At 37.7% G+C, this 72,089-nt stretch overlaps 2 protein-coding genes and 1 long non-coding RNA gene across 3 annotated transcripts in view; 1 reads left to right on the top strand and 2 right to left on the bottom strand.

Annotated features, from left to right (window-relative positions):
• Positions 1–17,034: 17,034 nt before the first annotated feature.
• Positions 17,035–19,860, bottom strand: LOC105093712 (uncharacterized). Its single transcript, XR_837583.3, has 3 exons — positions 19,517–19,860; positions 17,186–17,266; positions 17,035–17,087 (listed from the first exon to the last, which is right to left on the bottom strand). It is a non-coding gene; the product is annotated as an uncharacterized LOC105093712 (long non-coding RNA).
• A 7,120-nt stretch (positions 19,861–26,980) lies between these two features.
• Positions 26,981–60,651, top strand: GALNT5 (polypeptide N-acetylgalactosaminyltransferase 5). Its single transcript, XM_010985613.3, has 10 exons — positions 26,981–28,437; positions 42,383–42,549; positions 44,165–44,284; positions 45,691–45,826; positions 46,390–46,509; positions 48,563–48,680; positions 49,665–49,988; positions 54,271–54,351; positions 57,039–57,200; positions 60,447–60,651. Exons 1-10 carry the CDS (start codon positions 26,981–26,983, stop codon positions 60,585–60,587), a joined length of 2,826 nt encoding a protein of 941 aa, XP_010983915.1. The 3' UTR covers positions 60,588–60,651.
• An 8,112-nt stretch (positions 60,652–68,763) lies between these two features.
• ERMN (ermin) overlaps positions 68,764–72,089 on the bottom strand; it is a 5,039-nt gene continuing 1,713 nt past the window's right edge. Inside the window, exon 3 of the mRNA XM_010985612.3 lies at positions 68,764–69,750. Coding sequence (XP_010983914.1) covers positions 69,236–69,750 — 515 coding nt within the window. The 3' untranslated portion in view covers positions 68,764–69,235. The remainder of the gene's footprint in view (positions 69,751–72,089) is intronic.

Consider the following 72,089-nt stretch of genomic DNA (forward strand, 5'->3'; position numbering starts at 1 on the left):
CATTCAAATGTTAACCTCATCCAGAAACATCCTCACCAACACATCCAATAACGTTAATATAATTCGATAATAATAAACAATGTTTAATTGAATACCTGAGCATCCCATGGTTCAATCAAGTTGAAACATAAAATCAACTATCACACACTTGTTTTCTTTTTATCCGATTTTATAGCTGCCTCCTCTTTTTATTGTGCTCTATCAAAGGCAAATTTTGTGTGGCTCGGATCTCCTTAGAGATTCTTGTCCCTCCTTGGCGGGAATTCAGTGACACTAGTTGTCTTAACTCTCTGATGAGTACAAATAAGTTATGATTTTGTAGATTATCCCATATTTTTGCTGTCAGAGTAGGAACAATCTATATACAAAGTAGAAGCAGCTTTCCCAAGTACTCATAACACTCAAAGTAAAAAGCTTTTGAATCAAGACATGTTCAATGAACACCTGTCAGTTTTGTTTTTTACAGTGACTGGAAAGATAGGTAATAATGTAAGTTTCTACTCTTAAGGCATTACAAATATAGTGCATGGGAATGATGAGTGTGTAACTAATAATACTAATAGTTCAGTGAAAATAATTTAATAAAATATTCTTTAAGCTAAGAACCTAGGTCACTAAGGTACTTCATAATGTTCAAAAATAGTTATGCTGACTCAAATTTTGCTTAGAGCCAGGCCTATGTTGTAAAAATTAAAAATAATGGCACCATTGGCCTGATTACTCAGTTTATGACACACTCTTATCTAGATTTTTCACATCGAGTATTTGTAACAGCATATCATTTATGAGAATAAAATTAAGCTACTTTGTATTTTAAATGATCATTCTAGGCTCCCTAAATTTTATTCCTAAATTCTAACAAGCTAGCATCATGCTTAACATCTTGTCTTTTATGAACCATATTAGACTTGAGATCTGAATTATGACGACCTTAAACAGGTAGTAAAGATATACCTTATTTTCTTCGCTGAGTAAAAGCATGGAAGTAGGATGGTAATTTGACAGAGACTGACTACATTTTATATTAAAGTTTTCCCACAGAAAACACATAAAAATGGACCCACATCTCATAATAAATATCATTTCTATATTACTAAGAAGTTATCTTTTAATTACATGGTTTATATATCCAAAAACATAGTAACCTCCACTTTTCACTTTTTTGGTTTCAAATTATAAAAATAAGCTTTTAAAAATTCAGATGCATTCTCTAGGACCTTGAAAAGTTCAAAAGTTCTTGGCACAGTGCCGATAAATATACTAGGAATAAATGATATTACGCTTACCTTCTTTCCCGAGTCCAAGACCGATGGTGAAGTCAAGAAAGGTTACAAAGTTCAAACCACCAGCAGCAGCAGCTTTACTGTTCCTAAAGCAAACAATTTATAAACTAACATTATCAGAAAGAAGCCCACTATAGAGTCTAATACGGGAAAGGATAGCTGCGTTGTTAATGGATCACACGTGTTCATAATTGTCACTCAGATTCACATGGGTTAATACAACCATCCAAAATTCACTTACAATATGCTTGAACGACGAAGACTGCATTACTGGAACCTTCTGTACGCTGATAGCCTGGTTCTCCACTTCGAATGCAAAGCAATATGTGTCTTAAAGAGGAAAATGTAGCTTAAAAAGAAAATTCAGGCCAGCGTCAGTCAGTCGGCCGGACGCCGACGCGGCGCGGAGCTGCTGGGCGCGGCGCGAGCTGCTGGGCACAGCACTCCTGCTCTTCCACGCCCGAGACTCCAGCTCTCGCCCGCCTCTGGGTGCCTGCAGACGCCGACTGCCGTTCACCTACTCTCGGCCTGAACCTCGACGCCGACCTCGACGCCAACGTGCCCACGCTGACGCCGACGCTGACGTGGGCTCTCCGGGCTCCGCCCTCGGCCCCGCCTTGTCCCGTAGCGAGACGCCCCTTTCCCCCACCCCGGGCTGCTGGAGGAGAGTTTGCACCATCAAATCTCCACTGCCTTTAATCCTTTTGGTTTAGGGGAGGTAATTTGATTGATTGACTGATTTTTTTAAATGCAGGGACTGGGGATTGAACCCAGGATCCTGTGCGTGCTAAGCACTCACTCTGCCACTGAGCTATCCCCTCCCCTCCGTACCATCTTTGACTTTGTTGTTTACTGTGGGTGCTGGTGCCGAATTCACAACTATCAGAGTTAACCAAAAATTAGTACCTGAAAAATTAATTCCTTCCCTTTCATCACCGGTAATACAGCCAAGAATGACTTGAGCATGAAAATTATAATGTGGTGCCTTAGAATTTTCTGGAATCTCACTGAAGGTGGAACTTTGTCATGAAATTTTTATTTCAAAAATCTGTTCTAGAATTATTTACTAAGAAGTAACAGCATCAAGAAAATGTGGGTGGTGGCAGACTCCCACTTGCTCTTCTCCCTGATTTCGCTACAGGCAGTGGAGCGGCGTCAGTGCAGTTAGTATTCCTTAAGAGAAAAACTTCCCACTTACTCTAACAGTTCACCCACTTAGTACAAAACAAACTATGGGCTAGGGGTCAGTGCCAACAGTTCTTTGCTGTTTGTCTTGTTACTTTTTAAATATGATATAATACAATTATCTCCTGAATTTAAGTTTCCTGAAGCCAGTATGACAAATTTATTTCAACTATTCTTCTGTAGATAGCTAATTAAGTAAACTAGTTCAGCAACTGATCACCTTTCACTAATTTCAACCATCTGCCTTAACATTTGTTCCTATGTGTACCAGCTTTCGTAGCATCTTTCCTCTAATAGCAATTAATGAAACTGTTAATAAGCTACATACATCATATAGTGCTGCAACAATTTACCAAAGGATAACATTATGAGACAAATTATGTTTAACAATTGTAGAAAAATGACTTTGATTATCAAACGTTGTACCACATTGACTAGTTTTCTTCTTAACTCATGCTTCTTAATTAACCCTCTAATTAATTTAACAGACATTTTATGTATAATTTGTAATTTTAAATTCTTGGTCTTATTTGCTGTCTATTTTTACATGCTGACTGCTTATATGAGACACATATTAATGAAATACAACCTCTGTGCAGATTACTGAGCCTTGATTTTATTTTTATTCACATTCTGAAGTTCACTGTGCTTTTTCATAAGAACTATTTTCAATTAGTGGGATGCATAGAGGCAAACTATATTATTACCTAGTTTTTGTGCTATATTCAAAGAATGGCACATGCACAAACACACATTTAAATCATGATTTTAATTTTTTAATGAGATTTCTTTATAAATACCTTGAATAAAACAGTCTACCAAAAAACAAAACATAAGCGGCCTTGGAAAATAAGTCCTATTGAACTAATTAGTCTTCTACAATAGCTTGATGGATTTGTTAGCACTCACACAAATGACAAATATAAAATATCATTTGACTTTGCCTAGGATTTGGTGTTTATTTTCATGGCAATTAAAAAAGACTAAATATATTAACACCTCTTTAATATGTTTTTATAAAATACACAGTAAATGCTAAAAGTTCATGTCACCAATATTAAGTAGCCCTCTGTTTAGCCATTGCTCTCGTTCAAATATACACCCATATGTAGTTGACCTTTGAACAACACAAGTTTGAACAACTTGGGTTCACTTATACCTGGATTTTTTTCAATAATAAATACTACTGTACTACAAGATCCTTGTTGGTTGAATTTGCAGATGCAGAGGAACAATGGATATGGAGGAACCACCAATACAAAAGACCAACCATAAGTTAAATGTGGATCCAACTGCAGCAGGCTGTGCCCTTAACCTCCTGGGTTGTTCAAGGATCAACTGTACATGCACTCACCCATACTCAAAACTTCACTCTTCTCTATGACAACCACCTCTGTTTCCATATCTGCAGTCAAAATACTGTTATAGAGGAAAAAATCCTGGATACTCTGAAATAGCCAGGACATCTTTACAAAGCTGCAAACTTTGTACATATATGTATATAGACGATCCTACACATTCCTCCTCCAATAAGTTGTTTGGGTAACATAGACCTAATTCAAGAATTTTTAAAAGAATTTTACCAATTTATAGTTCAGGCAATGTAACCATAGACAAGCCATGATTGAAGTTATGATTCAGAGCAATTAGTGTTAAATGGACACAGCTTGAGTGCCTTTTGATATTTATTAAACACATACGAAAACTTTTAAGTTTCATTTGCCATTTTCTAACATTGTTGTTAACAATCACAATTCTTGCATTGTCTGAAATATTCTACCCTTTTCCTTTCTTTTTTATTTTGGAATTTTCTTAGCTTTTTCCTTTCTTTCTGTTCCAAGAAGCCTATGGAGTGCTTCAAGTTAATTTCTTATCGAATTTTACTACAAAAGACATATATTAGAAGATAAAGAACTAACTCATTAAGATCACAATAAAGAAAAAATCGTAAGTAATTTGGCAAAACACGGAATAGTTATAATTTTTTAAATGTGGCGAAAGTTAGCTGTAATATCTAAGCACCAAATTTAAGCTGTGAACTCTCTTGCAGCCAAAGAAAAAAGAAGATAAAAATGTTGGTGTCTACTGCCCTATTCAGAGTCCTCCTGTGGTGAGAAGCAGAATACAAGCAGCACCTGCAATCCTAGCAGAGGCCCCAAATTAGCTAGTCTCTTAGGCAGAACCAGCTTGTGAGGTAGTCTCATTCTGGCTCCATTCCCCTTTCCTAAAATAGCCACTTAATCTTGACTTCCATAACCTGTGCAGCAGATAAAGGTGAAAACACGCACCATAAAATTTAAGTACCACTTACTGGCTGGCAATGGGATATCTGGTCCTAGAGGTTTCAGACATCAGGGATCTAATTCTGCAGGTCTCTAGTGAATATCCACCCCAGACCCTACTCCTTCCCTTGATCACCACTCCAAACACAGCAACTCAGCAGCCATATTCTGTTGGGAGGGTGAGGCACAGGAGTTCCAAATTAATAGCTTTGCTTGTTAGCAATATACCAGTCATTTTCCAACCAAGATGCATTCATCTGGAATACAACTAGCAAAATCTAGCATGTCTAGCATTATCAGGAAAATCAAATATTTAGCATGAACTTTTACCATGTAACTGAAGCAAACTCTTTTAACAATGGATGAAAACTGTCTTTTGAAGAAAATTATTAAACCATCTGTAATGATGACTTCAGGTTTGTCATTTTGATTATTAATTGTTGAACTGGGTATAATGAAATAATGTCCTAGGAACTCAAGAGGGATGTGGGGCTGCACAGATGGTCCCTAGTCACTTCTTTTTTGCATGAAGAGGCCACTGTCCTTCTACAGAAATCAGCTGTTATTTCTCATGACTGTCAATGTTACCAGTTTTCATCTGCTCCCTGACTGTCTATACAATTGTCTGGGTAAGGTTTTGAAAGTGTGCCAACCTCTCCTCTGGAGTAAGCTCTGGACTGTCATTTATCATTTAGAGGGCTTTTTCACTTACTCCCTGGTTCACAATTTGGTTTCAGATCATAGACTGAAATCTGCCTTCTGGACCCATTGAGGTTCACTATATTGTGTATGTTATTGTTGTTTTCCCAGAGAGCCTCATACATTTAAAATACATTGGCTTGTGTAACCATAAATAAATAAGAACTTGCCAGGAGTTTAATATACAGACTGATAGCTTTAGAGGAATGCAAGTTTGAAGTTTCATTTTCATAGGCACCTTAGGTTTCCACCAAAAAATGACACATAAATAGGAAAAATGTATCTATTTCCTTCAGTTACCTCTGGCTATTTAAACCAGGCCAATTCAAATATATACATGTAATACAAACCCTTAAAGCAAAACTTAAATATGCACCAACGTTTGTGGATTTTCTCATGAGCCTCCTCTTACTTATTCCTTATTGATTCCTTCATTTCATCTTTACTGAACCCCATCTTCCAGAACTGTTATTCTTAACTTTATTTCTGCTTCTGGTGTTTGAGCATCAGCTTTTTCCAGTGAACCTGGCTTAGATGTATTTCTGGCTTTTGACTCCATGAATTATCTCTGGTAGAAATCCCTTGCTACAGCTCCAATAAAAAGAAAGAGGGAAAGAAAGAAAGAAAAGAAGCAACAAATGCATTCCTAGTTATAAGAACTCAGACATTCATGTTTTATAATTTATACAGAGTGAGTATTTAGATTTCCAATTTCAAGGTCATAGTGCATTAGAGCAAGTTCAATTCCTGATGATGTTTAGCATCAATAGGAGGCAGGTTATATCTCCTGGCAAAGTGAAAGTCACATGGAATGGGGAAATGGGAAAACTATTTCATGATTTTTTTTTTCCACATGCATTTAACCACTTCAGAGAATTAAGTATGCAGAAATTTAATCAGAAGTATGTGAACAGAAAGCTAGTGATGGCTTAGTAAGAATGTTTAACTCTTTTGAACACTGTGAAAATTGCCAGCCAGTTTTCAATAACCTGCTGACTACTCTATAAAGTAGTGCAATGCGATTTTGAGGGAACTTTTCCTATTGTCTTGGAAATTCTACTGAAGCTCCAATAATGAAAATAGTAGGCAATTAGTACATTTACTTCCTGGAAAAAAAAATGCTAAATACATCTATGCCAGACCTAACTAAAAGAGGACAGAAACAATCTAATGATTTTATTAAATCACAATGACCCACTTCCTGCCTCTATAGAGCAGAAAATAAATTGGAAAGGGGAGTTTAAATGGATCGTCAAATAGAGAGTGCTGTGCCATTCATTTCCTTTTCCCGCCTGTAAAGAAAAGAAACTGCTCCCCACCCGCAAGTGAAGAAAAATTGAAGTGCCTGCAATTCAGACAGGCATTTAACTTCCCAGCTAAATATTTGCTAAGGTAAGGAAGTCTTGAGGAACCAGAAGTGAAAGAGGTGATAATGTATTGGAGAGTTTGTAAAGCGTCCCTTGGAGACCAGGAATAAAGATGAACAAGAAGACTGACGTCTGCTCCCTGCGTGGAAAATTTTAAAGGCAAGGACCTGGCTTGTCAAAGGAGATAGTTCAGCTGAGATCAATTTGTCCTTTCAGGAGTTGGTGTGCTTAGAAAGCCTAAGCCTCCTTAGGCCAAATGGTCAACCTGTAAAGTAGCTAGTCTCAAAGCAAGTCAGTGGAATTCTGTCGGAGGTGGCTGCCTTTTGGATTGAGGAGCTCCAATAGAAGTGGCTCAGTGGGGTGTTCCCCTGGGGTCAGGAAGTAAAGCAGGTCAGGCAGAACTCATTGCTGTGTCAGGGGATGGTGGCAGGCTCTGTTATACAATGACCCTAATCGGGCAAAATCATCAGGTGTTCTGGACAAGGGGCTGATGGCCATTTGCCAAAGGAGTTTTATTTAAAATTCCAAGCATTAGTATGAATTTCAGATGGTGGATCATGACCAGTTTTAAAATATAAGTCTTAAAAAAATCCATGATGGACTGTGCTGCACAAACAGACTTATGCTTTAAAAGGCACCAAAAATCATGTGTTAGAGCATGCTGGCACAATACTATCAATATTCTACACCTGATATGCCTCTGAAGGCTATGCAGTGAAAAGAAAGAGAAAATGTGTGAATAAAGCCCTACGTCATTTTTAACTTAACAAAATAGGATGTTGATTTAATGTTAGCAAGTAGAAATATTTCAGGTAATAATTTGGCCTTTGAAAACAAATATTGAGGAGGGCTCCTAGAAAAATAGTATGGTAAGACTCCCAAATTGGTAGACCATCACATCTAAAACAAGGACCCAGCAGAAGTGGCTATCCTCACTCATCCCACTGACAGTGAAAAGCTGGGGATGTATGTCAGGGTCAAGAAAAATACTAAATATGAATCTTTCTCTCCTTCCTAAAATTAGCCCTCCTGATATAATATAGTGAACCCACTAAATGAATGAAAGGACAATCCAAATCTGATACTTTTAAACAAACATTAAAGGCAATACTTCTGAAGCTAAAGTGGTACTCAGTTCCAAATCTGAAAACAAGAAGATAGGGATCAAAATGTGCATTGTTTAAGAAAGGGGGAAAGATTTTGAATTTAATCATGTGGTGAAATCTTTCATTATGAACTTTTGCCTCCCAATACTTTCAAAATCTGCTGTTCCTCTTCTAGACACAATTCTGCCAAGTTTAGGTCCTCCTCAAATGTCACAATTTTTATTTCTAAACTGATCTTGCTTTGATATGGCAAGTCACATCTTTCTGTTTTCTAAGTCTTTCAACTACTGGAAATGACCTTTTGAAAACAATACCTGGAAAATTCAATAGAAAAAGTCTCTAATCTTGTAATTCACCTTAGATTCAACAATTTGGAAAAATTAAGAGGGAATAACATAGGTTACATACTTGAAGTTTCTGCTTTTGTTTAGCTCAGGATTTAACTGAAACCAGGATCTTTCCAAACCCCAAAGGTAGGGACTTTCCTGCTCTTCTCCCTGGTAACAAAAGAGAGTTTTTAAAAAGAAATCTTTTTTTATAATCATATTCTCATTTTCTTTTCTCACATTTCTCACATGTGTACTAAACCTATAGAGGATTGCTAGGCAATTAAAACGTGCTGATATTTGAGTCCTACAAGTCAGTTTAAAAATATTTCGGCATTAGAGGCAAATAATGTGCCAAACACATTTTAAATCAATATGGATTTCGTTTGTTGGTTTGAGTTTATTTCTTTATTTTTTAAATTCAGGATTTGACATCTTTAATAGTTAAATTATTGTTCATGTTTTGGGATCAGTTTTAGTCAGTTTTCTATTGGGGGAATTTATCAATATTTAAATTTATTACTATATAGTTCACAATATCCTCTTTTAATATTTTTAATTCCTGAAAGATCTATTATAATGTCAGGCTTACATTCTGAAGCTCATTTTAGTCCACACACACCTAGTTGCGTTTCTACAGCTGGGCCACACTTAGTACCACACACACTAACTAGCAAAAAGGCTAGGAAGGTGAAAGATATCTGAATGAAATCTGGACTTATTAACACAGCATTTGCTTCCCCTCTTACACTGATTTAATATAAGGCTTATGTGGTTTCTTTCCCCTCCTAAGACCTTGCAGGACACACTGGGCAGGACAGGGTTTGGGGATAGCCCCAACAGCAAACTCTCTCTAAATCCTTCGTAACTAAGGAATGATTGCTTTTCTACCATCATGTCCAAATGACAAAGGAGAAACTCAAAAAGAAAAAGTTTGCATCTGTTAGGTACCACCTACATCTGCCTACAGATCTTCATGACGCAGATTGAGAACAACGTGCGTATGTCACTAGGCAGAGGGGGTTGAAGTTCATAGCATGAATCCCACTGGCAAGGATGTATTTTAGTGGGTTGAATCACACCCATCTGATAAACAACATTTGGGTTCACCACAGGGAGGGCTTGGAAAGAGAGAGGCTGCTCACGAGGAGACGCTGACTCTCAGGAAGAAAGCAGCGAGGAAATGTAGCAAAACAAAATCCCATTTAACTCTTGATGATGACTTCTCCAGCGTCAGAGCTTGCTGGTCATTACTGTCTTGGAGGAAGTTACACAGATACTGATATGCCCAAATCAAAAAAAAAAAAAAAGTTTCATTCTTCAAATAACTTCTTTTATATGAAGTTATTTTTCAAATAACCATACCTGTGAGAGTCTGCAAAAAAAAAAAAAAAAAAAAAGGGCTATAAAAAACAAGAGAATTCTAAAGACATCTGGGTTAAAATCATCCCCCAGATTCAGTAGGACTAAAACTAATTCTACTTCTGAGTCTGTCTAAAATTTTGCGTTTGGCTAGGTGAGTTAGCCAACACTGACTTTTGAAGTTTATTTTAACTCCCACAGTATACATAGTGTGTACACAATATATAAGCAATCAACATTTTTTTCAATTGACCTCTTACACGGCAATCTTGCTAAATTAACTTAGAAATTCTAATGATTTAGTCATAGATGCCTCAGAATTTTTTTTTAAGTATGCAATCATATCACCTGAAATACAATTACAATTGTATTTCTTTCTTCCCAATTCTCATAACTCCGTTTTCTTGATTTACTGCATTGGCTAGATCCTGCAAGAAAACATTGAAAAAAAGAATATTTAGCCACATTTTTCCATTCCTCAAATCAAAAAGAAATCTTTCAGTATTCCCCACTCAGGATTATATTTCTGAATTTTTTTCTATATATCCTTTACCAAATCAAGAATTCCCTTCTATTCATTATTTGTTAAGACTTTTGATCATGAATGAGAATTGAGTTCTATCATAAGCTTTATCCCCATCTATTGAGATAGCCACATGATTGCCCTCCTTTGTTAATAGTGAAATGCACCGATTTATTTTTTTTTAATGCAAAACCAATTTTACATTCCTAGAATAGGCTTATCTTAATCATGATGTATCCTTTTTGGATATTGCTATATTGGGTTAACTAATACTTTGTTTAGGGTTTTTATATGTATGTTCATGAGTGAGATTGACCTTTATATTTTCTTGCTCATAATGTCCTTACAAGGTTTTAGTGTCAAGGTTATACTTGCCACATAAAACAAGCTGAAGAGTGTTCCTTCTTTATTCTCTGGCAGAAATGATCTAAACTGATGTATTTCTTTTTTAAATGTTTAATAAATTTCATCAAAGATGACAAGTGGCTTGGGTGTAATTTTTGTGGCATATTGGATTTTGTTTGTTGGTTTATTTTTTATCCTTTAAATTCAGGATTTAGCATGTTTAATAGTCAAATTATTGTTCATATTTTGGCATCAGTTTTGGTCAGCTTTGTATTTTGGGGAATCTATCAATATTTAAATTTACTACTATATAGTTCATAATATCCTCTTTTAATATTTATAATTCCTGAAAAATCTATTATAATGTAATTTTTTCCATTTTTTATATTGCCTTCTTACTTTTTTCTTCATCATTCTTGCCAAATATTTATCTATCTTACTCTTTTTAAAAAACAAACTTTTGGCTTTGTCGATCCCTATATTAGAATTGCTTTTTATTACATTATTTTATGCTTTTATTTTATTTATTGCCTTCTACTTTCATTGGATTTAGCTTGCTCCATTTAACTAAGTTTCTGAGATTGACGCTTGCTTTGTTGATTTTCAGCCATTCTTTTCTGAAATATATACATATATGTATATGTACATAAATATCTCTCACAAGTTTTGATGTGTAGTACTTTGCCATCATTTATTTATACATTTCTATTTTTCATTGTGATTTTTTTCTTTGACCCATGGGTTACTTGGAAGTATGCTCCTTAAATTCCAAACATGTGAGGATCATGGTTATCATTCTGACTGATTTCTAGCTCAACTGCATTTCTAGTCTGATAACAAAGTCTGTTTTCATTCCCTTGAGATATTGAGACTTGATTTGTGGTCTAAAATAATGTGCCTCTTGTCGAAGGGTAGGATCAAGATGGCAGAGTAGGAAGATCATGAGCTCACCCCCTCCCGTGGACACACCAAAACTACACCCAGAACAGCTCTCTGAGAACGACCTGGAGACTAGCAGAACAGGTCTTCTACAATTAAGGATATTAAGGAAAAAACACTGAGATGGGTAGAAGGGTCAGAGATGCAATCCAGTTAGTACTCACACTCCTAGATGTGACCCACAAGTGGAAGGGGATATCACAAACTCGGAGTATTCCCTAAGGAGTGAGGGGTTCAAGCCCCATCCTGGGCACCCTGGCCCTTGGGTCTGGCATCAGGAAGACAAGACCCCATAACTGGCTTTGAAAACCAGCAGAACTTACAACGGGGAGAGACAGAGGGTTGTAGGAAACCAAGACCCCACTCTTAAAGGGCTCATGTAAAAACTCACTTATTCTGAGTATCAGCATAGAGGTAGCAAATTGAAAAAGCATCTGACACTCTAGCTGACCTAGCAAGACCATCCTGGCACACCCACCAGCCTTTACCCAGCTCCAGCCTCAGCCCTGCCAGCAAGACTGCAGACCTCAGCACACTTCAAAAAAAGCCCCAGCCCACACTGGGCTTCAGCTCCAGTCCTCCCACTTCCCAAGGCAGTGGCCCCTGGAACACCCCAGGAAAAGCTTTGGCCTGCACCCACTCCAGTTCCAGCCCTGCTACCAAAACCACCTGGGCACATGCTGTCTGTACGGAGACGCTCTTGCACATGCCTTAAGGACTGGCAGAGGTAACTGTTTGGCCTAATTCATAGAAACTAACAAACAAAATGAGAAGAAAGTCAAACAAAATGAGAAGACAAAGGAGTTTGTTTCAAATGAAAGAACAAGATAAAACCCCAGAGAAAAACCCCAATAAAATGGAGATAAATAATTTACCTAATAAGGAGTTTAAAGCATTAGTCATAAAGATACTCACCAAACTCAGCAGAAGAACAGAGAAACACGGTGAGAACTTCAACAGTTAGAAAATACAAAAAAGAATGAATCAGAGCTGAAGAATACAAGAACTGAAATGCAAAATATACTAGAGGGAATCAACAGCAAATCAGATGACTCAGAACACTTAAGCAACCTGGAAGACAGAATAGTGGAAATCACCTCTCTACTAGAGAACTTCTGGATAGTTGGGACAAAAGCTTATTTCATTTTGATATCCCAAGCATTTAGCACCAGGCAGATGAATGCTGTGAGTGAATAAATGGAAAAAGAGAAAAAGGAAGGGTCTCCAGATACTTGAGGATCATAAAATGTTCTCCTGCTGTAAAATTCTTCTCTTTTTAGTGGTGCAATACACAAGGACTAGAGGCTTTAACCTGTATTCAGTACAACATCTGGAATATCCTGAGAGGAAATAAGGTAGCTATTTCTATATGAAAAAAAATAAGAAGCTCTTTTTAAAAAGAAAGGAAGGAAAATGCATATTTTTATCTCTAAATTAAATTTCCAATGGCAATCAGTTATTACATCACTATCTTTTTACTTAAAAAATCATCACTTTTGAAAGAGGTGGAGCAAGGTAGAAGCAGTTTTTTGAAAAAATAAAGTCGATTATTTGACACAGCTCAGTTGGATAACTGGTCATTCATAGTTTCTCACAAGGAGTCCCCAAGATAACCTCTGTACTTTTAAACTTTGTGTTCTTGGCCTGAACTCTGAAAATTATTTCTGTTATCCTGACCAAACATTCCCACAGCAAGCACAATAGAATGACTTTCTCTACAAATACACGCATATTCCTGGCTATTTGAACAGCATGTCCTCCCTTGAGAAAATAGTCATCTCTATATGAATAAATTGATTAGTTAAGTCCATACTACTCCAACTTTAAAGTAGCATCAAAGGCTATATTTTCAACACTCAAAGATAAGGAGTTTTTGATTTAAGTGTTGAGAGGCCCTTCAAAGTGTTTGCAATAGCAGAATAAGTCAAATTATTTTGTATGACGAAGAGCTCCTTTGGCTAATGATTGAGAAAAAGTCAAAATAGTTACCCACTAGTTTAGGTAATCCAAGGGGAACAAAAAAGAGACCAAGTCTCTCAGTTTGGTGCTTGGTGGTTATGCTGATAAGTTGTCTGTATAAATGTCTGTGTATAACTTGTCTGACTACAAGGAGGGTCACTGTCTTCAAAAGTTTTAAAAGTAATATAGTTAACTTCTAATCAACATGTAAAATTTACTTTGGCTATAAGGAAAAGCATGTAATGGGAACAAAATTATCAAAGTACAAATAGTCACAGTTCTCTCCAACCACCCAACTCAACCCCTTAGAACTCAGTGCTGAGTCTGGCCTTAAGTCAAGAACAAGAAGATCTCCCTTTATTCTAGTTAATATAGAGAAGGTTATTGTGGTTTGTCAGAGAGAATATTGAGTTGAACAGTATTCAAAAGGAGATACTGAAAAGCACAAGGTAAGGAAGATGGAATAACAGTTAAGCCAAAGGCAGACAAATAATTTCCATACACACTGCAAAGCTGCAGTACTGCCCAACTCCAAGGGCAACGTTCTCAAAGAATAAATTACTGGTGCCTGCCAGAATCATACACTATGTTTCCCCTAAGAACTTTGCCTGGTGAGGACATATGTAATCATGGTCAAGACAGTAAATGCTACATCTGACAGGAAAAAGTTTGAATGGTGACAAAGTCAAGAGTTTAGTGGTTTTAGTTGCTGCTGTAGACATAGTAGAACATTGGCAGACTGCAGTAGAAATTTCTGATTTGTCTGGTGAAAATGTGGTTCTTATAATTCTTTTTTAGGTAGAACACTAAAATTTATTTTAAAAGCTCTGAAACTGGAGAGTAAGAACCATTGAATTTTAGCAAGAAAATTCTTTGATGTAGCAAATTCAGTGACCACCTTGGGCTGAGTAATTTAAGAAAAGTGACACTGCTTAAAGTGTCACCCAGGCCAGCCTACTATAGGCCATTCCACCCACTGGAGTCTAATGTTTGGTTTTAAAATTAAAGGATCTTTTGATAGTAAAGGTATTGTTTTCCCCCCATTCTTTGTTTATTTCAATGGTCTTGTTTCAAAAAATAAGGGAAAAAGTTGAAAATGTTTTACATCCACAGGAAAACCTGCACATAGATGACTATAGCAGATTTAATTATAATTGCCAAAACTTGGAAGAAATCAAGATGAACTTCAGTAGGTGAATAGAAAAATAAACTGTTGTACATCCAGACAATGGAATATTATTCAGTACTAAAAAAAGTGAGCTATTAAGCCATGTAAAGAGGTGGAGGAAATTTAAAATTTTTTTAAAATTTTTTTATTGACATATAGTTGATTTACAGTGTTGTGTTTGTTAATTTCTGGTGCATAGCAAAATGATTCAGTTGTACACATATATATTCTTTTCCATATTCTTTTCCATTATGGCTTATTATAAGGTATTGAATATAGTTCCCTGTGCTATAGAGTAGGACCTTGCTGTTTATCTATTTTATATATAGTAGTTTGTATCTGCTAATCCCAAACCCCTAATTTATCCCTCCCCCTCCACCTTTTCCCTTTGGTAACTGTAAGTTTGTATCCTATGTCTGTGAGGCTGTTTTTGTTTTGTAAATAAGTTCATTTGCATCATATTTTAGATTCCATATGTAAGTGATATTATATGGTATTTGTCTTTCTCTGACTTACTTCAGTTAGTATGATAATCTCTAGGTCCATCCACTTTGTTGCAAATGGCATTATTTCATTCCTTTTTATGGCTGACTAGTATTCCATTTTATATATATAATATATATTATACTATATATATATACCCACATCCCACACTTTCTTTATCCAGTCATCTGTTGATGGACTTTTAGGTTGCTTCCATGTCTTGGCTATTGTAAGTAGTGCTGCTATGAACATTGGAGTGCATGTATCTTTTTGAATTAGCGTTTTCTCTGAATATATGCCCAAGAGTGGGATTGCTGGATTATATGGTAACTCTATTTTTAGTTTTTTAAGGAACCTCTGTACCATTCTCCATAGTGGTTGCACCAATTTTCCCACCAACAGTGTAGGAGGGTTCTGTTTTCTCCACACCCTCTCCAGCATTTATTATTTATAGACTATTTACTGATGACCATCTGACTGATGTGAGATGATACTTCATTGCCATTTTGATTTGCATTAAGTGATAGCGGAACTTTAAATGCATATTACTAAGTGAAATAAGCCAACCTGAAAGGCTACAAAATGTATTATTCCAGCTATATGGACATTCTGGAAAAGGCAAAACTTTGGAGACAGTAAAAAGATAAGTAGTTGTCAGGGGTTGAATGAGGAAAAGGATGAACAGACAGCACAGAGGATTTTTATGGCAATGAAAGTACTCTGTATAATACCACAATGGTGGATGCATGTCATTATACATCTGTCCAAACTCATGGAATACACAACATCAAGAGTGAACTGTAATGGAAACTATGGACTGTAAGTGGTTATGTGCGTCAATGTAGGCTCATCATTGGAACAAATGTACCACTCTGGTGGAGGATGTTGATAATGGGGAGGCTATGCATGGATGGGGGAAGAGACTACACAGGAATTCTTCATAGCTTCCTCTCAATTTTGCTGTGAACCTAAAACTACTAAAAATAAATTTTATTAAAAATGATTTACAAATGTACATGAAATATTTTCCAAAGTACATATATTGGATGCAGAAAAGAAAGGTGAGGCAATAAGAATACAACAGTGAAGACATTAAGCATGATAATACTGCTATTGGGGAAGGCCAAGCTATTGAGGCATGATAGTGTGTAGGCAGAAGCCTACTTACCATATAGCAAATCATTGGGCCTAGTGGCCAATCCTTTTGGTTGTTCTTGTTACTGCTGCAGGCACTACTTTATAGTGTTGCATTTGAAACAACTACTTTGACAAAACTCATTTATGAAAAATGTCAACATAAAGAAAAATAGCAACTGCCATTAATTGCTACCTTAGCATTTAATAAGCATCTACTAGGTGCCAGACACAGAACTAGCATTTTTATCATCCTCATATCCAATTCTCATAACAACTCTAACAACTAGGCATTAAAATCCACAGCTTGCACATGAGGAAACAGAAGTTCACTGAGGATACCGGAGTGCCTAAGTTACATCCCAAGAAATGGTAGGGCTGAAACTCTGCCCTTTATTATGTCAGGCTGTTCTCCTGTAAAGAATTTCTTTTTGTACACGTGGTTCTCTATTCAATGACTTTGTTTCTTTACTAAAAAAAATGAATAATGGGTGAGTACTCACATTTTAATGTAATTAAATTTTTAATACCAAAAACACAAACAGAGCAGTAAAGGCCAAAGAAAATAGTGCAAATGATGCCCAGATTATAGCCATATAAACCAGCAAACCAGGAGCGCATCAAACAAGCCTAGAGGATCCCAATAATTTAAGATTTTGGTTTTATGGCCTTGAATTACTGAAACTATTATTATTATTATTTTAAATTCCAATTTTAATCCCAATTGTGTTTTTTGAGCACTTAAATAGACTTTAACTCTAAGAGCAGTTTCATTTCCACAAAAAAGCTGAGTGGAAGGTAAAAACAGTTCCCACAGCCCACAGTTGCACCAGAGTGGTACACGGTGTACTATTTTAATAAATTATAAGATACCTTCTTCCTCTCCATGGAATTTGTTGAGTATGGGTTCATCATGTTCTTATTCCCTAAAAAGTAGTTAAAACATAAAGAGTCTCATATATTCAACATGTAAGATGAATCCAAATAGCCCATTCCCAGCCATTTCAAAAAATAAAAATCGTACCTGACACTTGCTGAGTGTGTTTTATTGTCTGTGCTCCTCTGTGCACTTGACTTGTTAATTCATTTAATCTTCACAACAACACTGTGAGAGAGGTACTCTTATTACCCTCCATACAACAGATAAGGAAACAAAAATCCAGAGCGGTTAAAATACTCGTCCAAGATCACAGAGCTAAAAAGGGAATAACCAGGATTCAAACTCAGACAGTCTGACTCCAAAGCCTTCACCCCGTATACCTCAGTGGGGATCTATTGTCATTTGGGGTGGCATAATCCTTGATTGGATGGGAGTGTCCCACCCAGTGCAGGACACTGAGCCCTCCTTCCCTTCTCCCATTACATGCCAGTAGCAGCTCCCAAGCACTCTGACGATCAAAAGTGTCCCCCAACCCCCAGCTCCTCCAAGCATCCACTTGGGAGAGGAATCGTCTAGGTTAAAAATACTATAATCCTTATTCTGCAGGCAATACTACAGCTCACTGAGGGTCTGTGCACACATACACACACACACTCACACTCTCCAGTATACATATACATGTTCACATACATATACACAACTAAGATTTTCCCTCTAGGGAAAAAAATGTTAACTGAGTTAAACACTTTCTTACTCATTTTACTGTCTCAACAAACACTACCTGCCCTCCATCCCTTACATCTAGCGCAGGATGAAGAAAAGACAAGGAAAAGAGACTGAAAACACAAAAATTAAAGTTGAGGAACAGAAGTGGAGAAAATCAGAAATCAAATAGAAGACAGAAGAAAAATCGTTCTCTCTAGTACCTACTGAGATAGGAGTTAGCTGCTCCTAAGTCATTGACTAAAATAAAAGCAGTCAGAAAACCAAACCCATTATCTGACTTGACTTCCCTCAAAATGTATTTCTGTATTTAGAGAACCACTGAATTTCAGAATGGAGATGGCCCAGCAGATAACTACAGTGCACACCCCCACCAAATGGAAGAATGCCCCCTACCACTCCTGTGACAGATGGCCACGCAGCCTCTGCCACATGTCATCTCCAAGAGTAGGCAGATCATTATCTACTTTTAGAAGGAATACATGTCTCTTTTGTGTAGTACTAATTGTTAGAAAGTTGTTCTCATTTAGAACAGAAATCTGCTACGCCTCGGCCTCATTTCTACCCTCTGGAACCATATGGAATGAGTTAAATCCTTCTTCCACAAGATCTCTCTCCAAAATTTTGAAGCAGTTATGTTGCCCCAAGTCTCCTCTTACCCAAAATAAACATATGCAAGACATATGATACGCCCCCCTCTAATCAGTATACCTGGTAGCATGACCAGTGTCCTCAGAAGCCCTGTTTCACTTCCTTCTCAATAGTAATCCTTTTCTTGGAGAGCTCAAAATCGGCACATCTGGTGTGTATTTGTTTGGGTGTGCTCTGTGAACTCTGTACATACATATGTGTATAAATATGAATATGTACACACAAGCATCAACCACACATGGAGTCTGTGTGTTTGCATATAAATATATAGACACATATGTATGCACACGTGTAAAACATAACATTGCTCATCTTTTCTCTCAAGTGTTTCTTCTTTGCAGGGTTCCAGTCCAGTCCCAATTCGTGGGGAGAGTTCATTTATTTCCAGGCTTATTTTATCCCTCTGGAAATAAAGTGGGGGACTTTAGGGGTATATTTACGTTCCTTAGTTCAACCACAAGTGGAGGCTTGCAAACTCCTGTCTCCTATGTGCCCAGCCTTGAGTAGTTAGTTAATCCTCAGCTTCCAAAGGTCAGGAAAACACTTAGAATTCCACATCAGAGAAGCTGAGAAACTCTGAAAATATGTGATCATGTAAACAAAAGATCCTGTGATAATTGCGGGCCTGACATTCATCTAAACCTATTTGTCTTTTCCTCTTTTAGTTTCATTTCCAGTTAAGTATTTCTTCCACTGTTTCTTGGTTAGTTTATCACTTATCCATTTCCTATCCTATTTTCAGAGAGTAGAAAAAAATTCTTCTTTGATATGGAGGAAAATGTCCAAAGGGCCCTGAGTTCAAATCTCTTTCATTTCTCACATTGTGATTTGAGCTTCACAGTTCAGTACTTTAGCAAACCTCAAATGCAAGGGTTGTTTCCAGGTTATAACGTAATTGGATCCAAAGTCATTGTCATCCTTTCATCCCACAGAAAGTTATTTTGATCGTGCTTGCTCCTGGGGGCAGGAACCAAGTTGGAGGTGGTGGGAGGGAGATATGAAGCAATTTCTAGCTCTTTTTGAAAGGATTTCATTTCATCCCACTTCTTCACAGCACATGAAAAGTGCCCTCAAGTGCCTTTCATAGTGCCTACTGCTTACCCTTCAACGCTTCTTTTTCTACTCCTTCTCGCCTCTTCCTTCTCTTCTCTTTGTTAAAATGGAGGTCGTGGGGAGAACAGAAGAGTTCCAGTGTGGGACAGATAAGAAGAGGACGAAGAGTCAGGACACGTTCCAAGGGCATCATTGGTGTAGCACCTGGAATTGGCAGAGATAGTCCCAGCTAAGCATGTAGGGTTCCTGGAGGGGCAGGGCAGGGGGATGGACACAAAATTCTTGTTTCACTTCACCTGAAAAATTTGCTGTGACCACCCACCTAAAGAGACTCACCCAGGTCTTTATTCTCTTAATTCAAGACTTGCATATGAGTCACTGAAACATTTAAGTGGGTGATAGAGTGCAGGTAAAGATGAATCCAGTTTCTACCAAAAGAGATGGAGGAGGGATTTTTATATCATTAGTAATAGATTTTCAAAGGATAAAGCCCCTAACTTGCCTGTGGTCATTAAAGAATCTCTCCTTCCAATAAACGAGCAAACAAACAACAAAACCCTAGTACCTACTCTAGTGCTTCCTACTCTAACCTATAGAAACTCTGTTAATGCCTTGAGATCCAACCATTTCACTTCCTATAGGAAGTATCCCATGATGTCCTCCTCCCCACCAAGCTGGTCAGAAATCATCATGCCATTTCTGCTTCCTGTCACCCTTTGTCACTCTGCCTCCTGGATGCTTTGGGACTGTCCACATGCCCATTCTGTCCTACTGTCACTCAGTGTGTTTCCCCCCACATTAGAGGCAGTGCTTTAAATGCCAGCAGGACTCTCAAAGCTCTCTGACAGTCCTTGCTCCCGTTCTGAGTTAGCATCCCTTCTTTCTCTTCATAACAACTGATTTTAACCTTGACTGAGTGCCTTGACGCCCTACCCACCACTCTCAACTCTTTACTGTCTGCCTTGTACTTATGTAAAATAATCCGAAACCATTGGGCACAAACTCCCTGAACCTTCCTTCCTTCCCCCTCCACTCATCCTTATCTGCCCTGGAACAGGGATAATTTCACAATGAAACGTGCCCCTAGTTGTTTCTAAAATGAATTAAATAATCCACCTGTGTTCTTAAACCTATTTCCTGTCTCCTCTGGAATCTGAAAAGGCTTTATCCCCTCTTTATCTTTAATCTTACCACCTCTATGCCTTAGTCTTCAAAAACATTCAGGTCTATTCCATCCGCAAATACAAGGCAGTCTCATCAAGCTACTGATTTAGCACTTTTATCTCCCTGTTTGTAAGAAAATCATACAATAAAAGCATTTATTTATAAGAGAGATATAATTTATAAAAACTATTCACCTATTTACAAGAAAATTTTATTACAAAAGTATGTGTTTATGAGAGACATTATAGTGTAGTGTTTGCATTTTTCTCAATGAGGTGATGTCACTCTCAAGGGGACAAGAATTGGTTCTTGAGGGGCAAAAAATTCTAAACCATCACAATGGTTTCTGGCCTTCCAAATCTCAACTCTACTTGACAAAGTAGTATTCCTTAGCATTTAAATTCTCTCTCTTTAGGGAGAGTTGTGATTTAATGTTTCTCTCAGGGAGTGGGATGTGATAATGAGAAAGAGATTGGGAAATACTGGTGTAGAGGATCCAGAACTCCTGTGTTCACATCCTGAACCCACCACTCCTTGACTGGTTGTGTGACCCTCAGCAGGTTACTTAACCTCATTGCACCTCAGTTTTCTTACCTATAAATTGGATTTGATTTTAAGAAAAGTCGATTTTAAGAAAAGACTACCTGAGGTAATACAAGTAATGCCATGACTGTTAGCCCACTCTTTCAGCCCACTGAATCACACATATACAGTACATTAGCTAAGAAATCTGACCCCTGCCTACCCCTTCAAATTCGTCTCTTCCCACTCTCCTGCTCACTCATTCTACTCCAGCTACACTCACATTCTTACCAATTCCCCAAATGTCAGGCTTGCTTCCAATTTCAGTCTTGACTTTTTCTGCTTTTTCCATCTGGAATCTCTTCCCCCAGATCTTCTCCTGGCTTACTCACTTACTTTATTCAGGTTTCTGCTCAGATGTTCCCTGATTTATATTCCCATTTTTCTCTCCCCATTTCCCTTAATTCTCTCACTAACATTCATCACTACCTGAAATTATATGTTTTTGTCTGTTTATTTCGTTATGTGTGAACTACAAAATGATGGAAGCTTTTTCTGGTTTAGTCACTCTTGTATTCTTGGTGCCATTGAACACTGTGAAAAGTAATACTGACCGAGGACTAGGCTCTAAGGATACAGTGGTGAATAAAATAAACACAGTCTTTGTCTTCATGGAACGTAAAATCTAGTGAGGGTCAGACATTAAGTAAGAAAACATACAAATTAATGTATGAGATAACCAAAATTGTTAAAAGGAAAGCTATATTCTTTCTATTCAGTTTCTTACTCTTTTTACCCTCACAACTCTTTAAATGATTTACTTAATGTCATATACAAAAATTAACACAAAATCAATCAGTTATCTAAATAAAAGAGCTAAAATCATAAAAGTCTTAGAAAACATAGGAATAAATCTTAGCGACCCAGGTTTTACCAAAGAGTGCTTAAATATGACACTGAAAGCATAGGCAACAAAAGAAAAGAATAGACAAATTGTACTTTTTCAAATTTAAAAACTTATGCATCAAAGAACATTATCAAAAAGTAAAAAGAAAAGACAATCTGCAAGATGGAAGAAAATATGTACAAAATCATATATCTAATAAAAGTCTAATGTCCAGAAAAGTCTAATGTTGCAGAAAAGTGTGTTACAGTTCAGTATAGCTCAGTGTTACAACTCGGTGTTACAGCTCAGTTGTGACAGCAACCTGGATCCGGGCAAGAGACCAAGCAGCGCTCGGAGAGTTGGGAGAACTCAGGTTGATTATGCCAGTGGGCCCAAAGTAGTTAACATTCCAAGCTCTGGACCCTGTCTGTAGGTTTACACAAGCTTTTATAGGCTGCCAGTTTACACTTTGCAACATCATATGCAAATAAGGTATAACAAAAGTTGACTAATCAGGAACAAGCTTTGTAGAAATGGACCAATCAGGAGAGATAGGAATAACCAATCAGGAGTGATAGAAATGGACCAATCAGGAGTGATATAAATAACCAATCAGGCGGGAGCTCCATGCAAATGAAGCACCACAAATGGACCAATCAGGAGTTAGCTCAGGGAACCAATAGAATTTTTAGGGATAAGTTCCACTTTCCTAGAAGTAAGCCGTTTCAGAGGCAAAAAGTGAGATAAAGCCACTGGGCCAGGGAACCGGATGGTGCTGGCAGGAGAGTAGTGGCCCTGCCTGGGGGTCCTGCAGGTCTTTTTCATGGGGCTTCCCACCTCATTACAACTCAACAACAGAAAGACAACCTAATTTTTTAAATGGGCAAAGGACTTGATAGACATTTCTTCAAAGAAGATATACAAATGGCTAACAAACATGGGGAAAGATGCTCAACATTATTAATCATTACAGAAATACAAGTCAAAACCACAATGAGACACCACTTCACACCCACAAGAATGGTTAAAATAATAATTTTTAAATGTAAGGTAAGAAGTATTGGCAAATATGTAGAGAAATTGACACCCTCATACATTGGCAGTAGGAACATTAAACTATGTGAAAGAAGCCAGACCCAAAAGGTCACATTTGATATGAAATATCCAGAATAGGTAATTTTGTTCACAGGATAGTGTTTTCTTCTTGAATAATTTGTCTTTTTCTAAAATCAACCCAAAGTAGCATCATTTATCTATACAAAAGGTCATCTGTTGGATAATGTATATGTTGACTGCTATTAAGGTAAAATTTCTTAATTTATTTGTTTTCTACCCATACTTTGTCATTGCTCTGAACATCTTCGGAGCCAAACTAAGAGAGAGAAAAAAGAGGATAAATGTATAGCTGTTGGAGACCACCAGTAGAAATCATTACTGAGTTTCTGAAGACCCATAGTATTGAGTCTGTAGAGTTGCTTATAATCAGGTTCTATCATCCTTACAGATTCTCAGACTAACCAGGGAAAAGACATGGAAGAGGCTGGGAAGAGACCTTTAACAGGAGCTGTTTCATGTGTGACATACCTATGGTCATGTCTATTAGTGGCCAAATCAATACTTGAGACCAGATCTGGCAATCACTCTATTTTTTCCAGAGACTTAGTCAACGTTTCTTTCCTCCCTTGTATACTCTTCATGTCTCATTCTGAATTCTATATGAGGAAGAACTAAAGACTAAACTGGAGTGAATAAGTAGGTTTACTTAGAGTACATAAGCCAAGACTCTCCTTTAATTTTTTAAAACTTTTTTCTCTCCTTTTACAAGTAACTTCTGTTTTGATTAGTGTGGGGAGACAAGAGAGAGAGAGAGGAAAATCATTGTTCTTAGATCAAATATAGAAGACTCAGGATGTTTTTCAAGCAATGTTTTAAAGCTGTCAAACATAGTAAAGATGTAACAAGTGTTGACTTTTCAAACAGGAGTTTGAGTAAATGCAGCTGCCATTTGGGGTGGGAATGTGGTTGGATAAGACTCAAATCTTGTATAAAAAATCGTAGTAAAGTATTTTCAAAGCATTCTAAATTCACACTTAAAACAATATAGAACAATATTATAATACAAACCACTTATCCATGACACTGAAAAAAAAAATCTTACTTTATTTTGGAAGGTGGGTCCTAAATAGCTGTGATATGTTGAAAGTGTTCTACCCATTGTAGTTTTAATCTCACTGTGGGCAGAAACAATGTAACCTACCTCATACTTTGGGCATGTAGGGAGTTCTTACTGAACAATTGTTTATTGATTGAATCCATAATAAAAGGAAATAAGAGCAGCAAGGAAAAAATAAAGTGCTCAGATGTACTTCTTGTCCTATTGCCAAAACCATGCTAGTCATCAGTCTTCTCTTCAATTGTTGGGAAGAACGGGTATGTTGTCTCCTACATGCACCCCACGCTCCAATCACAACAAAGTATCAGCAACAGTACTAACGGCAGTGACTATCATTTACAGAGTGCATTCAAAATGACAAGAACTTTAAATAATTTTCTCTAATCTTCACATTAGTCTGCAAAACAGAAATTATTTCCCTTTTTATTGTTGAGTAAACACATAAAATGAACTGACTTACAAGGTCCTACAGCTAGAGAAGTGGTCCTGTGTGGTATTTAAGCACATAGACTGTAGCATCAAACACTCATTTATTTAAGATCCAGCTTCTTCCATCCCCTCTTCACCTCTCTTTTTGGTTTCAATTACAAAGTAATAGTTATCATTATCATATCTTCTCCACTGAATTGTTGTGAAGATTGAGTGAGATTCAATGGAGCGAGCTTAGCAAAGAGTTTGGGGAATATCGGGTATACACACACACACACACGCAAGCCTGTGTTTCCATAAGGTACTATACTCTTAGAGACTTGTGCTTCTCATAAGGTACTATACTCTCTCTTCACTTCAGTGTTTTCACTAATTTATCTGCCTTTCACCGCCCAACTATTTCTTTTCTCAGACCACAGTATGAACAGAGATAATTATGTTCTTATTCATCCCTCAAATCTAGGGATAGCTTCTCTGAAAATCGTCCATGCATCCCAAAACTCTGCTACTTCCCCCATAGAATTCCACGGTGATTCTCTTGTATTACTTATTGTGCGTGTGAATATGCCTAACTGTGTCAACTGATAGGCTGTGAAATCTCAAAGACAAGAACCATGTCCTTTTATTCAATATGCCTCGACACCTAACACGGCTTGACCGATTGGACATCTTCAACAAATATTGGAAGGATGGATAAATCAAGGCAGGGATGTGTTGGGAAAATGGCCAACCGTTACCAGTGCTGCCATCCATGTGGATATTACAAATCAGAGTGAGCAGACACTGAATGAAAGGAGGAATTAGATTCAAGAAACATGTTACCATAGCTGCATTTATCTGGGTTCCCTCCCTTGGGCAAAGTACAAACTTAAAGGCCAAATTCAGAAGGCAATGCATATGTATAGAGGATTCTTTCCTTCTTACCTTCCTAAGACTTTGGGAGCCTAAGTTTATCTCAAATCAGGGATGCTACACCCCTCTGAACACTAGACTAATAAGTGGCGTCACTGTCTGCAGACCACTCAGGTTCCTCAGAGAATAGTGCTTCTCAAATTGTATGACTGATGTTTATAGTAGATGAGGTTAAAATGCAGATTCTGATTCAGTTGTTATAAGAATGTCTAGTTTTTACTAGGTTTTAATTTCACAAAATTTCTGGGCAGTATTCAAAACCCCCAAAAATAACGCTGAGGCATTTTATTCTAGACCAGGGTATCTCAACTTTGGCTGTACATTAGAAAGACCTGGGGAGCTTCTTAAACACAGTACAGACCAACTGTCATCTTCACCCCCTCCTCCCATCAATTAATCAAATTATGGGAATTTCTTCGGAATGATTCTACCATAAAACCTGTGGGGGAATCAAGGTTCTACCAGTCCACCAGTGCCACTCAGAGTCTGGTTCCCACCCTGGTACAGCCTGCAAACTGTTGTTATGTCTGTGAGGAGATAAGTACCAAAACTTAGAGTGTTTAGAAATATTTACAGCAATATAACAACATAATTAAGTTTATGTCCACTGAATCAAATAATACGAATAGATGCACTCATTTAAAACAAAAAGTTGTAAGACAAAGAAACATTTTGATATCTGCTTCAAAGAAGACTTCTGAATCCATCTCTGGTACTGAGGTTATACTTGGCCCCTTCTTTAAGCTGTAACCTCTCAAAGCAGAAACATTAAGGTCAGTGATTAATTGCTGGGACAAATCACCCTGGGTACAACAGGGTTAATAAGCAGGAATGGGATAGGTGGGGTTACAAACCAGGAACACATGCCCTCCGAGTTAGATAGCTTTCTTTCCTTTTAATTGCCCTGAAAACATACACTCTCACATAACACGGAAGGTGAGAGCTGAACGAAGTTTTCTGGGTAATGGCTTGAAATGTTTTCCTTATGAGAAGTGGTGTTGAGTTACAGCGTGCAGACTGAGAACTGGGAGGAGAGAGAGCAGCAGCCCTAGCCCGGCCTCCACCTTTTCTTGGGCTTGTAGGAAGGTGGACATGGGCTCAAGGAGATAGGACGAGTGATATGTTGAACTGTCCGGTGGCTGGAATCCGCTGCTCCTAGAGTGACCTAAGAGCAATGTTGAGCAGGGCTTAGCCAGGGGCAGCAGGAGCAGGCACGGATGCTCTGCTGTGAAATGCCACGCAGGCAGACTGACAAGCGGTAGGAGCTGAGCTTTCCCCCTGGACTGCTGTTTCCTGCTGTGTTCAGGGGAGGGGGGCGCTTTCTGGCAACTCTGCTGCTGCTGCTGCTGCTGCTACCTCAGCTCCCTCTCCACTCAAGGTAAGCAGGCTCAGAGGGAGGGCAGGCTGCAAAGGAAGCCTTTGTACCATGAACAAGATCCGAAAGTTTTTCCGAGGAAGTGGGCGAGTCCTAGCATTTATATTTGTAGCTTCTGTCATCTGGCTGCTGTTTGACATGGCAGCTCTCCGTCTCTCATTCAGTGAGATCAACACTCGGGTCCTGAAGGAAGACATCGTCCGGAGGGAGAGGACAGGGTTCAGGGTTCAGCCAGACCAAGTGAAGATCCTTTACAGCAGCATAAAAGAGATGAAGCCCCCACTGAAGGGACATGGGAAGGGCGTGTGGGGAAAAGAGAACTTTTTTAGAAAGACTGAGGAGAGTAAGCTCAAGGTTGAGGATGATTTGGACCAAACCCAGAAGGAAAGAAAAATGCAGAATGCCCATGGAAGGGGCAAGATTGCGCCTTTGTGGCGTCCTGCGTATCTGCAGACCCCCTCAGTGACTTCTACTAAGTGGAAGACAGAGGGGCGAGACATCAGACCTCAGAATTCCTCTCGCCATGTGACACCAAAGCAAACGACAGCTCAGGGGGCTCAGAAAACCCCATTCATAGCAGCAAGGGGAACTGTATTGCCCAAAATACCTACATACACAGGACCTGTTGGTATAAACCAGGAGGCCCTGAAGAGTCATCGTCTCAGCAGTGGCCCATTGAAACAAGCACCTGAGAGGAGCCCGAATGTGACCATCAGTCTTAAAATAGACAGATCAAAGCAGCAATCCCAGGCAGTAGCACATGAAAGGACATCCCCTGCCAGCCCACCAGTGCCAAAACCCAGGGAAGCCATAGCCTTAAATAAAACTGAGACTCAGAGCAAAGAACTAAATGCAAATAAACACAAAGGCAGTAAGAACCTTCCCTTTTCCAAGTTCACTGCCAATTCAAGTCGCTTAAAGAAGCAATCTATTAATGAGACACAGTTCGGAGGCTTGCCAAAGCGTGACGGAGCCAAAGTGGCTGATGGGAAGAAACTCAATTTGTCTGAAAGCCATGTTGTGATTATAACCAAGGAGGAGGAGCTAAAGACAGACACCAAAGAGGTCCCCAATTCTAAAACCAAAACTGTATTTCCTGTCGAATTGGGTGAAAGCCAAGGGAATCACATTACCAGGAATAGAAGTGAGGCATTTTTCTCTTCAGTTGCTCTACAGAGAGCAGTAGTGTCTCAAACCAACCAAGGCTTAGCTGGGGGGCTGAAGCCAACAAGAATTAACTTAACTGCCAAGGCCCAGCCTGCACAACTCAACAAAAGTCATATAAAAGCCCTTTCACCGGAAGACCATGGAATGCACCGTGTGTTAAGAATTGATGTGACACTTTCTCCAAGGGACCCCAAAGCTCCAGGTCAGTTTGGACGTCCGGTAGTTGTTCCCCATGGAAAGGAGAAGGAGGTAGAAAGAAGATGGAAAGAAGGAAATTTCAACGTCTATCTCAGCGATTTGATCCCAGTGGACAGAGCCATTGAAGACACAAGACCTGCTGGGTAAGAGCCATTTCTCTTCTCTTTCCTCAGCCCCGAGTATTTGGGGTCTTATATAGACAAGGTTTATTTCTAGATAATTTTGTGTAATTTTTGGTCACCTAGAGAATTAAAGCAACAATAATCGTTAGACACAGTCCAAACAGTCTACCATCTACAGAGAGAGATATTTCAGTAGCAGCTCACCAACTGCACTCTCTTTCTACACTTATTTCTCTGAGATGTTGGCCCTCACCTCTATTAGCTCATGTTCCATTTCCTTTCCTGTATTGAAAACCTATTAAAATGATTAGATGAACTCAATTTCTAATAAGGTATACATGAATGGTACAGCTTAAAATGTAATTCCATTAAAACAGTGACAATGAAGTGAATTCCCAGTTTCAGAACTTATTATTAGCAAGTTTTTCAGGAACATATTTAAGAAAAGAACACAGAGAAGGAGGCTTCTTGGCCTCTCTGGAATCATATCTTAAACAGCAGAATTCTGCCTAGTCATCAGTAATGATCACCATAATGGCAAATGATGTGACTCTACTCCCTAGAATTTAATATCCTTTATAGGTAAGGATGGTAGATATTTCAGGAGTTCAGTGATACAGGAATAATAATGTTGGAAAAAAGTCAATCAACCAATAAGAAGCAAACACCTGTAGGACATACAAGCATATAATAGTAACTATTTATATTTCTAGAGTTTCATCATTTATGAAGCACCCGCAGACAAGTCACATGAACTTCACAGGAACCCTACAAAGGAAGCAGCTGATATTATGGGTTCAAATTAACAAATAAGGACACTCAGAAAGTATGTCACTTTCCCAAGGCAGCATGGCTCTAAAGCTGCCCAATGAGCCTTTATGGACCAGTTTTTAAAGAGTTAAATTCTGTAACTACATCACAAGAAGGTAGATCAAGTCACAGACATTTGATCTGATTCAAGTACAGTTGATTCCTGGCTCTGGCCCACACATAAGTGAGGGTATCTTGCAGCCATACATTCACTAGCAATTCACTGCTAATACAACTCCATGTACACCTTGGTATTCAATCCATGAGCCAGACAATGTGTGCCAGGAAGTTGGAATTAGGGAATGTCAAGATTCAGACTTAGCACACGTGGTATGTACACAATGACCTTGTTTGGTTTCTGTAAAAAAAAAAAACCTTCTTTGTGATCTGGGTGGTCAGTGTTACTAGGAGGAAGTAGATACAGATGTGCCTGTATTCATATTGGTAAGAGGAGCCCCTTGTGATGTTGGCCACTTTCAGCTCTTAGCCACTGGCAAGTGGTTTTCAGCCACGCACTAACTACCTGTGTAGACCAAGCTCTGTGCCATTCACGTTTCTCAACCTGGTGAAACTCACGGCCTTGAGGAGAACAAAAATATACCTACCTAAAATAAAGATGAAGAGACTGACACCCTGGGAAGTTATACTGTCTGTGATCATAAAGCTAGTAATTGTAGAGAAATTATTAAAATCCATGCTCAAAATTATGTCGTGGTGTTTATTTCCCCTCTCTTCCTAATTACCACCAAAAAGGATCCACAAAATTATGTTGGACCAACTCCAGTATGAAATCCTGTATATCACATATCATGCATATGATGTATATTTATGATATCCTATATCACTATATATATACTCACTACACATGGCATATCCAAAAATCCAGTATATGGCAAATACCATACATGCCACACTGTGTATGGCATATTACTATACATACCCTGTATAGCATATACCATACAGCCATATACTATATATGCCAACTTTGAACACAAAATGCCAGAGAATGAAGTAGTAAAGTAGCTTTATTTTAACATCCCTTCCATGGCCTGGCAGACTGCTACAGGGCTTGGGGGAAGAATCAGATGCTGCACAGAAGCACAGGCTGCAGTTCCAAACCAGAGAAAGAGCAATTGTGTGAGAGTCAAAAGCAAGTAATAATGATGTTATCGTCCACGTGATTTATTGAAGGCTCAATGGCTCTTAGTGTTTGTTACTTTCTGAAATTTGGTCTGCGAAAAGTAAGAGCTCCTGCCCAGGAGCATTACAGTCAGGCTCTGTCTTCTGAAGGAGGCTGTCCAACGGTAGGAGAAAGTGACACGTGTGCTTGAGAGGATGAGTCAGACAGCATGTGGCCAGGTCCCCTCCCTCTTATCACACAACCCACCTTGGCTAAATATAGGTGCTCCTGGCAAGCTGCCTACCTGATACTCTACTCTACCGAAGGAGGGGACAGTTTAGCCACCAGGGAGCCTATGTACAGAACCCCTTTGTGCCACTCTTACTGGAGAGAGAATAAATTATTTTTTTTCTTTTACCTAAACACTCTGACTACAAATATGTGCAAATTATGTGTTTATATGGATAAAGGTTGGGAGAAAATACAAATGAAAAATATTTGACTCACCAGGTTGGCATGATTTAAAGTTTTCTTACTTTGATTTTTTTTTTAAGCCTTGCTAAAAAAAAAAGTACATGAGATGCTTGTAAGAACATACACAATGAATTTTTTAAGATAACAAATTTAAAAAGTCAGCATAGAGAGGAATTGTTATAGAATATAATAAGAATACATGTATGAGAGAGACATGTAAGAAAGAAAGAACTCTAAGAACACAGGAGGACTGGCTTTAAGATAAACTACAGTAGCAACCCACTGAAAACTTTACATTTTAAGAGTTCTAGGGAGTATCTCCCTTACTGCTTTTTTCATTTCCCCCAAATCCATCTTAATGGACTGATTAACACAGTAACTGGCATATCACAACTGGCTGCTGAATAATACATTGAACCAAAGCAAGGTAAAAACCATAGATTCGCTAGTTATGCTTGTTTAAATTCAGTTCCCCTCAGTAAAGATCCTTAGTAGTTACTAGTTTATATCTTCTTAAGGATGATTTAACTGACATGCTAGGATGAAGCTGACATAAAGAAAGAGGGGAGAGAAGCAGGATTCCCAGGACAACTTCACTTGTACTTGTTCTAAAATCACTCTCTTTTCCAAACCTGCTCTTCTCTCCTTTTCTTTTGAGTTCCAAAGAATCATTTCTAAGATGGTGACATGCAATCATGGCCTTTTCCAAAAGCACAGAAACTCCTTTCTGTCATCAGCATTGTTCTCACTGTCTTTTTCAGTGCCACCCAGATTTCTGCCCCTTGCTGTGTGGCTGTAACTTGCTGCACATGACATGCTCTCCAATGTGGGCCCTCAGAAGAAGGAAAGTTAGCCTCACTATCTTTCTCTACACATCATGTTCATTACCGTCCACTGATGTTTTTCTTAACGGGTCCCTTCCCACAGCCTACTACCATCTTCACCTTGCATAGTCCTCACCACTCCCCCTGAACATTTTAACCTGACATTGCTCAAAATCTAACTGTAATTTACCTCCCCCTGCACCATGACTTGACTGTAACCTCTAAATTCCAATGACCCTTAATGCACTCATGGTTACTGAGATGTTCCTTGCTGTGTGCTCTTGACTAACTAGAGCCTTGAGAGTCTGGTTTGCCTTCCCAGTGACATTCTAAGCTTCAGAAGGAAACTCTGTCTTTTACTTTATTTTGTAACCCCTTATCTCTGAGCACAGTGCTGTGCACTCAAAAGATACAAGTTTACATAATATGGTTTTAAAGATAAGTTTCTCAGAAATGATTTTTGAAAATTGATACTATTAAAAAAAATAAATGGTATGTAACTATTCAAATTAGGCTGGCAAGGAGTCTTTTTACGAATTAATAATGACTCCCTAATTTTTCGTTTTGAATGAATGGAATATGCTACTGTCTGGTTTAAGGTAAATACCTCCTATTCTAATACTACAATCTAGTCACTAATTCATGTTTATTTGTTAATTCATATTTTTGTTGCTGCTTGGTTTGTAATTTTAATGTTTGGCTTTCAGTGGATGAAAATTTCCTTATTTTATTTATAAGAATGTTTTATGTCAGTAAGTAAAACACAATTTCATTTTTGCCTAGAATATTTGCTTATAAAGTATGCTTCAATTAAAACACTTTTTGACGGTCATTTTAAATGTCCATATTTAATCCTTTCTTTATAAAAAGCAAATCCTCACAGTTCTTACTCTTAATTATTGTAGTTTGTTTCAACCAGCAATAATCAATACACACAAACAGATTTTGGTAAAACATGGTCCACTCTACTGGAAATGTGGGGCAATTCTACTTAGAGAAATCTGTCCTGTGGCCTGCAGCTAGAGTGAAGATGAAACTCCAAAAATGAGCTTATTTTTAGAGTGTACTTCCTGAATCTGGATTTAGAGAAAAATGAGTCAAGAAGTGTTTGCTGCCAGCAGTTAGTGTTTTGGAGGACAGGAAGAGTTACAGCACACTCCTCTAGTACTGCTGTGTCCGTCATGAGGTCACACGATTGTTTAATTTAATGCTCTGTGTTTCCTACAGTACTCTGGCAAGCCCCTCAATAAAGCAATTAAAATTGGACTGCTTTCTTAGCCCAGAGCTAGGACTGTCAACCAATAATTTGATTCCTTCTTACACAGCTAAAGAGAGTTTTCTTTCCGTACATGTGGAAAGCAAAAGATAGCACGTTGTATTTGCCACAAACCAGACCAAATTACCAGGGGGTGGGGGGGAGCAAAACCTTTCTAGAACCTTAATTTCCACCTCTCTCCTACCCTCACAATCCTAGTGAGGTCAAAAACCACAACTAATGAATTACTGGAGAAAGAGGGGGAGAGGAAAGGAGGAGGAGAAGAAGGAGGAGATAGAAGAGAGAAAATAAACTGACCACATAGCCTTCCAAACTTCAGGCTTCTAAATGTGTATCAGGCTGGCAGAAAAGAGAAACTTTACAGTTAAATGTAGTTCAATCCTTAGTTTAATAGGATTAAAATTTAATTGGTGACAGGAGACTGCTTTTGTGACTAACAGTGATAAGAGAACATTATCTAAAATTGGCTAGAGAAGCTATGAGACTTCCCTGAGAAACCAAACAATGGCAGGGGAAAAAACCCCACAGGGTGGATTTAAATGGGTTATTTCCTGCTTTCGCCCCTGTGAGTGTTACACAATGCCATGTTGCTTTTGAATTGTGTGTGTATGTGTGTACACATTCATGCACATTTGTGTGTTCGTGTGTGTTAGAGCACAGTGTGCTATTTCATGAAAAAAGTTAATATCTGAGAGCCGGAAATATGAAGCAAAATTTGTTTAAAAGGTGCAGGCTAGACCATAACAAAACAAAGGTTAAATGTAGCCAGAAGTTGATTACAGAGTTTTTGATACTTTTACTTATCAAACTCTCCCCATAACTAGGGGAATGATAAGGAGAAAGAGAATCCCAGGACATAAAACACACTTCTGACACTGAACAGTTAAGCAGTGCCTAATTAATGTAAAACTGAGACCTGTTAAGCAAATTAGTGACTTTGTCTCCTAAATACTGCCAAAGACCTACATTTACGTGGTCTAAGTATTTATGGGAAAGAGGAATTGGTAAGTGTAGAAATTTCAAACTGTGTATACTTCATTTTTACACATCTAATTCAGGGCCCAGTTTAACCATCATAAAATTCTTTATTAAATTCTTGCAGTGATATTGCCCTGGGTACTCCTGTCCCAGAAAATAACTTCCTGTTGGAATGTTCTGGGTGAGCCATTCAGAGCACAGCCTCTCAGGAAGGGAACAGTTTTTGCTCAAGGGTCAGAAAATTTGGGAAAAATAGCAATATTTAAAAGCTCTGTTTTGTTGTTTGCTTTCAGAATGAAAGGAGCTTTTTAGAGTCCCCCCCATGTTTAAAAAAAACTATATTATTCTAAACTAAAATATCTTCTAAATTGACTCCACTTCTAAAATGTTGTTACATGGATATGTGTGAGAAGGAGCAATACAGAGACATTCAGTATTTAGAAGCCTTTAAGACTTGCCTTCTCATTTGTTCCTTAAAACCATTCCTCAAGGCAGATACTGTCACCGTCCCAGCATTACCTAGAGAGAAACTGAGACTTACAGAGGAAGCCGAAGTTTCAGATGGTGGCAGGTAATTCAGATGGCGGCAGTTCAGTCCAAGCCACGTCTGTTTGCTCAATGCCTCTCACAAGCTGGGCAGCTGGGGCCTTTCATCCTTCACGTACATCATCGCCTTTGATCCTTACAATAGCTGTGCTGGATTGATAAAGTGCTACAGATGAGGGGAAAAAAGCACAGCCAAAGGCAACTTGCCCAAGGACTTACAGCTCATGAATGGCAGGGTTGGGCTCCAACCCTTAGCCTTCTGATTTGTCCTCATGTGGCAATTAATTCTGGCTCTCTCCAGGACCCCGCCAGCTCTGCCCGCATAGCGACCACCGTCACCTCCACCTCTCTTGGGCTTGCCAAGGTTCTCTGAATAAGGGCACTCTCTCCCTTGCTGAGCCTCACTAAAAAGGTGCTTAGTTATGTTTCAGGCAGTGGGATGTGTGTGTGTATAGATTTTATATGTGTGTGTGTGTGTTTATTCTAACCAGTCCTTACAGCAACACTATGAAAGACATACTATCTCTCATAATGATTTACAGAGGAGAAAAGTGAGGCTCTAAAAAAAAACAAATGATAGATCTGCTGTCCCAGCAAGCCAGTAGCAGATCTCGGATTCAAAAGAAAATCTTCTGACTTCTAATTCTAGTGCTTTTTCCAGTGGCTACAGCTCCTCCTTATAATCCTTATAATCATATGCCTTTAGCAGAGATTCAAACATCTCTCTTCTGTATACACAGAAGGTCAGAAGTATGGGAGAGGAATGAGTTTTGCATGTCAGGTCCCTTGTCAGGGAGAAAATTTCTAGGAAATCATTTTCTATCTAGCACTAAGCAAAAGTGATTCTTTAAAACTGCCCAACAACCACAGCTCAGCAGTGGACAAATATCTCCAGGCTCCTACCGATTCTGCAGACTAGCATCTGAGCATGAGTTCCTGCCTTCAAGGCACGTAGAGCAAACTATTCTTCGGAAGCACAGGGAACTACTTGGGCAAGGGAGAGAAAGGCTGAACCTGAAAGAGGGCAGGAGGGTTTGAGCTGTGACCTGAAAGTGTAGGAAATTCAAAACGTAGGAACAGGGGATAAAAAGAGTAATCCATTGAGAAACTGAGAGAACTCAGACATGGGTTAGGGGAGAGCAGTGAGAGTGAAAATGAGACCATGGCATTAAGCAGAATCCAGATCACTTGCTAAGGTTCTTCTAAGAACCAGTGGGAAAACGTCAAAAGATTTAAAGCCAAAAACAACTTAACTTGTCTTTTCTCAGGGGTCTCATGACCCAGAGGAAGCACCTATGGGTAAATGAAGCTAAAATTGCATAGAGAATCACAGAATACTAGATGCAAAAGATCTCTAATCCCATCCCTTACATTACAGAGACATCCGAGGAGGGAAGTGACTTGCCCAAGGTCACAGACTCTGGGAGAAACAGAACTACCCCCAAGGTGCCCTAACGTTCATGCAGAATTATTTCTGCCACGTCACACCCCCTCCTGCTCCTCTCTCTCCCTTCCCAACCTCACCCTGACAGCTGCCTACTCAAAATAGACTATGGTTGAAGTGGCGAATGTTGATGCTAGTGGTTTATGTTTCTAAGCCTGAGTCCAGTAGCTTTGATGGGGATACGGTTGCCTCAGGATTCAAATTCAGCTGGTGAAGGCCTTTGGAGTCAGGGTGGTTAAGTGTGACTGAAATCTTCTAACTTAGTAGTCAGGTGATTCTCACTAAATGTCAGAGTGGTCCAACTTAGAAAGAACAAAACATAAAAGTAAAACTTTTTTTAATAAATATACCCTCTTATCAGTGAGAGGAAAAGAAGCTGCAGTAACTCGAAGGTCTTTCTGATCCTCTGGAAGATACCGGAGCCTGGAGAGGGAAGGCCCCTGAAGGCTCGCACAGAGGCAGCAGTTGAATTGCAAATAGAAGCTGAGAAAACATTCTCCTCGACCTTCTGTTCAAACCTAAGACTGAGACTTGACCCACATAGTCCATTTTGACTGTTTTAGAGTAAAATGAAAAATTCATAGAAATGAGGGAATATTATCATTCCCTCAATCTTCTGATGTAAAACCTTCTTTATTCAACAGGCTGCATTAAAGTCAGGTTAGTGGCGGGGCCTTCAGCACATACAAGCCAAGGAGGCAAAACACATCACTTGCTGAGTCTCTTGATAAGCGATGAGCCCTTGATAGATTTGGATTAAAGGACTGCCTGCGAAAAGGCCAGTGCGTCCAGACAAAGTGTGAGTGTCTGCATTGTGGATAATCACAGGACTTCAGAAGTTTTTTTTTTTTTTTTTTACCATGGCGCTTACAAAGTATTTTTATTTCCATTATCTCATCAAATCTTCACAGACATTCAGTGATGAAGACATTGTTATCTACATTGTGAAAGTGAGGAAATTGAGGTCTGGAAAGTTATGTGACTTGCCCATGGTCATGCAGCCGATAAGTGTCAGAAAGATCTCAATTCTTAGTCCCTTGTCATCTTTCTCAAGCCCAGCAGTGTATCAGCTATGTGCAGGACAGAGGAACCCAAACATTAGAGTCCCCATTTGTTTTCAGTGCTTGGATTGACTATAGTAATCTAAATCTAGATCTCCCCCCAACAGATGGGGTTAATTTTTAAGTGTCGCATGTGGCCTGTAGACCCTAAATACCTCGTGTCACGAATGGGCATACATAATAAACATATGGCCTCTTAACCTCAAAAAAGATTACAAACCCAGAGCTATCTTGCCTTTAAGTTAGACCTTACTTGAGCTACAATGCTTCCTTCTAATGTAGCAGAAAGATTTCCAATGGTCAAATTGGAGGAAAGGAAATTGCTTCAGTTGGGTCAGTGTAGGATCACTTGAAACACTTTTTACAACCTGTGGGCAGTAGATGATAGTCGGTATGTAAGAATGATATAAGAAATAATAAGGCTGAAAGCTTTTCTGGTCTGATGCACTGAGCCTTTGAACAAAACAAGCATGCTGAGTTTTCTAGACACCTGGAAACATGAATAGGCTGTTTAGTAATGCAGGAAACCAGGCACCTGTAAATGTTACAGGCCTGACATCTCAGCCACTCAAACCAAGACACACTCTGAAACTTTGTATTTGAAGCTTCTCACATCTCCTTCTGTGCCCTGACTTCCCCCTCTTTTAATTCTGCCCCTTTTTGCCAGCACCAATATGATCTGGACAACATAATCTTCCACAGTGTCATCTTCAATGTGATTCCTTAAATGCATCAATAACTGGCAGAGGTACTATTTCCTGGGATAGAAATCCTTACGTGGATCGAGTGGAATCCTTTATGATCTACTCGTACAGATTCCTTATGGTGAAATTATGTCCTCATGACAGGTTGAGAGGAATGGAGGAGCAGATATTCAGTGAATGGAGGTGCCTTCCCCCAGACTCTCAAATCTCTGAGAATTCTTTCAACCTCCAATTTCAGACTGGCTAATATTGTCTCTTAGAACTTTCTTCTAAAAGAGACCCCCAAAATCTACTGATTTATAACACGAGAAGATTCATCTGCTTTAGTCTGCTTAGTTAACTCTCCCCAATGTATTTTCATTTGTAACTAGATGTTTCTAAAGTCAACTAAATTTTAATAATAAAGCAACTCTAGGGCTTCATTCACAGCAAGGCTTGTTGGTTCAGATGGCTCAGGCAGAATTTCTGTAGTTGACCCTTCTTTTTTAGAATTGATTTCTTTTTTTTTTTTTTTCCAGGACCAAATATAATAAAGAGTATGTAAGTGTGAAATGTGCACTTCTCATTCATTTACACTAAGAAATTAGAGATGAGGAAGTTGTAGGAGGTCACTGATGTTTTTTATACTCTTCCTTTCACTCAGGTAATAAACTCCTTTTACTTCTTCTTTCCCAACTTAGAGCCCAAGATGGAACATTTAACCTTAGTACTACATCAGTACCTTCAAAATCCTCTACCACCTTTCTTTCTACCTCATTTTCTCTGATGACCCCTAGACCGGATTAATCCAGTAATCTGCTTTATCTCCTTTCTACCCAGACTGACAGACATTGGTGGAATACACTTGTACTTTGACTAAAATTTAGAGATCTCCAAATTCAGGAAAATGTTCAATGCCCCTCAGAAATCCTTTTATGGGCAGCTGGCCAGTACTCTCTCCCATTGTTTGTCACAAATACTTTCAATTCTTCTCAAGTCCCTACTCTATTACATTAGCAAATAACCTTTCCTCCAATATGAACTACATTTCCTTTCAACTTCTCATCCCAAATGCAAAAGCTTATCTGTATACATGACCACCTTTTTCTTTCTACCTCACAGGAAAATCTCTCTCCTTCCACCATTTAAAATTTTGATTTAAGCTCTACTGTATCTCCATTCATTCATCCACCCATTTAATACATATTTATCAAATACTGATTAGGTGCAACCGTGCTAGAAGCTTGTGACACTCTAATAAGTAAGCAGATTTGCCCTGCCATCAAGAAATTCTGGATGTAGAAGATAAGGAAATAAAATCAATAAATTAATGCTATTGCAGAAATACAGTTGACCATAATAGAGAATTATAGGAGAGTTAGCTGTTAGACTGTAGTCAGAGAGGGCTTCTCTATAGAGGGAATATTTATTTAAGCTAATATATAAATGAACAGAGTCAGCCAGGTATGTAGGCATGGAGAAGGTAGCAATAGTGCTAGAAGTTCAGGAAATAATAAAAGCTGAAAGAAGTTTAACATCTTTCAAAGAAATAAAAGAAGGCCTAGGTGGCTAAGTGCACTGTGTGGGGGTATAGTAGAATGACCTGTAGGCAGTTGGAAAGATAGGCTGGGACCACACCATTCATCTATGTTTTACTTTTTAATTCATTGTACTCTATCCCCACCCATTCCCCCCCTGGGAAACTTTACTCTCATGATTTCTGGTCTTTGATGCTCTGGTCTTTGAGATGCTGAGAATTGGACTCTTACATTAGAGAATTTGTCTGCTTTGTGAAAATAATACCAGAGTTTAAAATTTGTCTAATACAAAATTGTTCTTTAATTGTTGGAACTGTTGGTATTTATGCAACCAAATACTACAGTATTTAATGCTTGGAAACCCCTTCTTTCATATTATTTCCTCCCTTTTTTCTAATTTTTTTTTCTATAACTGAGTTCAATATTATAATTCATAATTTGGTATCACTGATTAACACTCTCATGGTCTTCAATGTGCAAATTCCTAAACTTCAAAGAAGCCTATAGTTTAAAAAATTATTCCCTTACTTTAATAATTCTGTTAATTCAAAGTAAACCTACCTTTGGTTGAAGGGTGGAGAAGGAACTCATATTTTCAAAAAATTAATAGATATGTCATCTCTCTCCTTCCAAAAAGAGCCGATTTCTTACTTCAACTTAATAAGCTTTTGTGGCAGACTGAAAGAAATGCTCCCCCCGCCCCAATATATTCCCTCCTAACCCCTAGAAACTGAATATTACCTTACATGGGAAAAGATATGATTAAGTTAAGGATCTTGAGAGGAGGAGTTTATCCTGAATTATCTAGATGAGCCCTCGATGTAATGACATGTGTCCTTATAAATGAGAGCCAGACAGAATTCTCCCACAGAGACACAGAGAAGAAGGTGCTGTGAAGACAGAGGCAGAAACTGGAGTGATGCAATCACAAGTCAAGGACACCAGCAGAAGCTAGAAGAAGCAAGGAACAGAATCTCCCCGAGAGCATCTGAAGGGAGTACGGTCCTACTGACACTTGATTACAGCTTCTGGCCTCCACAGCTGTGAAATAATATGTTTCTGTTGTTCTAAGTCATGAAGTTAGTGACAATTTTTTATGACAGTCACAGGAAACGAATACAGATTCTGGTATCAAGAAGTGGAGTGTTGCTGTAATAAATACCTAGAAATGTGGAAGTATTATCCAAGTACTATCCAAAGAGATGGATAATGGGGAGAAGTTGGAAGAATTTTGAGAAGCATAACAGGCAAAGCCTAGACTGCCTTGAAGAAACTGTCATAGAAATATGGGTGTTAAAGATGCCATTGAAGAGGGCTTAGAAGGAAGTGAGGAACATAGTAAAGAAAGCTTCTATCAGTTTTGTGGATACATATATTGTCTTGAACAGAATGTTGGTAGGAATATGAGCATTCTAAGTGCTTCTTGTGAGGGTCCAGAAGGAAATGAAGAACTGGAAGACAGGTGATCTATGTGATATAGTGGCAGAAAGTGTGGCTAAATTGTGTCCTACAGTTGTGTGGAAAGTAGAATTTGCAAGCAATGAACTTGGATATTTAGTTGAAGAGAATTCCAAGCAAAGTGTTGAAGGTATGGCCTGATGTCTTCTTTCTGTTCATAGTCAAATGTGAGAGATAAATCAAGAAAACAAATGTTAAGGAAAACTTTTGGTAACTTGTTATAGCAGCCACAGGAAATTAATACAGCCCTTAACTGGGGTCGGGGGTGGATATCTCATGTTATATAGATGTTTCAAAGCATGGATCGTTGGTGTAGAACCAGATTAGTTTAGGCTGCATGCTAATGATTTAATTTAATTATGTACATAATAGTATTTTACCAACTGTAAAGTGCCATGCAAATGTGTTTTTTTCCCTATGGTTTTTACTCTTATCTATTTCTTATTTATGTACTAAACACAGCATAGTTATGTTGTCTGGCAGAAGTGCCTGCCTCCACAAAATGTCACATCTACTTTCAGCTGCTTTTATTCTTGTGGACTGAAGACTTCCTGACTAGTTATTTCTGGAGCCAGACTGGACCAGAGTTTGAGTCCCAATTCTGCCATTTAGTAACAGTATAATCATGGACTAGTCTTCCCATTATTTCAATTATTCTTCTATAAAAAGGGGAAGAGATGCTGGTAGTTCGAGATTTAAAATGAAATAATGCAGAGGACTGATAATATTTATTTATGATCATCATAATTTAATTATTACACTACCAACAGTAGCTGTATTAGAAAGATGGCAAATACTCTTTATGAGGTTCCACTGGGTACCATCCTGTGAAGAGTTACACAGGCCAGAGATGGAGGAATGCCAGCAGTGAGACCGGATGCACTTCAGGGCATGGAAAAAAAAACCAAGACCAATTACAACTCACCTGAATACCAGCTCTTGCTGTATCCTTGTTCTCATTTCCATGGCAGCAAAATGGTTTCCACTGTGACTACTCTGTAGCACAGAGGGTCTCAGCAAGGAACCCTTAAATAGAGAAGCTTGAGGATTTAATTTTCATATAATCCATATAATATATAATCCATAAATACATTCACATACGGTGGGAAAGAACATTTTCTTTGGCACTTGGCAGAAGGTCAATTGGGAAAGCAGTCATAAACTACTTGGTAACATTAAATGATTTAATGTTATAATTAAGTAACATTAAATAAGAGAATAACCTAATCTGAAGAGCAACAGCTACCAATTGGTGAATTCCTGTGCCCAAAAACTGTGCTGGACATTTTATGTGCATTATCACTAGGCTGTAAACCTCTGCTCAATAAGAACCATTACTTCATTTTACAGATGAGGAAACTGAGGCATAGAGAGACAAAGTAAGATATTAAGAGACAAAGAGCTGAGACATATTCACGGTGGGCTTCAAAATGTCTAAACCACCTGCAAAGCCCATGACCTTTCCACTGTGGCGTGATGCCTCCATAGGAAGTTTGCATATCTTGCATCACTAGTTCTCTAGCAACAGCTGTTATTGGGTATTCTTCCTCTGTTCTTTAATTTTGTTTATACCTCTCACCACAAAAATCACATGAGAAAACCATCATAGTTGGATATAGATAGATAATTGATGGATAGATAGATAGAGTATGTGAATATATGTGCATATACACACAATCACACTCTGTGACTTTTAAAACCATCTTGTGGATCTTGTTGGCAAATCCCTTGTGCTCTGCTTATGTTCTGGCCAGGTGTGCAGAGCAGCTAGTTCACAATAACCTCCCAACTACCAGCGTCATCATGTGCTTTGTGGATGAAGTGTGGTCCACTCTCCTGAGGTCGGTTCATAGTGTCCTCAACCGCTCTCCCCCGCACCTCATCAAGGAAGTTCTACTGGTGGATGACTTCAGCACCAAAGGTAAGAAAACCAGTCCTAGAAGATCAAAATTTGATATGAGGCAATAGCAGTTTGGATGGATGGCAAAGTTACAGAGTAATTTGATAAAGCATAAACATTTTACAAATGCCAAATCATTTTTTCATGTTGTACCTTAGAGGCTAAGGCCAAACATTTATGGGTCACAGAAAGTCAGCTTTACCATCAAGGGCCTTTTCAGTTAGCCACCTCACACTTCCCTTCAGCTATGACTTCTCTGCCATGTAGGAGTGATTTTCTAACAACAGCTCCTTGGAGATGGGTGCTTTGAAGTTCCAAAGACCAGAAGATATTCCCTATGATTGCACAAATATCCTTTTATGGAATCTAACAAGCAAAGACCTCACAATTACTGGGATTGGTTTCCTATTGGTAATAAACAGAGTTAGACTCTATAGAAACCAATGAAATGGAAGGCCTATGGCTTCTTGCTTAAGAGCAAAGCATATTATTTGCTCAGTAAGTGTTGAGAAGATAAATTGCCAATGGGACCAGAGAGATGAGGTTCTAACAGATTTCAAAGGCAGAATCCACCACTGTTTTTACTTGTGCTTTTGTTTATTACAGTAAAAATCTCTCTTTGGATTGTCAAATAATTTGTATACATAAGAGGTCCCATGACTCTCAGAAGTCCTGTGACCACCACATTACAAATTCCCAAATTGCAACCCACTTAAGAAAATGTTTAAAAAAAAATAGCAGAGACCACAACTTTAATAGAGCAGCTTAGCCTCGATCACGGCCACAAGGACCGGAGCCAGTCTCCGTGGCCTCAGAGTGCCTACCAGAATCACACTGAGCTCCAGGAGCAGAGAGGCACCTAAGGAAAACTGGTTGAAAACTTTAAGAAGTGGCCTTCAAAGCATAAACAGAAACAGTATCTGGTTAGCAAGCAGATAATAGTCCCTTTAGGAATGACGTATTCAGATTTTGTGGAACCTGAAGCTTCTATGGGGGCCTCTTTAAGAAAAAGAACACAGGATTAGTAGGGAAGTGAGCAGCAGAAGTATTCCTAAAAGCCATGTCTACCTGGGATATCTGTCAATGGCTTAATTACACATACAAATGACTGAAAGCTATGTAAATACACCCCACAAAACCCCTCAAAAAGAGCAAGAGAGGGGAGGTGTGATGGAGGAGGATGTCATAGCAGGAAGTGACAGTGGTCTTTGCCAATTGCTGTTGCAATATCTTTTTTTTTTTGCAAATTTTTCACTTTTCATACAATGCTTAGCCTCTTTCCTGGGTATTAGAAGGGGCCTTTGCAAGGGGGGAAGGTTGTGCAGAAATCTTAACTTCATTTATTTAAAGCTAAGTTTATACCTGTCCTGACAAATAAACAGTGAGCCCTCCTCTGGGTAATTTGGCTACACTGAAAAGATGGATTCGGGTTTGTGGAAAACAGACTATTGAACTCAGACAAAAATCCAGCCAAGAAAATGATATCATAGCTCAAAGAATAAAATTTAGTGACTATTGTAAATGTCATAGTTTTAGTTTCTGGAATTTGATGTTGAAGAGATACTTCTGTTATTATTTATTAATTAAAGATCTCATTAATTAAGTTGTTTCCTTGTCTATCCTTACCCTGATATAGACTACTTAAAAGGTAATTTGGATAAATACATGTCTCAGTTTCCAAAAGTTCGGATTCTTCGCCTCAAAGAGAGACATGGCTTAATAAGAGCCAGGTTGGCAGGAGCACGGAATGCCACAGGTAAGAAGCTGCTAATCTTTTGTTTTGGTTACATTTTTATTTTAGTTTAATTTTTTCCCCAAATATACGGCAAATTTGAAATAATAGTACAGTGAACACTTACAGAGCCATCATTTCATTCCACCAATCTTTAGCTTTTTGCAGTATGTGCTTCATCACACACATGCACAGACACAAGTTTACATATGTACACATTTTAATCTGAGCTTTTGAAAAGGAATTGACAGACATCATGACACCATATCTCTATCTTGAATGAAGACATTCTCTTATATCAGCACAACTTTTATCATCTAAATATTATCTATTAAATGGGCCAGGTTGCAGCTCTGTGTAAAAAGCATGTCCAGCGGAGGGGGTGGGAAGGCTTGAGTCCTTGACTGTAACTCTCGTCAGACTGCAGTGCACTGGCTGTGAACCAAGTCTGCTGTGGGGAGGGCAGCCTTCCCCCATGAGGCCTGCCAGGTAAAGCTTTTGTAATTGCCTATAGTTGGGCCTGAAAGACTGCACATAGGATTTTGGCCAGGGCCGATTCCTCTGGTTATTGTTAATCAACACACACACACACACACACACACACACACACACACACACACACTCTCCACTCGTATAAAATCATTTGGAACAATGCAGATGTTACTGAGATTTTCATTCCAAAGGGAGTAAATAGAAAAAGAAAACAGAATTCATAATAAGTATTTCTGGCCTCCAAGTTTCTGTTCTCTTTTTTTCTCCTGTAACTCTTTTTTTAAAATATGGTAGGATGAGCATATAAAATGAACCATTTTTCAAGTATACAGTTCAGAACTGTGAAGTATATTCATCCTACTGAGCAACCAATCTTCAGCACTCTTTTCATTGTGTACACTAAAACTCTGTACCCATTAAACAATTCCTCATTCCCCAACTCCGTAAACCTTTTAACACTACCTCCTAGTCTTGCTAGTTCCCGCACTTTAATTTCTTTTCACCCCTATTATGTGGAGCAATTTTTCATCATCATTCCTAAGGCCAAACTTGGAATCTCAGACTCTTCCTTGTCTTCTGCAAAACAAAGTCCCAGTCCTCCACCCCCAGAGTTAATGTGACCCACCTTCCTTAGAAGGAACATAAGCAACTACCTTTAATACTCAATATTCCCTTCAGAGACTTGGCTCCCCATTTCAGTGGCTTATCCATTTTTTCTAAACATAAATGATTTTTGCCCCATGGGATTGCTAGAAACAAAACTTCTTTCATTTCATTGTGGCATGAAATTAGAGAGACAAGGAAGGAGTTCAGCAAGAATAAAATACCACTGCCTTTACTACCGCATTTCTGGAGCAATCCTAGGGACCTTTCAGTATGAAATACACAGATTCAGTATATTGCATTTTCAAATAATTGTTTTTTCTCTGGCTCTCTAGGTGATGTGTTGACATTCTTAGATTCTCATGTGGAATGTAATGTTGGTTGGTTGGAACCTCTTCTGGAAAGAGTTTATTTAAGTAGAAAGAAAGTAGCCTGTCCAGTAATTGAAGTCATCAATGATAAGGATATGAGGTAATACCGTCATATTCCACAAGACACTTCTAAGTGAGTCTTTAACCAACAGCAGCAAAAGTACTGGTCATACTCCTAATATGTACATTTTTGCAAATCTAAGTAATACAGTTTTCTGTTTAAACAAATGGAAATACATAATATATATTCTGGGATCGAGGCAAGTCAATGCAGTAATTCATCTGGTTATCACAAATTCTCAACTCTTAATGCCAATAATACTAATATTCATTGTCCTGGTCTCTCCTTTTTCTATTCAGCTGAACCCCAAAGTATTTATTTTCCTTAAGATTAGTTCTTCTTTTTGCGGGATATATATTTTTTCCCTCAAAAATGGCCACAATGTTATTAAAAGAAAAGTATAAAATAAAAGCAAGCAATCCAATCAATTAATCACTGATGCAAATTATACTCATAAATTTTCTTGAAAGGTTACTAAAAAGTCTGTGGTGATCTAAAATCATCTGTGTAAGCACTTGTTTCATTCACTTATATGAGACAGGATGTCGGGTTGATCATGTGTATGATCTCAGGTAGCAATTTTGTTTTTTTTCCTGGATTAGTTACATGACAGTGGACAACTTTCAAAGAGGCATCTTTGTGTGGCCCATGAACTTTGGTTGGAGAACCATTCCTCCGGACGTTGTTGCAAAAAACAAAATTAAAGAAACTGATATAATAAGGTAAGTGTATGAAACGTAAGATTAGGAAGGGGTCATGTATCTTTTTATAAAGGCATAGGAAGCACTTCCACAAAACCAGTATATCTTGTCAATCTATCAAACATCAAGAATTACAGGTCTAGCCAATAGATGCACAAAAGCAAACAACGCTTTCCTGAGAAATTAGTTTCCCACAACCAAAACTCGCCTTTTAAATAGGCAATTGCACCCTATTCAGCCCTAAACCAGAGAAATTCACTATTCCTGTTCTTGAGGATTTGCAAACTGAGAAACATAAGCTACTTAAATGTGCTGCATAAATGCTGTATAAACACACATACTATTAAAGTCAACATGAGTAAAAATTAAGAGTAAATAACAGTAATAGAAGTATCATTCTAATAATAGCTACCATTAGGATTTTCTTTTCTAGTCTAATCCCACCCTTTCTATGGGAGGATGCCAATTTCTGTGAATGGATTTAGAAATAGACACAGAAGCTGGATGTGAATTTAAATTGAGACTTTATTACTAGAGAAACTGGATTGAAGAACACATCTTAGACCTGAAGCCAAAATGGGGGCTTCCTAACACTTCCCTCAACATCTAGACCTGCAGGATGAATACTCAGCCAGCCTTGGGCAGAGCAGTGGGAGCCCTAAAGTTTTCCCCACTGGACAGAGAGCTTGAGCAGATGTAAACCAGCAAGTCCAAAGAGAAAGCCTGAGCCCAGACTGCGCATTGCAGCATCCTTTCTCTGAACTTCCCCCTCAATAAACACGCTTCATACCCTGCCAGATGAGATGCTTTCAGAGGTGATATTCCTAGTGAGTGAAGTAAGAGTGCAGTCCTTTATTAAGCATTGTGCATTTCACCCTCTCTATAACCCTAGGAGAGAGACTGTAATATTCCCATTATAGAGATGAGGAAATTGAGACTTCAGAGAGTTAAGCAATTTTCCCAGGGATGTACAGCTTGTGAAATGAGATATTGGGATTCAAACCCAGATCTGCCTGAATTTAACACTTTTTCTCTGATCCCACACCTGAAGAATCTCTTTGCCTTGTTCAGAGCCCCATTATATTCAGCATAACGTTAGGAAGATAATGCACTTGATAGTCTGGAAAGGACATTTGGGATACAGATAGAATATGCAGGAAAATCATGGGAGAAGGGAAGTAGGTGCAGGGCAGGAATTACTTTACTCTTGAGATTGCTGCACAGCCTAAACGCAAGGTAGGCTCTCCACCCAGACCGCCTTCAGCTGACTCAGTAGTGGCCACCATGGGAAGTGATTGCTGCCGCTTCTAACTGCTGACTCAAATGTACTTTCTGTTCCCCATGATCAGTAACAGCAGTGAAGGCTCTGGAGTCAGACTCTCTGGGACTGAATCTCAACTCTACTACTTACTAGTGGTAATAACTTAACCTCTTTGTCTCTGTTTCCTCATTTGTACATTAAGACTAAAAGACATTGGATTGTTTTGAGAATTAAATCAGATAATGCTATATAAAAAGTGCTTTAAAAAGTGTTTGCCATGTAACAAGCTGTCAGGAAAGTCTGCGTACAGTTGAGGCAGTATAGTGGAGGGGAAATCATAAGAGTCAAGCCAGACTGACTAAATATGAACCCCAGATGCATATCCCACCAGTCTGTGAACTTGGGAGAGTTTCTTACCTTTTCTTTGTTATTTCTTAGCAGTATACACTCAAGGGATTTTTGTGAGGCCTGAGTTAATACATATATAATACAAAAGTGCCTGCCTGGTCTTCCCTAAAGAGCACTAAATAACTGTTTTGAAAATAACATCTTTGGAGAGTTTTGTGTCAGAGAGTAAATGATGAATAAGAATCCTAGTTCCAGGCCCCATCTTTGCTGACCCTAATCAAGTTCTGCCACCTGAACCAGGGATTCATCACTGAAGTGCCACTTATGACTTCATTCCAAGACCTCCCCCTCCTTGGTAGCTATTCTGAAATGTCTCCTAGCTGCACCCCAACTATACAGGGGACCCATTCTAACAGCTGAGCTCCTATGACATTCCAGATTAAAAAAAATTTTTTCTTTTTGTAGATGTCCTGTCATGGCAGGTGGATTATTTTCTATTGATAAAAATTACTTTTTTGAACTTGGAACATATGACCCTGGGCTCGATGTTTGGGGTGGAGAAAATATGGAGCTCTCCTTCAAGGTATTACCAAATGTTTCTCAAATTCTCTTTACAATTAAGAGTTTATCATTTTTAAAGGGTTTCATTTTACTATTATAGTCAGATATGTGACTGCCTCTAGGAGGAAATTTCACAGAAATATTAGGGCCTCTGGATTAATGTCTTCACATCCCAGATTGAATTTGAAAGAATCAATAGCTCCTGTGAAATTTATTAGAGTTCCCTAATATTTTACAGCACGGTTTCTGCATCTGAATGTGGGGGAAATAATCGTCTGCCATTCGGTGTAAATGCTGTGGGATTCATACTTGATACTAAATAACTCTCCTGAAATGTTTTCTAATATATTGGAAGTAATGAAATTATTTAGTAATGGGCCATCTTGGAGAGTACAAGTGACAGTGTGGTTAGAGCAGGCCACCAATGGGCCACAGCAACTTTGCACATCTCAGACAACTCTGAGTATTTATATAATCACTGACTAATACCTAAGAAAGCTGTGGCAGCAGCCACAGTGGAGAGCATCCAAAGCACCTGCTTTCCTATGGAGTGGGGTGCATATAGTAACAGGGGTATTACTTTGAGCTCTTGATCAAGAAGAATGGTCATCAAGTTGTATCCCACAAGTCACACTGATCACCCCCTGATGGAAGGGGAAGTTGAAAAAAATGGAAATATATACTCCTGCCCTTGATTCAACTAAAGCAGGAATTCATGCTACATATTTTATACATTGGGATTCTGTGAGGATTTCTTTAGGGGGAAAAAAAAAGATTTACACTTCAGGATGGAAAGGAAAAAATATTTTAATAATCCTAAAATGATCCACAGCATTGTAGATAAACCTGTTAAGTATAATTTTCTGTTGAAAAACATTTTAGAAGTGAAGAATACTACTTTCAACAGGACAGAAAAATTTGCCAGGTGGTTTTTTTGTCATTGTTCATTACCCATGATTTCTTGACAATCATTTGATAATTGATCCTTATCATCAAACTGTTTCAGGTGTGGATGTGTGGGGGTGAGATTGAGATCATTCCCTGTTCCCGAGTGGGCCACATATTCCGAAATGACAATCCATATTCCTTCCCCAAAGACCGGATGAAGACAGTGGAGCGGAACCTGGTGCGGGTGGCCGAGGTCTGGCTGGATGAGTACAAGGACCTGTTCTACGGTCATGGGGATCACCTCATAGACCAAGGGCTAGATGTCGGCAACCTCACCCAACAACAGGAACTTCGGAAGAAACTAAAATGCAAAAGTTTCAAATGGTACTTGGAGAATGTTTTTCCTGACTTGAAGGCTCCCATTGTGAGGGCAAATGGTGTGGTAAGTTCGAGCAGCAATTTAAAATCTGATGCCACAAAAATAAAATTTAAAACCTCTTCTGAAAATCTGTGGGGAAGAGTGAATTATTACATTACAAATAAACACCAGATATGAGTGCAGAGGAGAGGAAGTGTGGTTGGGGATTACGCACATTAGGTAAACTTGAGGAAGGCTTCCAAGCTGCCGTGTTCATTGATTAATTCAGCAAACACCTCCTGAGTATCAATAAACCAGGCAGTATTTTAGAACTAGATCAGACGGTGATGAATAAAGCAGACTTGATCCCTTCTCTGTGGAGCTTAAAGTTGAGCAGGTAAGAAAGATAACAAACAAATAAGCAAGAAAAGTGTAAATAAAAATTATAGCTTTCATTTAGAGAACTGGCCACAAGTGATGAATCCTTCTAAGTTAGAGTAGTCAACTCCACGGGGACATTGAAATCAAGGCCTGAAAGATGAAGTGTCGGCCAAGCTCTGAAGAAAAGAGCCCTAGGTAGAAGATGCCCCTTGTGCAAAATATCTAAGACAGATGAGGCTTGAGGCATTGAAGAACTGGAAAGATGAATGTTGTTATCAGGGTGTGAAGGAGGGAAGAATGGCACCAGATTAAGGTCAAGAGTGAAGGAGGAGTCAGGTCACACAGGTCCTTGTGGGTAGAGAAAGGATTTTCTCCCCTACCCCCCATTATCTTCTGTGTATAATGGAAAGTTACTGAGTAGGATTAAGCAATGGGATGACAGGATTTAATTAGAACTTTATAGATTTCAAAGAGGGGTAGAAAATAACAGAAATTGGCAGAGAAAATTCCAGGGTACAAGATAATTTACCAAAAGGAAAGAAGCCAAGGTTGATACGTTGGATAGACTATGAAGCTAAGAAAAAAATCAAGAAAGAAGAGAAACTGAAAAAAAAAAAAAAAAAAGCCATTTCAAAGCCATTCTTAATTTGAAGAGGATGGCAAGGTATGAGGACATTTACCAGAGACGGGGTTTAAAGATGGTTAGTAAAGCCCAGTCATGCAAAATTTTAATCTCTTGTATTGTTTTATTTCTTACTTAATTTATATTTACAAACATTCCCAGTCCTGTCTAATTTTCTCTCAGAGTTTCCTTTTTCTTCATGCAAAAGGTTCTTAAGCCTTGACCATCAGTAAGCTGCTCATTTAGGCCAAGTTTTCTCAGTTCTCCCTAAAAAGTAAATTGTACAAACCAACCTTTTCTGCCTAGCAAATCTCCTGATGACAAGGACACTTAGTAAGGCCATTTTCCTCAATGTTATAGGGAGATCCTGGAAGAGTATAAAAGAGAGGAAACTAGTCTGAGAATTTGTGATGTTTTTATAAAATTAACTGACAAAAAAAGTGTATGTAACCTGTTTGTATATAACACAATTGCCATATTTGTAGGTCAAAATGGAATAGTGGCTACTTCAGGTGGTTCAACCCATTTTTTCTTGGATAACTCATCAGGAAGAATACCTTGGGTTTAAATACTGTTCAAATAATATGCCTGCAAAATAAATTTATATTTTAAAAATTTGATTTCCTGGGCAGGATAAAATAAAAAGAAATTCTCACTGTAGTAATTTTTTCCTGTCCTAACAATCTCAGCAAGAGCATTGCTGAACTTTAACCACCAGAGGGAACTAAAAAACTACCTTTTGCCTCCTCTGTGAGGCTAGCCTGTATAATAGTTTCCATGAAATTTTTGAACAGCTCTCCTAATGAAACAGCCTTCTGCTGAACCCTGAGCTATAATACATCAAAGTGCAGAAAATGTTTTTTTAAATGATTTTAAACTAATTCTTTCTTTCTATTTTCCTCACTATTTGTTCCCTTCCTTGAACAAATTTTAATAAAGATATCTGCTCCCTTCTGAAGCAGCCAGTAGGGAGCATTATTATCAATTAAAAAAAAAAGAAGAAGAAGAGGACCTTTCTCCAGGCAATTCAGAGTAGGGTTAACTAGACCATTACTTTGGATAGATAATTGTGCAATGTTCCAAGAAATTAAAATCCACAACTTTTTGTTACTTGCTCCATATTTTCTCTTCTTTCAACCTACATATTTAGGAAAGTTTGACTTTTTAAAAATAAGAATGAATCTTTTCTCACGAAACCAAAAATATTTGAAAGTAAGAAAGTGAAAGAACCTCACCAATAATTTATATTTATATTGGATTAAATTCTTAGCAAACAGCCTCTAGCCCAGTGTTCACCAATTCTTAGATAAACTGTGGGGAACTCCCACCTCCTAAGTTGGAAAATGAAATAACTCAAAATGGATAATTTAAAATTTATATACTTCCTGATTTAAAAAAAGATTGAAATGGTTTATAATAAAAGCGTGGATTCAATTTGTTTAAAAAATAAAAAGTGAAAAACCAATTCTAAAAACCATTCTTAATGAGATAATAACAATTCCTTAGCACTTCATAGACCATTTCTATATGAAGGAAAGCAGTTTCTCCCATAATTTCCAAAAGGAGGGAAGGGAAACAGATCTTCAGATGAAGCGGGGGACGGGGAGGCAAAGGATAGAAAAGTTTTCTCTCCTTCTAATGCCTTTCAGTGCTTGGAAGAAGAGATTGTGAGAAATAGCCACAAAGAAATCAGTTAATCAAGGGGTTCCCTACCACTGTTCTAAGCCCAGTTATTATTTATGCTGTCAAAAATCGTATCCCATGATCAAACGCATTTGGCAAACTCTCTTTCTATATTCCCTCTCAGGGCACCAAGCTAAAGAGTAACCTGCACTCAGGACCAAAAGTTCTGAGAAGTTCTGGATTAGGGCAATCTGTTTGGCAGGACTGAAGCTGAAGTTTTTAAAACTCATTTGAAAATAAGATATTTTCTGAATAATTCAGAAGTACAGGAGTTTCTATTTATTTCTTTTAAGATCCAGAGAACATTTGGGACCCCATTTCCTTTCTTTAAACTCCAGGATTTTTCTACCTTCGTGTAAGTCTATGTAACTCTCTTCTCCAAAGTTTGTGGTGGTTGATTCCTTCTGTGCCTTCTGACTGCTCCAACATATTGATTATCTTCTCCCAAATCTGTCATTTTACATTGCTGGGAGAATCTAGCTCCCCCTTTGCCTCTCTATGCTGATGGGTAAGTGGTTTTTCCCAGTACATCATTCCACAGAGGGTCTAACTTTTTAGCTTTCCATCTGAATGTGGAAGATCTCAGTTCCAACCCTCTGGCTTATCTGTGCTCAATATTGGTCCCCTGCTTATCAGTATCTGCAATTCTCCCTCTTGTTTTTAGTTTTTTTCTGCACTTTCTGGGCCCTGAAGATGTCCCTTACTTTCTTGCAGGAAAAGTTATCCATGCAAAAGTGAGGACCAACCCACTGAGCACTGTGTTTGTTATGAAGTGTGACAACTCTGTGAGCTACACAGCGCTCCAGAGTTAGAGCTCTGTGGTAGGCACCATGGAACCTGGAAGTTGTGTCTCTGGCAACCAAGACCTCCCCATTTCCCAGCACAGGGAGCTTTCCTGAGTGTAGACAGCTCTACACAGCTCTTCTAGAGATTTGAGAAGTCTAAATTGTACTCTTAACCCACCATCTCATTAGCTCTACCCAAAATGTCAAAGAGAGGAAGGGAATCAACATTTTTCCACATTGAATGGTGACTTATAGAAAGCCGTCTCCATGTCAGACCCTGTAAATCCATTAAAAACCTGGGGGTCTGCCAGAAAGTGCCTTTAAACTTGGCTCTGTATTAGCTTTAGTGACTTCCCTGTAATGAATTGTAGCTTGCCTGAGTCATTAGGAAGATTCTGACCAAGAGTCAGCTGGAATCCGCTGTTTTTGAAGGACTCAATTTATCCATGATTCAGTGCCTCAGCAATCAAATAGCTTGGAGGGGTCAGCCAGAGAACAGAGCCCAGAACTGCTGGTTTGATTAAATTGCAAGGATGTGTACTGACTTTTAATATATGCATCAGACAAACTTGAGACAAGAAAATAACTACATTTCATGCCACCTTTGCTCATTTCCTATTCAGCATTCCAGGCAAGGGTTAATTAAAAGCTTCTGTTTGTTGGCTCTGTGGCTGAATCACAGGCCTAAATTGACAGACTGAAGCTGTACTTTAGCAAGATTACATTATGTCTGTGTTACAGATAGCAACCAATAAAATCATACAGTGCAAAGTAATGCTAAGCTATTAACTTATCTTTTAACCTGATTATAGTTTCATATTCTGTGTTTACTGGATGTCCTGTTCTACTTTAAAATATTTTTTTCTTAATGCATATTTTATATTTTGTTTCCTAGCTTATTAATGTGGCCTTGAGTAAATGCATGTCCATTGAAAACACCACAGCCATTCTGGAAGACTGTGATGGGAGTAGCAAGGTATGCTGAGCGGGGTTTTCTCTTTCATAGTAGGTGCAGTTGATAGTTGGTGCAGGTGGAGTTGACAGATGCAGGGTATGACATGCTCCTCACTCACTTGAGAAATTCTCCTTTGCCCATAGTAACAATAATTAATTTCCAAATTTCTGTGTAATCATAAAGTTGGTGATAACAGGATCTACCTCTAAATGTAAAGACAGTGATTGAGGGCATAAAGGTGGATACTGTAGTCAGCCCACCAGGGAGCCAGTTCTGGTTCCATCACTTGTGAAAATGTGTTAACTACAAATTCCTTAACCCTTAGGTAAATGACAGTGATAATAGTGCCTACCCCAAAGCTGGTGTGAGGACTGAATTAGATAATGCACATGAAGCCTATAGAACAATATATAGAAGAAAATAAAGGCAATACATATTTTAAAATAATTACTCTAAGGGACCAATTTTATTATCTGATTAGCCCCAGCCCCAGCCCCATTCCCCTACGCCTTAAAAGAATAATACAAATCACAGAATTCCTGATATACGGTAGAAAACTCTCCAGCAGAACTTTGACAAACTCACAGCACTTGGTTCAGTAGAAGGGGCAGGGCCAGGGAGAACAGAGCAGGGAGGGACTCTACAGGGCTGGAGAGGAGCTCTGAGTGAAGGCACCTCCCTCTCCATAATCTGTTTTCTACCCACTCTCATTCTGTGGGGACAGTTATCAGTTTGGGTACTAAATAGGACTCACAGGAACATCGATTCAGGCATTGAACTCAGTCCCCTAAGACAGCAGATAATTCTTTGATAGAGAAATTATTTTATGATGATAATCTAGGCTTGCCAAGACTTACTTCTCTGCTTGACTTAGAGATACTGCTTGTATTTTCAAGCAAATTCCATCTCTACCTCTTAATTCAAAGTTGCTACTAGAAAAAAAGTATTTTTGTCATCTCTGTTGATATAATTCAGCTATGGATTGTAAACTTGAAGCTAAGGGAATTCTTTCTTAACTAGGAAAGGAGAGACAGAAAAGAGAAAAGTGTCAAAACACAATTGAAAGAAATAATTTTCACTTATTAACAATTCAAAGAGGAAATAAAGTCATAAATCGTAAAAACAAAACCACAAGCAGCCCAAATTCTACAAAAGTAAAATATTAAATAATGCAGTCCTTCAGGACTGATCATTGTGGTGACTTTTTGTTCCTGATTAACCAGTATTTTATCTGAAAAATAACCTGGTCTCCATAACTACTGACTCTCCTGAGGGTATGCCAGGGGGCAAATGCCTTCCACAAACACCCATTTCCCTTTATGTCTTGTTACTCACTTTAGCTTCTGCTTCTTGTGGTTGATTTGAGTAATAAAAGGTAAAGGAACATGGACGAAGTTAACTTATTTTTGGCAGAATTAATGAGGCTTAATATTAAGCCAGTGACTACAGCATTCATCCAAAAATCTCAAAAGGACGAAGACCCTAGGATTGAAACACCAAACCCTATCCTTCACCTCTCCTAAAACATTACCTTAGTTACTAACTTTTCAACCAGTTGACATGTCCCTTTTCAAGGTAATTGTTAACTCTCTTAGTAGGCATAAAACTCCTTGTATTATGACATACATCCATGTTTCTCAAATTTAATGTGCACTCACATCATCTGGGGAATTTGTTGCAATGCGGATTCTGATTCAGGAGGTCTACAGTGGGCACTGAGATTCAGCATTTCCAACTAGCTCCACGTGTTGCTAATGTTGGTCCAGGGACTACCCTTTGAATGGGGAGTTCTAACATAGTAACATACTTGATAATCTAAGTTAAATCTCAATTATATTACAAATGATTCATTAGATAAACGTATTTAGATAGATTTTACCAGCAATTTTTTCTAATATGTTTACGTTGGCGCAAAACCACAAATTTCCCACAGACCCAGAGAATTAGAGTAAATTGACCAGGCAGATAGAACTAGATTGTAAAAAGCTGGAGAAAAATATTTATAAAAACTTAAAACATGGTTCCATTACCTAAATCAGTATTTATTTTAGACATTGGTGGCTCCTTAAAACTAGACTTCTCAAAGAGCAGTTCCTGGGAACTGGGGGATGCTAACACAGCACAACCTGGTGATTCCTTGTACTATCAGCAAAGAAAGATTTTAACCTTTCCTATAACAGAATAAAGCATCTAGGAGTCTAGTTGTCTAGATAGTCTTTAAAAAAAGAGGCACAATAATTTCCATCAAAGTGTTTAAGACTGTGACTTGAAACTCTCTGTAGCCTTAATGACTGGAGGCCTTACTCATGTGGTGGTTTGAATGTTCCAATACTTCATGCACTAGGGTTGTCTGGGATTCAGAACACCTTAAATGGCATCCATTTGCAGATATGTACTAATTGTACCAAATAATTTTGATTATCGCAACTAACACTTACTGAGGCCATACTGTCTGCACAACACTAGACAGACATTACCCCAAGTTTTTGAGAATGACACTATTGCTATCCAACTTAAAAATGAGATTAGACAGGGTAAATAATATGCCCATACTATCAGCATTGAAAGCTGCAATACCAGACTTTGAATACAAAACATTTGACCAGAGTGCCTGTATTCTTCAGCATTACTAACAAAAATGTTTGACAAAGCTGCTATTTGTGTTTTCTGCCTGAAGTGGCCTTCTCCTTAATTCATTTCTCCCACAGCTTCAACAATTTAATTATACCTGGTTAAGACTTATTAAACATGGAGAATGGTGCTTAGCTCCTGTCCCTGAGAACGGAGCCCTGAGGCTGCACCCTTGTGATAACAGAAACAAAGGGCTAAAATGGCTGCATAAATCAACATCAGTCTTTCGTCCAGAACTGGTAAGCAAAATATTTGCACCTCTTCCTTTCAACTTTCAACTAAATGGGACATAAAACACTCATTGTCAGCTTCCTCAATCAGAAGCTTTAAATGTGTTTGGGACAATAGAGGCAGTGTAAAAGTTCATGCAGAGAGATAAACAGATACTTTTATAAATTGTTGAATCTTTTAAAATTCCTTTTACAAAATGTATTTCAGATCAGTTATTTTATTTTATTTTTTAAAGTTTTATTTTATTTTTTATTGAAATGTTGTTTTCAATGTTAGTTTTAGGTGTACAGCAAAGCAATTCAGTTATACATATACATACATGTCTATTTTCCTTTTCATACTCTTTTCCATTATGTGCTATTATAAGAAATTGAATATAGTTCCCTGCACTACATCTATTTTATACATAATAATGTGTAGCTGTTAATTCCAAACTCCTAACTTATCCCTCCCCCGCCCTTTCCCATTTGGTAACCATAGTTTATCTTCTATGTTTGTGAGTCTGTTTTTGGTTTGTAAATGGAATTTGTATCATTTTTATTTATTTTAAATAGAAGTCATCCAGTTCTTTCAGTTCTATTGCTATTATTATCTTTGTTTCTAAAAGTCATTTGCTTCAGTCAATTAACAATGCCTAAAGTAAGACTCACAGGCTAGAATCAATTCTCATTGGTTACCAGGAAATTTTATAGGGAGAGTATATGCGGAAGGCAAGAAACAGTGTGTTTCCCAAGAGTCCCGCACTTTAGTAGGAGTCCTGCCTTCCTTCTATGCAGAGACACTTTCTTATGCCCTCTGGTTCCCAGAGGCCTAGGCTCTAAACAGGTGCTGGAGCCAGCTCCATGAAACTTGCGGGAGCTGACTGTGTGCAGCTCTTGCCAACTTCACATTCACTGATGCCATGTTGGCAACTCGAAACCAGCCATGAAAGAAGTATTTACACCCATGCTACAAATCAGGGGACGTGTTTCCAGAGGTTCAATTGTTAATATTTACCAGAACACCCATGCTCCATCCTATTCACTCTCAAAGTCTTCTGATTTTCCCAATTATATTTTAACAGGATACAAAGCCATAAGCTTTGGTGTAGGATCTAGAGTAGCAGGAATAATCTCAGGCCGGCCTTCTCTAATTTTCTACTGTCTCACTAGCAGGTAGCCGCCAAATGTATCAAATGCACTGAGTATATGGAGACCAGCATTTTGCTCAGGGATGGCCCCAAAGCAAGCACACGTTTTTCCTTGGAGTACCTCTATTTTTTTTTGATATCACAGCCAGTGACTGTTCTCTGTATGACATTTTTCTTTCTGCTCAGGGTCAGAATTAGGACCTGAGGAAACAATTTCCAAACTCCTTCCCTATAGATCTTCCCTGTTATATTTCAGTTCCTTCTGGACATTTTTTTTTCCTCTTTAGTGATAGTGATCATTATTGAGTTATTCAGAAAAATTAGGAATTACTAGTATGTAAGCTGCTCATTTCATTTTGCATAGTGTTGGGAAAATCCATAAACATCTATTGAATAAATTACGTCCTAACTTTCTGCTTTCTGAACTCTGTGCCAAAGGGGAGAGAGAGAGAGAGAGAGACTGAGTTTGAAAATGAGAAAAAGAATACATTCCTTATCTTGAGAAGTGAATCTGTTACCAGAAAAGATTTCAGGCTGGTGAGAAAATATTTAGAAACATGCAGTCCTTAAATCACATAGGGTTTACTTATAAACTGGATTTGCTCCATTGAGAATTTATGCCTTTATAAGCTGATTTTTATATAGGACCAATTTTGGCCCCTCTAGTGGTAAGTGTAAAGACGGTAATTTAATTAAGATGGCAAAAATTAGAAAGTTGTTGTCCTACCTTGTTTGTGCCTATGACTTTGTACTTTGTAACATGTCACATAGTCACCTTCTGCCTTGGGTCCCCTTTTCATGCTGCTAGATGTCATGGAGATGAGTATCTTGACAAGTATCGTTCTTCTTTTTTCAGTATTTTGGTAGTTTTCATACTAAACCTCCGAAGTTCCCTAAGACATGCAAGTCTTAAAAAACAAGAGAAATGGAGATTAAGACTATGAATAACAGGAGCATATCTCTTCTTTTAGAAAGCATCAGGAGTTGAGAGATTCATGGAAACAGGAAGGTGAATAATGAGTTTGACCCTGGATACCAAAGAGCCATTAAAATTATCCATTTCTAAACCTGCATTTAAAAGGTGTTCTCTGGGTCAGCCCCTCCCCTACCATGCCCTGGACTGTGACCACCTAAAAGGAAAATTCTTAAAAGTGGCATCTAGGATTTGGGGATATGGAATGTTCTTCTAGCTCTGATTTCCACATCACATGTCTTTTGTTGAGGATAAGTTATTTAGTTATGCCTTTACAACCCACCAGCAGAACACTGTAGATAATCCAGAATGATCTTCTCAACATGTCTCTTCTACCAAACCTTGAGCATACTCAGGCATCATATTTCCAATGTCCTACAAGGGTGACAATATGTTTTGTAACAGCATCTTTATAATAAATTATCATGAAGTCATCCTGTTTGATAAATTTTTAAAGCATGTCAAAACAACATATATATGATTAAGATAATCTTTGTCACAGTCATGGATAATTGAGAGGATTTATAGGTTAAGAAAAATTATAAAATCATGAGCAAGTTCTTAGTAAACTATCAACCATTTCTAGGAAATTCAATAAACATTAAGCAATAATAGAACTCTCTGAAATACCTTTGATTTTTTTTCTATTTATATCTGGACTTTCTGGACATCCTGGACATCAAACACCTGTACTATCAGAGATTATGGTAGGGAGCTCATAAAAAAAATACATCCTGTCTAGCATTTTGTATTCCAAATTTGCATTCTAAGGCATGCACTTAAATTATCTAACTCACTTTTTGTGATGGTGTGTGTTTTTTCTTTATCACCATCAGTGAGAGAGCCAGCCATCAAATATAATAAATTCCATCTGGAATTACTTCCTTTAAGTAATACAGTTATCAGCCATATTATCAGAAAATTCATCTTTTGCTTTCTTAGAAATTAAAAGTTTTGTAGTTTGAAGAGTATAAGAACTGAGTTTGAAACAGAGACAAATTTAATAATTCCTAAATCCCATGTTTGTGTTACTAATTTAGTTCAGGAGAATTACTAAGGAATCAAAAATAAATTTTTTTTGGTTTTCATTTCCTTACATCACAATTGTCACATTTAGTCTGTAGCTCATTCTCAGATCCCCTTTCTCTCCAGGTGAATCACATTGTTTTTGGAAACCATCATCAGTTGCTATGCTTGGAGGGAAATTTTTCTCAGAAGACCCTGAAAGTTACTGCTTGTGACCCAGTGAAGCCATATCAAAAGTGGAAATTTGAAAAATATTATGAAGACTGAAGAAGAACTGATGTTTTTATCTATAAACCCACTAGACACTGTGAAAAATGATGGTGAACTTGGTGACCGTATTTCTCCATGGTAGTTTAAAATTTTCAAAATTAGTAACATTTGAAAGAAAGATTTTAAAAAATAACAATATTTGAGATACCAAAAGTTAACTCAGGGAAACAGTCCAACATTGGACTGGAGTCCTTCTTTAGCACTAGGTAGCCTTTTGAATTGCCTGGTTTCCATTCTGTGCTGGAACTCAGCCTGCAAGTTTCCCCATGCCATCTAACAGGTGACCAGAAATGAAGATGAAAGTACTTGAAGAAGCACTCATGATGGCTGAGTTTGATAATAACCAGCTCTTTTGGTCCACAAGTAGGTATAATCAATTAGAACCTGGTCCTTTATTTGCTATTTTTTCATAAAAAAAAAAAAAAGAATATCACTTGAGTTCCTAGGCTAACAGTCCTCCAAACACACAGCTATCACCTTGGTGAAATCTCTCCTGACTACATGCATGTTTACCTAACAGTCTGAAATAGCCTTGATACACTACTCCTTGATGGCAGGGTTTTGATCTAGATGACTGCGTAATGTTTTTCCCAGTCTGAGTCAGTGGAAAAATTTTTTAAGTGAGGAAGTCAAATGCTTATTCAATTCTAGATATGGATGTTGTTTCCATTTGTTTTGTGCTTTTAAACTGCACTTTAAAGAATGGCCACACTAGTAACTTCTAGACTTACCGGGATATTAAAAAAGAAAGAAAAAATGCAAAGAAATAGAGGCTGGATCACAGCACACCATAGTAACCAAATACATTTAATTATTGAACGTACTCTAACATAGAACCGCATAAAAGGAGTTGAAATGAATGAAGCAGAAATAGAGCACTGAAAAATACTGAAGTTCTTTTATATGAAAATACTACTTTAGATTCAGCAGCATTTGCAGGCATGAAGTGTGCTAAAAATGGGCTCTAAAAGATCTCAAGGTAGAAATACAGTGAAGGTACATAAAGAAAGGGGAAGAGAATGAGATAACAACATTTAGGAAGAGAGTTAAGAAAAATTGTCCTAGCCTTGGCAAAAACAAGAAAAGGATCTGGCATCTCTATGGGGAGAGAAAAGAATAAAGACCCAGATGTGGACCTAATGATAACACTGATGAATTCTGGGAAATTTCCAATATTTCTTTAATCAAAGTTGAGTCCCTAATCTTAGGTATGCCAATACTTAGGCATACCAGACAGTATCTTAGAAATCCTAATAGCCTTACATTCATTCATTTTGTTAAGAAAATTGATCCCCAGAAGACATATTACCTGTCTAAAAATCTCAGGCCAGTTAGTGAGAGAATCAGGACTGGAATTTGAATCTCTAGAGCCAGGGCCACAAGTTTGAACAAATCAGTTCCACAACATTCTTCAGAAAGAGACACGTAAATCTATTGGTTGGGGTTGGATCTCTGGAGGATAATCATGCTATATGCTTGTTAATATAGTTTTAAAAATCTGTGTGGTTGAGCTGATGGTAAAACTGGGCATCTTTAGTTCTGACTTCCTATTTAAAATTTAATTTTAACCTCCAATTAATTACACAAAAGCAGAGAAATTGCTAAGAATTGGAAGGGGAAATAGTTTTGCATATTTGCATTATATTTGAAATGTTTTATTTAAATAACTGACATTGCAGATGAGATAAGAGCATGACTAGAAAATGAGATAATTCTTTTCAAAACAGAGCCATGTAGGAGATAAAACACAAGTCAGTTGCCAGAGGACTAACTGAATTGCTAACCAAACTAATTATGCTGGATGCCTCATGGAGTTCTTCGTGTAGCTGAAAAATGTTAAAAGGTTTTCTGCCAGTCTAAAGAATCTCTTTTTACTCAAAAATAGTTTCTACCAAAAATGTCAACTCTATCCAGAAAAAAATGAATTTTTGGATATACTTACCTTTGGGTACACCAGCTAAAGAAATTGGAATTTTTTTTTCCTCAAAAGAATCTTTTGTGGTCTGTTCAGTGTTCTTTAATCTGGGCTTTACCTTGATATACTTATTATGTGAGGTTATATTTGAATCCATATTGTGAACATAACAAAGAACTGTTTTCATATATCACATATTTATTCTTGGGTAGAATTTTTAAAACAGCTTTTACAATGTCTTTACTCATTTACTCTAAGAAGCAAGGAACTAATCAGTAGTTAGGAATCTTAAGGACCTAACTTTAAGAGTGTTGACTAATTGTGAAATCTACTATTAACATTTTTTAAAGCATTGGCCTCTGATTTTTATTTTCAGAAAACTGTAATAAATAAATATAAATAATAAATAAAATACTTCTAGGTCTTCTGGTACTTCTAATGATAGACCCTTGGATGGGACACATTAGGGTCCTAATCAGCCCTGAGTTCAACAGGGAGCTCTGTTCTTGGGGACATCAGAGTTCTCCCTGGATTACCTTACGATATTGCATTTTCTTAGAAAAATGTCTATGCATGTTGTTACCTTGAACACAAGCATAGTTGATAATATTTTACAGAACTTCTTTGATCAAAAACTAATTTACCAAACCACCTGAGTGCTTCTGAGCCTTCCAGCTTGCACAATCCCTTTCTCTTTTTTGACAGATACTCAGAGCTTTCACCATGTTCTCTTGAAGGATGACACAGCTGTTGTTGGTACAACTGTGTTTTACTACCAGCATCAAATTTTCTCAATTCGGCTTGCTGACATTCAAATAGTTGTCATTCACAAGGGCAAAAACCACCAGCACGTGCCATGATCATGATGAATTGTTAGTTTTGCACACTAATTTGGAAATACTCTTAGTTATTAAAACTAGAATCACCTTAGGGATTATAGAGAGGCAAAGATACCAGTTATAGTGTATAGGAATTCAATTTCCCCAGCCAACCTTGAATTCGTGAATGGCTTAGAATGATTTTCAAGGGGCTCTCCTGCAAAAGAATGGGACTGAGGTGCACCAGACTGTACCATCTTTATTTGTTGTAATATCTTTAACTTCCACATTCAAACACAGGAAAGAAATTATGTCTCAGATAAAAGCCTCAAGATCCTAGATAAAAAAAAAAGGAAGTTACAAGGCGTAAAAGGAAAAGAGATGAGAACTTTTGAGTACCTACTATGTGCTAGGCACTTTTTAAGCCACACCTCACTATTGTGCACAACTCAGTGAGGTGGGTCTCTTTTTCCTCATTATGCAGACGAGAAGGATGGCTGAGAGGGATGTCTAAAGTCATGCTACCAGTAAGAGTTAAAACCCAGATTCCATTTTATCAGGCAGAAAGGAAAGGAAAGGAAAGGAAAGGAAAGGAAAGGAAAGGAAAGGAAAGGAAAGGAAAGGAAAGGAAAGGAAAGGAAAGGAAAGGAAAGGAAAGGAAAGGAAAGGAAAGGAAAGGAAAGGAAAGGAAAGGAAAGGAAAGGAAAGGAAAGGAAAGGAAAGGAAAAGAAAAGAAAAGAAAAGAAAAGAAAAGAAAAGAAAAGAAAAGAAAAGAAAAAAGAAAAACCAAGAGAGAGCCACTTTCACTACATCATGCTGCTATGATTCTTCAATTCTTTTTTTTTCTCTAAGTAGGGCAGTCAACTCAGGTGGGCTTAGTTAAAATCCCTTGGTTATGGACTCAAACCTCTTTGGTCTCTCTCTTGGATGTTTTATAGACAGGAAATAGAAGCTGCATCCCTCTCTGTTAAATAACTGAAGTGTAGGCTTAAAAATAGCTATCTTCACACACTTCACAGTGGTCTATCCACTTGACTTCATGCAGGACATACTCTTTTCCATTTCCTAGAACAAGTTTGAGAGGGAGAAGTGAACACAGAGACTGCTTCTCTGTGAATAAAATTACCAACTCTTTGTCCCTCCAACCATTAATCAAAGCTGATAGATTGCTCAATTCGAACAGCGATGGGAAGTGAAAAATTTCAGTCCTTTAATTTAAAACACAAACCAAGACACGTAACTTTCACTTCACTGTGTACATTGTCACCATAGTGCTTTCACAATAACTTTTCCATAAAGTCACTCAACAATTGTTATGAGTCAAGATGCCTTGAAATGAGAAAAGGAATGCTAACCAGTTAATGTACACAAACACTTATCTGTGGCAAATAGCCATTCCATGGACAGGTTTGAATAAGCCACATAAAGTATTATCTACTCCTGATGAGGTTTAATGGATGGTATTTCAGGTGCTGGTGGTGTCTGTATCTAAAAGAAAGGAGAAAAAAAATACCATTACACTAAGCAGGTTAGGTTTTCAACCTAATGGGTTAACTAATAGTTACCACTGCAAATTAGGATCTCTTTGCAAGTTTATGGGAATTTTTGCTTTGCAAAAACATAAAATTCTTATTTTCCAGCAAATAGAGCTTCTTCTAACATGTTGAGTTCCTAATGACAACAGCTGCCATCAAATAAGTAACAAATAATTTCTTTGAAAACAAAGTTTTTCTATTTTGCTATTAATAGATTTTTCTTAGTTAAAGGATATTGGTCATAAATATCTATATAAAGTCTTTATACTAGATATTTAAACTAAAATTTTTGATAGCATAGACTACTTGACCATTCAAAATATATATGTATGCATGTATCTACACATATATACATATACAGGTGTGGATGTGTTTCTATATTTTATGCTTTGAATTGGGAGAAAGTAAAACCAAGAGTTTTTACTAATAAAGAAAATTATGACATTAAGACATGTTTTTTGATATTTTTAACCCTCTTTTAAGTGCATAGCTTCATCTGCATCTGGCCTTCTGAACGAAATAACCTATATGGAATTTCACTCTGTGTATTTTTCTCCAGACTTGAAAGAAGTAAACAAACTCTAAATTATAAATGATCAGGATGCTTGTTAGGTTTAGGTTTATTCACATGCCTTAATTCTTCTCCTTCAAACAACTGCCCAAATGTTACTAGTTTTATACGTATTAGCTATAAGAGGTAGGCATAAAAACAAGAGAAGGCAAAATTTAAATTAGTGAATTTTGCTATTGATTACCTGAAAACATTTTTTTAAGTTGGAAAACCAGATTAAAACTATGGAGTAGTAAGGAATTTGGAGTAAATCTGAACATTTTTAAGTGCCCAATTTTTCTGCCTCTGACCAACTGAATTTATTACAAAGGGATCAAATATGTAATTTAAAGTTCCTAAGGAAAAATTCAAATTACTTGCCAAATTCATTTCCAAAAGTTTTCCAAGCTGGCAGTTTATTACAAACTTCACTTGATTTTGTACTTTCCCATGTATCTGTATAATTTCCACTGCTCATTATTACCTGTGTCATTGTCTTTATGTTGATTGTATAGCCTACTCACCTTGTGTTCTTCATGAGCTGTTATACACATTTTGGTATTCATATTTATTATGCTATTGTTTAATATTTTAATATTGGCAAATGTTATAACTTCTGACATTATTTTTTATAGCCCTCTTGTTTTTATAGAGCAATGAAAGTTCAGGCTTTAAAAGAAGTAGTGGCTTTCTCATATGGTCAAATGTATTTCTTTTTTATGATATGCTGGGTGTTTTATTTCTTTCCATAATTCTATATTATTACTTATTTTAAATGTTTTTTTCTATCATTTTGAAAAACTTAAATATCCATTCTACATTTGAAAATGTGCCAAAAGTGCGACCCCATGTAAGTATGTAGAATCAATTACTGTAAAAATGTCAGCATAGTTTACTGCAAATGTATTACCTTAATGGCTACAAATACATATACACATTTTCAAGTTGTTGCAATTAAGATCCATCTGAAACAATGGCTCAGTTCCTGTAAAAATAATAGAAATGTTTCATGAACATTACATATCTAGCCACCAGAAATTTTTTGCAATTTCATATATAATCATTTAAGACCTTTTTGAAATAAATAATGCAAATGAATTAAAATAAATTTTCTCTTGATTTCTGAAGCACTATTTATTGATAGTCTTAATAGCTGCTGATATGCAAGGGTCTTTCTAAAATTTAAAAGGCAGCCGAAGAAAATAAAGTTTAGACTCCAAAATCAAGGACACAAATGTTTGAGAGCAAGTCAGACACAGCAGCTCTTTATTTAAATTGTTAAAAAAGAAAAAAAAAACAGGTAGATAGAGTCTGATATATTCTATGTCTTCAAAGTTAGCAGTATATTGAAGGTAAGTTTTATATTGACAGAGAAATAGATCTGTTGTTACTTCCTGTTTACTCAGCATCTAAGGAAAATAAAAAGTCATGTAAGAAACATCAGCGTTCTCCTAATAAATCAATTCTCCCTCCTACCAGGTACCAGAGTCCTTCTTCCAGCCCTAAGCTTTGAATCATAAAAGCAGGAAACCTTCATGTGTAGTTACCAGTTTGTGTTCCTAACTGGTCCCATATGCTTTTCAAATAAGCTGAATATTTCCCATGCAATCTGAATCAGACTCACGTCTTTTCTAGGTTACAAAGAACCAAACAGCCACCCATCACCATCATGTTTCTTATGATCACTTAACTCTGTGGCCTTATTGCAAGATGGCAGCATCGGGCAACGGGCATAAATGCCACAGAATAGAGCTCTTTTGCAAGTACATTGCCTCAACCGTAAGCATTAAACACTCAATCATTGAACATACCCTGAAATAGTCTTTGGTGACAGAATCTTGTTCATAGTTGGTTAATCATCTGGTAAGAGCACAAAGGTAAAAAGGCCAAGATTACTACAGGTTGGAGCTCCAGAACAGCTAGTTGCTTGCCAGTGTCAAATGGCCACAGACCACCCACCTATCTCACATTCCACAGGAATTCACCACCTCTGCTGAAATAATTCAAAATACAGGCTCTGTTGATGGTAGATCACCATGGTCCTGTTCCATGACAGATAACACAATACTGTGCTTTAGAGTTAGGTAAAAACCTGTAGGTAGAGGTCATCAGTAATCCAAAAAGAAAGTAGGTTGTCCAGGTGGAAAGATTTTGAGGATCTAAATAGACAGGTAATTGTCCTAGTGCATCAATTTTCTACCTAAGTTTATCAATAAAGACCTGATTTCCCCAGCTTTACTCTGAAAACTTGCATTGTAAAGAATGAAACCTATAGCTTCGATCAAGTAAGTGTGACAGACTTTTACATGGTCAGGTTGCAAAGTATCTGTTTGAAAGAACAAAAGGAAAAAGAATTCAAAATTGAGCCTCATAAACACTAAATAATAGTAATTGATACTGTGGAAACATATTATATGACAAGAATTAAAGAACTTGCCTTTAGAATGTGTTGGATTTGTTACACGTAAATAAGCAATAATCTAAGAAGGGCTAACCCAGGGTTTTTCACAAAATGAAAAATAAATAAACAAAGGGTTGAATAGTACAATGAAGACTGTATTACATTCAGACAATAAGGAATTGTCTTTTCATTTTCAGGGCCAAAAAATGTCTTTATCTGCGGTGACAGAAAGCTTAGGGTAATATATATAGAAGCATGAAATGAAAAATTATGGATCTAAGAATATAAATATAGATTCTCCCTTTTCATAAATATTCAATACATTATTTGACACATTGGTTTGAGTGAAGCTTCACAAGCACAATTTTAAGCATCTTGATTTGGGCTGAGGTCCAGTAAATTATATATTCCCCAAAACCATCAGAGCTTTCTCACTAAAAATACATGCTCACACTCTACTTTGAAAATATTCTAAGATAATTATTTCCATTTTCATAGTAACTAGTACAGTTATGACTAGAGTTGTCTCAGGTTTCTAAGGAAAGAAAATTATTCTGAGATACTGTTAATAAGAGAAAGTGTAGTAATAGAGAGGGGTATTTTCTTAAAATTGTGTTAAAGCTGTCATTTTCATGTTTAATGATTTTTAACTGTGCTAGACAAGATTTTATTTATATTCACAGAAATAAACTATCTGCTATAACTCTGTAGTCTATTGCCCACCAATCTTTTTAGCCCCTCCCTGTAGCAACTTCACAATGGATTTAATTCATCTTGAGAACATAAAGGCAACATTTAGTAAATAGAATTTTCCTGACAATTGCTCAGTCCTTCTAGTGAGAAAATTCAGTGAATGGTAACACCTAGGAAGGAGGCCTGTACAGAATTTCACTCTGTAGATGCCAAGAAAAACAACTTAAAATCTTTTCTGAAGATAATAGGAGAGGCAAAATATTTTGGAAAGTTTATTGCCAGAGTCTATAAAACCATGTTTAAAAGAAAGAGAGATTTAATACCAGGCTTTCTATCACCCTCAGTGTACAGAAGAAAGACACTAAAAGAAACACATTTCATTTCAAATAGTCCTCTTTCATTTGACAACTACAATTCCTAGCATTACTACTTTTAAAGCCAAACTTTTAAATGCCAGCTTCCCCTGCAGTGCTGGCCATTTAGTGCTTATCACATAGGTCTATATTAGTGAAGTTTTAAAAAGCAAATGTCCAAGAGTGAAGCTTTTTGATTTGAGGTTATCAGACTGGATTTTTGTCTATGGTTATTTTCACATTATTCTACAGTGAAATAGAGATTAAGCTTCCACTTCTTTAAAGGGGATGACTCAAAGAAGGCGTACTAAGATGCATCTCGGGAAAATAAAATTAGCTTTTGCTTTAGTGGGTGTGAGAAGCTCTCAGTTCCAGTTAGTTTATAAATGCATCATAGACTCGAATTCATCAATTCTTTGCTTGGTGTTCCCCTTTCTGATTTTCCGATAGGATATTGTGTTGTATCTTGAATAAGCATTTCTGGAGATGTCACTCTTCTTCTCGAAGGTTGGCTGCTCATCTGGTGTGACAGGTTGGGAACTGGGGCTGCTCAGGGGGGAGTCCTCACTTGCATCAACTTCCTCTTTTAATTGAGAACCCACTTCACCTTTTTTCTTAAATTCTATTACTCGAACTTCATCTTCATCATCTTTGCAATTATCATCATCATTAATTTCTTCATCCCAAACTTCTTGCTCTTCATCATGCTTAGAATATAACACATCAACTTGGCTAGGTTTCCGGAATCCTAACCATTCAATTTCAGTTGCCTGATGAGTTTTGGTCTTCAGATCCTCATCTTCTCTCTCTTCTAGAGGTTGTTCAGCAATTCTTCCTTTCTGTCTACTTATTTCTTGGTTACTACTCCTCAAAGGAATCTTCTCCCACTGATGCCCTGTAGCAAAATCAAGTGGTAGTTGAGATGTACAGAGATTCCAAAACACTCAGATATTCTCCAAATTATATTTCTGGACAATCATTTTCCAACATGTGATTTATGGGATATTGTTCTGTGGGTTACTAATATGTTTTACACAATAAAACAGGTTACACCATCAAATTAATTTGGAAAACACTGCATTAAACACAGTTAAGTAAGCATCTTCAGAATCTATCCAAGCCTTTTAAATGCTAATGAATATTAGCATCCAAATAAGTCAGCAACCCAGCTTCACTTGACTCTGGAACTTTTTTGTTGCGAATTACTGTCTCTAGTGAGACTGGTATTCCCTGAGACACACTTAAAAAATCCTGTCTAGGCTATCATGACTGGATTTGTAAATATATGAAAAAATATTTGGACCTATCTTCTACACACACACACACACTCCCCCCACCTCCATGTACCCCTCAAGGAAAATTAGAAAAATATCTCACAGTGACAAAAGGCTTTCTTCCAATAGTAAAAACAACGACTGCCAATGACTGGTCACACTCATAGTAGCAAATTCAGTATTTGCCACCACACTTGTCAGAGTCGTCCTAAAGTACCAGCTCAGAGGAGGGGCAGGGAACCACAGATGGTCAAGAGTCATATGCTGGGCTAACAGAGGCACAGAGCCCACCAAAGGACATACAATATAGTCTAAGGTCTGATTTCCAAACAGCCAAGATTTAAAAATCATGTTGAGGTCCTATCAACATAGTGCTAGTTTAGCATATTGTTTTAAGCATGTCCTTAATTAACTCAAATTTTTGGTACCATATAGGGACTCTTAAAAGGCTTAATTCATTGCAAACTTTACACTTTTCAAACAGGTCATATCAGCATATCCTCAATAATATTTATTGAGCATGCTAAAATGAATTAGTAATAAGACAGCAGAGGCTATTCTCTGGGCTTTCATTCCTAAAGGACTTCTGTGGGAAGCTTCAGACTGAAGTTGCTTGACTCAGGGTTGTGTTCACTATTCCCTTTCAACACCTTAAGAGTCTTTAAATAAAGTGAGAGGCACCGTTCCTCTTTGCCCTTCTTCATAATTTCCTATTTGCACTGAAAGGAGTTCACAAGTCCATTTCCATCAAAGATTTTTCATTCTCTTCTTATTTTTCCCCCAACTATTGGAATCAGATAGTAAACTTACACAAAGAGACAGATGTGAAGATGGATTATCACCCCTCACTAGTTGTTCACCACTCCTATCAGGTCACTGGCATCCAGTCAATATTCCTTACATTATAACTAAAAGTACACATTAGAATGTTTGCTATAATCTTAAGCTTTGTGTTGTTTTCTTTTTTTCCCCACAAGAACCAAAGAAACTGATCTTTTTGCTCATATTCATGACTCAGGCATGGAGCTGCCATGCATGAAATAACTTCTTGAATTTAAATTATAGATTTTTTTTCTCAATATTTTTAGCATCTTCCTGTTTTTCAGTCTAGGAGTATTCTCTTTGGAGACTTTATAGCTGTTTGCCACTGTGGGAATAAAAGGCACCAAAATGTGTTCTTCTCCCCTATAGGAGAAACGTATGTTCTACCAAACACAAAAGGATTCCTGCAGGGAAAAATTCACCCTGAGACTATCGACTTTAAAAATCCAGACTGCTTTTATTCTTTATTTAATAAAAATAAAAGATCCTAGAAAACTATTGTCTCCTGGTCAGAAATCTGAAAGGGGCTCTAGATGAAAGATCGAGATTCTGCCTCAGAGAGTTTGCTTACTCACTGGAAGCAGAAGGGTTAGGGCAAAGAGGTTACTTAGCCCATTTCATGGGGCTTACGTCTCATAAATAACCTGTGAAAGTGTAAGAGCATGACAATGACTGTTGCTTAATACATTCTTCCTTGAGTGACTACACAGTAGACCACTGTGTGTAGTCAGCAGGCAGTCTGAGAGGTGTCCAGGCAGAGTGAAAAAACCCAGGAAACTGCCAATCACATCCATGTCCACCTTGACATCTGCTATTTTATGTGATGTTCTAATATTTCAACTGATAATCTCTTCAATGTTTTGTTTAAGTTACCAACTAAGCTAAATTGCTTAGGTCTACCAAGCTGACTTCAATTTCGAGATAAGATGTTTATGGCTGCTAGAGAGGAAATGAATGATAAATTAATAGATTTTTATCCTGTACTCATTTGGAAATTGTTTAAATGTAGATGTCTCCTTAGAAGAGAAGTCTAAGAGATTTTGTGTCTCTTAGACTCTTGAGTTTCTTTGAAAATAATACAGTCCCTTAAAAATCAATGTCCCTTCTATTCTCTCATTTTCTGAAAGAATAAATTAAA

This window comes from Camelus dromedarius, chromosome 4 (assembly GCF_036321535.1).
Source record: "Camelus dromedarius isolate mCamDro1 chromosome 4, mCamDro1.pat, whole genome shotgun sequence".
Taxonomy (NCBI): domain Eukaryota; kingdom Metazoa; phylum Chordata; class Mammalia; order Artiodactyla; family Camelidae; genus Camelus; species Camelus dromedarius.

What these genes read in the sequence shown, in the direction of transcription:
- GALNT5 (XM_010985613.3), top strand. Translation starts at nt 26,981, where the DNA reads ATGAACAAGATCCGAAAGTTTTTCCGAGGAAGTGGGCGAGTCCTAGCA. An exon ending in GAAGACACAAGACCTGCTGG is followed by an intron (nt 28,438 to 42,382) that starts GTAAGAGCCATT and finishes TGTTCTGGCCAG; the next exon opens with GTGTGCAGAGCAGCTAGTTC. An exon ending in GGATGACTTCAGCACCAAAG is followed by an intron (nt 42,550 to 44,164) that starts GTAAGAAAACCA and finishes ACCCTGATATAG; the next exon opens with ACTACTTAAAAGGTAATTTG.